Source organism: Geospiza fortis, unplaced genomic scaffold (genome assembly GCF_000277835.1).
Source record: "Geospiza fortis unplaced genomic scaffold, GeoFor_1.0 scaffold35, whole genome shotgun sequence".
Classification (NCBI taxonomy): Eukaryota; Metazoa; Chordata; class Aves; order Passeriformes; family Thraupidae; genus Geospiza; species Geospiza fortis.
This window is the reverse complement of record NW_005054453.1, coordinates 896,938-969,026: the sequence shown is the minus strand read 5'-3', so window position 1 is coordinate 969,026 and position 72,089 is coordinate 896,938. Positions and strand designations below refer to the sequence as shown.

Below are 72,089 nucleotides of genomic sequence, written 5' to 3'. Positions count from 1 at the left end.
TGACACATATTAGATTTAACCTCTCAAAACTACTTCCCCAATCTCTGAGTTGGGAATTGAAGGAATTTGGTTTTATTATATAACCATGGTAATGAATCCATGGCAAAGACCACCACCCTGCCTGTGTATGACTTTCTGTTTAGCCACAAGCCAAACTAATTGGTAGTTGTTTGACAGGCACTTTTTTGGTGTTACAGAGCTTTCCACTTCTTTTTAAAGCACTTACAGGATAAGTGCTTTAAAAAGAAGTGGAAAACTCTGTAATACCACAGTGAAGAGACTGACTAGATGTAAGAATTCCCAGAAAGATCATAACTAACCCAAATAACTAATACTGCTGAATTTTCCCTCCCCATTCCCTTAAAATTTTTTGGAAAGTTAAAAAAAGATTAAAAAACTACAGAGAATTGGTGTGACATAAGTACCAAATTCAGGAGCCCTTTCATCAAAGTGAGGTGGTGACTTTTGCATGCAGGAAAGGATGATTTCAGGATAATTTGAGAGTGTCTCCATCAAAGAGCACCAAACTGTGTAAAGCAGGATTGGGCTGTGAGCAGTTTAGCATCATTTGTGAGCTATCAGCTGTAACTTGTACCAACTGAAATATACAAAGTGTGGTAATTGTCTTTATAATTTAACTCTGTTTTTAATAGTTTCCCAGAAACTATTAGAAAAGAAGCTCAGAATTGAATTGTTCTTAGTAATATGCTTCTGACATAAACCAAACTTGTATCATGTACTCCCAACCATATATGGATTTACTATTATTGTGTCATTTCTTTATTGCAGTATTCTCTGGGGATTTCAGATGGAGACTTAATGAAAATAATTAAATAGTGCTGTCCATAGCAAACAATAATAATAAAGAATCAGGTAAATCCACAAATATACTCAGCATACTGAAAAGGAAAACTATCCAAGGAGTAATCGTGGTCCTAATACCAAATTAATCCTCTTGAAATAATAAGCTTTTCAGTCTGAGCTGAAAATTCGGTGCCTGAGTGCAGCTTGAGACCTTTAATGAGATCTAAGGAGTACATGCAGGAATTAGAGACTTTGAGAGTGTCGGAGTGCAGATGTCCTAGGGCTGGCCATGGCCTCATGTCTAGCTGACAGTAAGTGGTGTCAGAGCTGGCCTTCACTTGAGTAACACTGCCTTTCCATGCAAGTTGTAAAATAATAATTGCTTTTCCACCCCACAGATGATGCCAGCAGAAAAGACATGGTGCATATTAAAATATCCTGTTTAAATTCCAGCTCTGGATATTTCTGTGTTTGAAATAACTTCAAAGGTGAACGTGCCTTTAAGAATCTGTAAAACAGATGCTTGCATAGAACTTTTAAATTAACTCCTCTCAATTTCCCTGTGGAGTCAATTGCATTTTAAAAGACAGGAGGATTAAGAGACCATTCCAAAGAATCACTTGCAATCCACAGTGTACAAGGGACAGAGAGCTGAAGGAATCCATGGTGTGACTGAAACTGTTTCCTTGGCTTCCAGTATTTGGAAATGCTGAGCAACTTGAGTCTCTTCAGCTTGCAGGTCTCTACCAAACATTTTCTGGGAAGCAAATGTACTTCTGATGCTGGAAAATGCAAACCTCTGTGTTTGCAGAATGATAATTGCAGGACTTGATCTGTTCCAAACTTATATTGAGCTACCAGGATTTTTTCCGTATTTTAGAATTACAAGGTAGCCTGAGTGGGTAGGAGCCCACAGTGATCATCGAGTCCAACCCCTGGCCCTGCACAGGACGCCCTAGGAGTCACCCCATGAGTGAAAGAGCGTTGTCCCAATGATCCTTGAACTCTGCCAGGTGTTGGTGCTGTGACACTTCCCTGGGGAGCCTGTTGCAGTGCCGAACCACCCTCTGGGTGAAGAACCTTTCCCTGATATCCAACCCAAACTCCCCTGACACAGCTTCTTGGGCAAAGTAGGACTGGCAGTAGATTAATTGCTGCAGTGGCCTTTTTTACACAATCAATGAGTAGTAAAAACAACTGTTTTATCTTCTTTGTAGCACCAGAGAAAGCAATGGTCTATCTTCTTTCCAGCAGTGGGAATTAGCTTTTACTTCGTTAAATGCACAGAAGGTTTCCAAGAACTTTTTCTGCACCTCAGAAACTGGTCAGTACCATAATGCTCTGGCACACAAGTGTTCTGCCTCAACAAGAGCCAGCTGAGAAGTTGCCTCTTCTTGAGGATCTGCATAAACAACTTGGAAGTTCATCCCTGACGCTCCTCATGTAGTTTCCTCCATCTCTACCCAGCCTATCTAAACCAAAAAGGAAACAGAGCTTCAAGGGGAAAGAATAAAAAAGGTGGATTTTTCCTTATGGGAAATGTGGCTCTTTAGACTTCCTGGCTGACTGCTCTGCATAAATTAATAACCTGAAGTTAATATAATGAGCAAGTAATTTCTCTCAATTAAATATATGGGGAGATGCAGTGTTGATCAGGCTGTATTTAAGTCTAGACAGTTTGTGTTAATTATGGTTTCCTGAGACTGTTGTTACTTCAAGCAAACTGCTTTTGTTGGCAGTGTCCACTCAGTGGATTATCCTTTTTGCACATTGTAGTTGTTTCACAGGAAACCTCTTTTTACTCATTGGACCTTTATGATGAGAAACAACACAGCAGCAGGTAAAATTATTTCTACTTTCCTTCATTTGTTTTGATGAAAAATCAGTGGCATGTAGGACTCTTTCAGGCTTCTGTCACTATTAATTTTCATATAGAATTCACAAAGGATTAATCAATGCATTTGTTTGAAAGTATCTCTGGGGATGTTGCTGGAGAAGATCATGTTTATGCTTGTTGTAGACTTTCTGCACATGACTTGAACCAACACTTACACTAATTTCTGAATCTACTACAACTGGTCTGGCTTAAATATAAAATAAAATTCTGGTTGACCTCATGTTCAGGTTTATTTTTTTGGAGGGGTGGTGGTAACAGGTGTTCCATTAATAACCTCATACTTTTAAGACTAATTATTCTCTTTTATTTTCTTTTTCAGCATTTTAGTTTTAAATTAAATGAAGCAATTGCCTAGTACATCTTTTTCAATTTTAAAAATGACAGGCTAATTATTTGTCCGTTTTACATTGCTGGGAGATAAAACTTTGTGAAATGGAATTACAATTTCTGGTATAAACTATATTTGATGCTATCAGTTAGAAGTGATTATCCTGAGAGCCTGTATTCTTCAAGGGTCAAAATGACTTTAATAACCTTGCTTTTCAGGATAACTTTTGAGGTGTTTTATCAGAAAAGTGAAGTACTCAGAGTGCCCTAAGTCCCACCCCTCTTTCTCTTTTAGGGCTTAATGTGTCAAGAGATTTATTCCTGGGGACTTGCTGAAGTGAGCACTGATGCTGATAGGAAGTGCTCTGCCGGGAGTTTGGCAGCTGAGGGTGACTGACCCGTGGTTGCTTCAATTGTGCACAATTTAACAATGCCATTCATTCTCCCCAGAGTGTTTTAAGGCCATTTAAAGAATCCATTTACAGCAGTCTAGTACAGCTGGAAAGCCCCGTGGCTTGTCAGAACAGGCAGCTGGAGGTTCCAAATTCTCTTCAGCTTCTGCTCTCCACTCCGTGTGGGATGTGGCTCATCACCCTCCAGCCTAAGTTCAGCACCTGCACTGCCTCCCCGACAGAGAGGGATGTCTGTTAAGGCTCCAGCAGGACACAGGCATTAGGAGTGTTATCTTGTTAAAGCCTCACTCATTGCCCTCAACACACGCATTGTTATAAAAATGCGCGGTCCAACACAAAATATAGCGCAGGAAGTAATTGAGGAAGAAAGCTTACAAATAATGGATAAAGAGCATTCCTGAGGCAGTGAAAGTTTCTCAGACATTGTACAAAACTGCAAAGAAACCAAAGAGTCTGCTCCTTCAAAGCTGACACACAGCAAGAGCACAACAGGTGAATTTTTAAAAGCTGCTTAGGTAAATATGGGCAAAGCACTGCCTTATATGTACCTGCTCGTGGGTTTGGTTTTACTCGTTCTCCTCAAAGGTTTTACTCCTTCATCACTGCTTCCTGTGATGAAACCAGAAGCCCACATTATGAGTGTCTGATGGAGGCTGATGAATTGCACGAATGGAACCTTGCTATTAGACTATAGGAAACATAACACCTTTGAAAAAAGGGATTAAGGATTCAGGAAATAAAAAAGGTAAAAATTAGGAAGTAGTAGTGGATAGCATAAAATGAAGGTAAAATTTGTACTAACTCCAAAAATTGTTTCTGTGATACAAATTACATGGGTATCTGTCTTTAAGTTCGTATTAATATTGCAAAAATATAGGAATGTTATTATTAATGAGTTATTCTTTTTACTGAGAGGGAAGGTGCAGAGACAGTGCAGAACCATGATCTGAATAGGACTAAAAGCGAGAATGAAGATAAAGGTATTTGCTGTCTTCAGAGTTTTCCTAGATGCTCTTGAAATCAAGAGGGAAATGTTATGGAACTAACAATGCAGTGCTGTGTTTTCTGCATAAGATCACTTCTACTTTACAGAAGATACAACTGCAGGGCCACCACAAAGGGGAAAATCAATTAAGACCTGAAAAGTTTGATGTGATATGATCTTATGAGACAGCATATGGGATTTTCACTGATATTAGAACCTGGATTTTCCAAGTGGGTAAAGAGAAATGTGGGTGAGTTAGATTAGCAGCACTGGATGAACTAATGAATCTCTATTACATTATTACAACATATTCAACTCAGATTGCATAGACATTCTTTTCACTGGTAACAGCAGAGCTGTTCTATTTATTGGGCATGTGTACATCCTCATTTTCTGAAGCAAAATGTATAACTCTGTATTTTACCACATTCTTGGGCCTCACTGCAGGAAATCCCTCCACCTTGCAGTCTCCTCTCTTTCTAGCCTTCTATTCCACCTACCAAAGCTGGACAACCCCTGAGACTAAGTGGAAGACGCATTTAATTGGTTGTGATAATTCTTAGAAAACTAGATTCAACTAGGACAGTAAATCCATGTAGTTGGATTGCTATACTTACTATAAGTGTCAAGAAGATCAAGTGACTGCAACTAGGAAAATACATAGAAATTTGAAATGACTCAGCCAAGAAATAACAGCATTTAAAAGACCCATGCTGGCACTCAGGGGACTTGATAAGGTCTGATGGTTCAGCCAACACTGAGATTTAAAAAAAGATACCTCTTAACTGTTAAGTGCTGCAAAGAAGTTGACAAAATTACAGTATAATAAAACATTGTATTTGATGTCAAAGTGAAGCTTTATGCAGACAGTGCACTAATGATATTACTCTCTGGAGTGAAAGGTGATGCATAAAATAAAACAGGCATGAGAAGGGTCTAGGCAGTGCAGGTGAGAATTCTTCAGAAGATGGCAAGAACCAAGTAGAACTTTTTAAAATCGAATGTGGGCGTTTATCATTTTAAAATCAAAAGTGGGCCAAAAAGATTAAGGTTTGAAATCATGGGACAGAGAAAGCTACAGAGAGTTTAAGAACAGAGCTAGAAATAAAAAGGGCAGGCTAGTCCCAGAGTGATGACAGAGATGAGGGCAGGATGTTCTCGGAAGCGGGCCCAGCCTGCTCTGAGGAGTGCAGCCATCTCCAGCCAAGTGATCCTGCCCCGGTGCCCTGGAACCCTGAGCAGGCTCCCCAGGCACAGCCTCACAGCACAGCCAGCTGCGAGCACGGAGCCATCCCTGTGCCCTGCAGCCCGTCACTGGCCTCCTCACAAGGCACTGCAGGGATTGGACTTACCTGCCCCAGAACTCTGTTTGCTGGGGGCAAGTGGAAAGAAGACAACTTTCACATTCTCTTAAATATAAGACATCTGAAATTGTAAGTTTATACAAAAGTTTTAAAATTCTTTTTACGCCACAGCACATTATTTAATAGTATGCTGTCAAACTGAGATGTGACAAAATATATGCAACAAATACTTTGGTGTACACCTGAATTTGCCTCAATTACATCTGGCAAAGGACAGAATGAGCAAAGTATTTTTGGCAGACAAGCATGGAAAGTGGTTTAAACAAAAGGACTGCTTTACAGCTCAGACAATTACACTATTCAGTGTTGCTCTGAGCTGAGAAGAAAGAGCATTTCTCAATGTGTAGCCTCCAATGTACAGCATTATCCTTCATTCACAGATGCTCAGCTCACATACGTGGCGTGCTGCTGTGCACAGTGTGCCTTGATTTTCCTGCCTCTGTCCTGCCACTGTGGGCCCAGCTCACGCATCGGGTTGAAATGTTTTACACCAGGCAACCTTTTCTGTGCCAGCAGTCCCACTGGCATGACTCTCCTGTTGCTCTCAGAGGGATTTTAAGATGAAAGCTCTTGGAGTGGGGCAGACTCCCAGATGCTGACATAGTGAATGTGTACAAGTAGCTGGGATAGATTGCAAACAGAGGAATGAACGTTAAAAAAATATTACAAAATTTTCTCATATAGAAATACTTTGTTGAATGCAAAAGTATTCAACATCTATTTAATTCCTTTAATTTCATTTCTGTACATTTTCTTCTTGAAAGTGTGTGTCCTGGAAACAGATTGATTGCAGTACAACACATTGCAGGATAAAGTTCAGGCTCTCCAGTGGGATTCGGAATCTGGTAGGTGCTGTAAAGATTATAGAATTCCATAACTGAAAATCAGGTGTGCTGGCTTGGAGGGGAACTTCATGGTTATAAATGGATTGATGTTAGCAGACATCCTTTGTGCAGGTTTGAATCTTGCTTCAGTTTGTTATTTGCTCACTTTCACTTATGTTGTTCTGAAATCATGATCCTGAGAAGGGCTTGTCCGAACAAGAGTGTCCTACGTGAATTACTTAAACCAGCTTATAAAACTGCAGGGCTAAACTATGCAAAAGGGTGTGTGGAAATATTTAGTCTGGTTTTGGCTGTGCTTTTTTGTGATTTTTTTAAAAATAAATTGTAGGTAATCACATCAACATTTGCTCTGGGGGAAAGATTGGTTGCCATCCTGGAATGAACACATATGGAACTTTTAGAGACAAACACTGCTCAGTTCTGGTTTCTGTGTGAAATGGAAATTAATAGAAAGTAGGGAGTTTAAACAATGGGCTACACAGTTTAGGCAGAAAACAAGCCATGTGGATTTATAGAATTCCATTTCTATTGTTTTTCAATAGATAAGTCAATAAGGCTGTAGAGAGTTTTAATATAGGTAGATGTCTTTAATTATGAAGATATGAGATATTTTATAACAGGACAAGGGAGAAAGGTGGGGGTTTGATCTCAGCAAGAGCCTATCAGTATCTTGGGGCTGCAGAGTGATGTCTCCACATTGAAATAATGACTACAATTAATTGTCATGTGTCAGGACTTCAGTCAGATGCCTGAGACAATCCTTCCTCTCACACTAGCTTGGTTTCTGGCATTTTTATTTATAATTTTCTTTCTCTGAAACACTCAAGATTACTTAGAGTTGTAGATCGCATAGTGAATCCCAAGCAAGGTGGGAGGTGGGACAGAGGTGCCTCTCCACTGCTTTTCATGCCTTACTAATATGCTCACAGTGATGTTGGATGCCTGGGCTATAATTTTTTCTGCAGGTCAGAGTGTCAGGCACCTTTAAAAATGTTTCAATCCACTTTCCTAAGAAAGCAAGGTTCATATAATCATGTCTGGTTTTTTTCCTCCAATAATTTCAGAAACTGTTGGCTAATTTTAGTGAAATGGCAGGAGTTAAAGGCATTAATCTTCCATGGGTTTGAGGCAGCAGGGTTAGTGCCATGGCAGAAGTTGTGTTCAGCAGTGAGAATTTGCTCTGTGAAAGACACTGGAGCAGACACTGAGGAACACGTACAACAGATAAATATCTAAAAATCTTTGGAATATCCAGGGAGCTACTGATTTCCTCTTGGTTTTTATGCAGTTGCTTTTCCGAGATTATCTTGGCATGTCTCAAATAAACTCCTAGTATTTCATGGCTTTCAGGTTTCATCTTTCCTGGTCTATCAACAGCACTGGCAGGCCTTCTTTTAAAGAACTGATGTTCTTGCTTTAGCTGCAAGACTTAGATCACTGATCATTTCTGCAATGGGTAATTCACTGGCATGTGAAGGGGTCAGCCCTGATGGCCTGACATTGTCCTTCAGCTTCATTTAATTTGAAGAAAAAGCTCTCCTATGCAGTTTTCCCTGGCAGAGCACCATTGGTTACACAATGGAACTTTCTCATGAAGTTAACAAAGCCAGTTCTTGGTGTAATATCCATCTTGTGCTCCTGAAGTACAGTAAACTAAAAATCCATCTTCCAAAAGAAGAATGAGGTCTGGTTCTTGTGGTTTTTTTTTCTTTTTGTTTTGTTTTTTTTTAATGGAAGATGTTCTGTCATGTCTCAAAGGTTGTCACGCTTGAAAAGAAAATGTGCTACACTAAAAAGGCTTGGATCTATCAAGGCAAATTCCCTTATGAAAGCTAAAAACATCACTTAGTACCATGTCTACAACTGAGAGGACAAAATCACTGTGAAAGTCATACAAGGTCTGCTTTTGATCACCAAATGAAAACTAATCAGCTGAAGAACTGTGGGGTTTATGTGCAAAACCAAAGTAAAAAGAAAGAGGTTAATATAAAATCTTTGTCTTGTTCACTGACTGTGTTTCACTAGTCTTTTCAATCCACTTCTCAAATTTACCTTGTGGCTCTATTATATTTTATACATACTTATTTTACTCATTCATTCCTTTTTCTGCAGCCAACTCTATAATGGCAATTTTGGCTATTCGAATCCTTATTTAAAATTTTTTCATTGTGTTAACTGCTCTTTGAATGCTAACAGTTGTCTTTGTGGATTAAATTAATTTATTATTATTGCTTACCAGACTGATAACTTTTGAATCCTTCTAGTTTCACAAAACACACTAAACTGATACAGAAAATCTAATTTTCGCTGTCTCGAAAATGCTATTTTCTTTTTATCAAAGAGCATGGGTGAGAAAATGTTGGGTAATATGTTGAAAATTATCACTCAGCACATTAAATCAGATTATCTCTGAATCCTAGTATGACCATCAAGCTGTTCAACCTTGGTTCCCCAACAAAACAAATAATTGACAATTTATTTACGCATTATCTTCAAAATCTGTGCAGTGAAATGTCATACCAAATATACCATAAATATTCTCAGGAGAGGATCAATACAGCACTTGGGCTGCAAAAGCTACAGATGTAACAGAGAAAAAAAGCATCCCTCCAGCAATCTTGGTAACAATTTTTAATGAAACATATATGAAAAGTGCTGCATTTCTCCATACTAATTAATAGGGACTCAAAGCAGAGCAACATTCAGAAAAAAAAGTGTCTTCCTTTCTCAAGTGGAGCCTTGGGACTCTTGGTATTAAATCCATGTAAAAAAAATCTTTGTGTTTCTCAAACACGCACTGATTTTAGAAAGAATTCCATGGCATAAAAATCCACCTTTCTTTACCTAAAGGAGTAGATAAAGTATTTTTATTTTATGGGTAGCCTCTTTTCCCAGCATGATTTCACCACAGATTTTCAGAAGTCATGACTGACTAGTGCTCAAAAATTTCTTCTGGTGGCCTTCAGAGTAAGACAAGAATTGTCTAAATTAGGTTAATGTGGAGTTTGGCAATCAATAAAAGGATAACAAAAAAACCCATTTTCCTTTCATTTTGTGATATGTGTTTCAGGTTTTAGTATGTGTTTTCAGGATTTGAGTGTTTTCAGTTTCATCAGACATTTTCATGTAGAAACTAGATTACAGAGGAAAGCAGTATTCCACTGCAGATGTTGAAGGCACTGACAGTTTTGGATTTTCACCAAGTCTAGCGAATATTCCAAAAATAAATACCTGTCCTTGAAAAGCATTGAATCAAAGAGGGCAGCCCAAATCCTACACCAATGTATAGCCCATGCATGTATGGGTAGTGCCTCTGACACATGAGAAGCTGACAACTGGAAGAGACTTGTCACACAAATAACTTCATTGGAAAAGAATAGCCTGCACTGCATTCCTGTGTGCCTGTCAGAAAAAGGTCCACTAAAGATTCTATTCCATTTTCTGTAGCTGTCGACAGAGGTCTGGTCTTCCCAACAACCTCAAGCACTCCTGATTCTGAAAAGGGATGGCTGAATTAGGTCTTGCCCTACATTCTTTTTCTGTGTAGGCACCAGCAGGCCATCAAGCAAGGATTTTCAGTGAAGGCAAGCAAAGGTGAATAATAATAATTCACCTCAAAAATTGGTCCCAGTTCTGCAAAGTGTGTGCACCTTTTCTCCTGCAAAACATTAACTCCATGTGAAGTGGTAACTCCAGGAATTTCTTTACAAGAACTGACATCTCAGGGCATTCTGCTGTGCCCTTATGCTGGCTCTGCTGGTTTTCTATTTAGGTCACCATGGAATGCCTCACTGGCTCCATGGACCCTTTCACATCAGAAAGTGGCAGTGAGTGTTTCAGCTAGAATTTTAATGGGGGTGGTAGGAGGTCAGGAGTTGAGACCATCCAAAAGAGAGGAGACTTGGCACAAATTGTAGGAAAATGGTAGTAGGCTTTTAGCCATATATTGGAGGTGAAGTTTTTCCTAGAATTGGCTGACAGCATGTGACTGTCAGGATGCTGTCAGATTGCTGTTGCAGCTCCATTGATGTCTGCTTAAGTTGTAAATAAAGACAGTGAAAGATAGCCCAAGCAAAGCTTTGGTCTTTTCTGGAAGCCTAACATAACCAGCTTGAATATCAATTAATAAGCAGATTATTCTTATTGCGGTTTGGAGATTTTTCATAGTACAAAAAGTCACAGTGTCAATATCCATTTTGTGTCTGATATATGACATATTGTTAACTTTTCTATTCTTAGATCTCTCTGCCATCTAGATAGGAAAGCAATCTTGCAGTCCTTCCAGTAAGGTCTTCAGGAGACTTGAACTACAGCTCACATCACAGGAATTAAGACTCAGATTTCAGAATTTGCCTTTCACTTTATTCTACCTTTAGCTGGCAAATTAAGCAGTTGCTACATCTCCTTTCTATGTTTGAGAGAATTTTCTTCAAGTACAATGAAGGGATCTGAGGTGCAGCTTCAGACTTATACGTCTTCCCACTGCTGGCAATGCAACTCTTGAAATGGAGAAATTTTGAAAAAACCCCACCAACTGGGGACCCAAGAGGAACAGATACCAGCTATCTTTCAGAAAAGCTGCTCCTTGCCTTCTGAAATTGCAAGGAATTAATGAAGATATTTTCTTGCAAGGAGAACTGGAGAGGTGTTGCCAAGTCATCCTCCTGGATGGGATATTGTAGTTATCTTAATCTGACTGGTGTGGATTAAATATGAGCTCCTTTAAAGAATGACTTAAGCAGGACTTAGGCCATTTTTCTTGAGGGTTTCTGGGAGTGAAAATCCCAGAGTTTTCATGTCCTCAGTGCATCAAGGTTTTTACTTTTATGGAAAGTAAAGGAAAATGTAATTTGGAAAATTAGATAAGGTTTCTGATGGGCAGTTTTGGTACAGTATGTCTTGCTGAGATCCATTACTTGTCATCTTGATTTTATTAATTATGTTCTGAAAATAAGCTTATATATTAGAAGTAGATGCTGGGACAGAATTTTGTGGGGAAAATGCATAGGGCAGAAGATAAAACACAGCAGGACTCTGAAGCTCACATGAAGGAGTAATTTTGAGAAGAGGGAATGGGGAGGAAAGTGTAAGATTCTCAAGATCTGCACTAAAACGGTAAGAATTAAGATTATTGATTATTCTGGTGCATAACATAGTGTCCTTCTAACCTTCGCTTTTAAAGACCCCCTTCAATTTCATGAAAATAGTATTTTGGGTTTGGGGTTTTTTTTTCCACAAGGCAGCTTAAACTTTCATCATAAAATTACTTTTCTACCATATACTAGAGAAATACAGTTCAAAGCCAATAGTGTCAGAGGGCATTACATTTAAGGGTAAAACAGAAATGAGAAGAAACTGGTGTTATTCAAGACATGTTCCCTATTTTCCTCTGCAATCATATTTGATATGTACTAATTTTTAGAAGACAACTCCAGGAGAAATATTTTCTTAAAAATAAAATTGTTGCATTAGCTTGTGACCCTTGTCTTTATTACTGCCTATAGGCTCCTGAGGCTCTCACCAAATGGAAGAGATATTTTTCTATTGGCAGGGACTCAGTAGAAAAAAGAAGAAAAAAAAAATCCATGCCCCAAAAGAATAGCTTCATGGGAAAATATATTAAACAGTGAAAGAACCAGGAAAATTAGAGCCAATTTAGATTGACAGTGTTTTCAAACATGTCAGAACTAAGTGAACTTTTTAGGCAAAAATGTTGTGCTAGATCCCTAAAGGACATAAATAATCATATCCATTATCTTCCCCATGAGATAAAATCAATATTTTATTTTTAAAGGCCATCAAAAGAGATGGAGCTCCAGATTCTCAGAGGCACAAAAGACCAGTATAAGCAGGATAGAGTGTCTGAGGCTGTGTGAGCCTCAATCCTACTTTCTTTATCTTGGAAAGTTGCAAAGGCTAAAAATGGCCTACAAACAATTCAGATGATCTTGATCTAAGGCATCTGGTTTCCATGAGGGTTTTTATCATTCATTCAGAACAGTGAAATTATTTCTGGAATGCTGTCACTCTTCTACGTGAAGGGCAGTACAGAATCAGCACAGCCTTTGCTAGAAGTGGGATTTGCAGAGTCAATGCATGATCTATGACAGTCTGCTCTTCAACATCAGATTTCTCTGCAATGTGATATTCTTCCCAACATCTGGGCAAGGAAGAGTCAAAGGACTCGGGGAGTTTGAGAACTTTAACCCAGAACACATGGTGGTCCTAAAGACAGAGCATAAGGAACTGCAGCTCCTGGGAGACAAATGGAGAGTCCTCTGAACCCTGTGTCCTGCTTTCTCAATACCCACGGAGCACAGACCCTTCCATTGGAGGAGAAAGACATTTGGGTAAAAGATATTAGCCAGCTGTCTGAAAACAGATTTCCTGCTCTGGGGGTAAGAAAGTGAAAGACTGGTGTGCTGGACTCATTCTTGGTCCTCTCTGGTACTGGGTTTCTAAAGCTGGCATCAGGCTGCAAAGAAACACCTTTCCTTTGAGTGATCTCATCTAGTCCATGCTAACTTCTTCCTCTGAATATAATTTACCTGCCCCTCAGGTGGGAGTTACTGCTTCTCCTCTGACATCTGATACCTGACTAAAAGAGATGGGCTTGCCATTCACTCCCTCTCTGAGGTGGGGGCAAATCTTGTATTTTAGCAGGGATCTGGTGAAAGAATTTGATCAGGAGCTCAGTCAAAGAGGGCTTTGGATGCAAGTCTGTGAACACTTCAGAGATCAAATAGCCAATGTCTACAGCCACATTTGGCAATAACTCAGAGGAGCAATTATTGTCTCATAAAAGAACCTTTTCTACTAATGCATGTTTCTTGCCATTTTCTTAGGGATGGGAGGCTGTGACTCACTATGTGTTTCAATTAAAAAAAAAAGAGAGGAAATGCACAATTAGTGTCATTTACTACTCACTTTTTTGGACTACTGATGTCTAGATATGCAGCTGCAGGCAGGTAAATACCATTATCACAAGAGAGACTACCAGTTCTGGGAGAATGAGAGCTAATTCAGGGCCCTCCTGCTTGCATGTTGATATGGGGATTTTTGTGTTGGGAGGGTTTTTTTTTAAACATCATAAGTGAAAATAATTTGTTAGAGACACAGAGGAATTTGATGAATCCTAGGAAAAGAAATGTTCTTATTTTTGTGATTTAAAAACTTTTAAGCAGTGTCCATAGAATATAAATGCAGTGCAAAAAAGTTCTGTTCTTATCTTATAAATACCAGTGACAATGAGTCCATTGATTTGTAATTGTGCCAAGGGTTGTACTTATGAAGCGTAGAATGTATGAAGTACAAAACAACAATTTCTATTCAGCCACAGAACAACTAAAATTAGGCTATGCTTTGAATTGTCTATGGCAGAAAATGAAACCTTCAAGTGAAGAAAATGAAACCCTTTCAGGGTTTTTTATGCTTGAGCAATTAAGACATCTCATAATTCCACAGTATATGAGATCCAGTGGAAGGCTCATTGAAATAGAGCAGAACAGATTCACTACATCACATTCACGATTTGAGCAACCAAAACATGCTTTGAATTAAATAAAATGACAAAATACTAATCTTGATTTCATTTTGATAAATTCCAGTGATGGATGGTTCTCATATATGTGCGCTTTCAGTTTCCCTGTAAAGCACTCGAAGTTCAGTTGTATAGTGTGGTTTCATTCATTGAAATATTGTAAATCAGTTTTAAAAAACAACCCAGAAGACCATTTTCCCCCCAAAAATATTTTTGGCAAAAAAATAGCAGCATTAAATGTATGTTTGACAAAGTAAATTTTGTTTGGAAATTTGGACTAGATCTAAAGTTTCAAATGTCAGCTTGAAAAATTCTCTAACTGAGACTACTAGTCTATGAAGCTTCAGTTTGTTCTTGCTCAGTTTATAGGAAAAAAATGTTGGAAGAAATTAAGCAATATCAACATGCATTCATTCACATGCACTTCTTTGTCTGCACTCCTGTTTTAGGTGTGATAAAAGATGAATGGTGTCCATGACCTATCTGCTTTTTTTTGTTACAAAGAATGGCAGTAGCTTCTGCTGAGTCATATTCCAGGCAGTGAAAAAAAAGGAAGCAACAGCTGTGCTGGGAATGGAGACTGTGTTGTCCCATCCGCTTGAGATCCCAAGGGCTCGGAGGACAGGCCAAACCAGTTTCTGAACATGTGTCTCCTGCTGTAGCTGGGTTCTTTAGCTTCTGCACTTAGAAAAATTTAAGTTGATTTACAGTATTTCCTCTTCACTTGATTAAGCAATGACCTAATTTTTTATCATAGTCTCTTTTTGATGTGATAAACTATAATTGCATAATTCCCAAGAAGGTACTTTAGCGATCCTTCAACTTTATTCAAAGCACTGCTTTTCTCTTAAAATACTTTGCCTCTTTCCACAGCAGGAAGGGCAAGGGATAAAAGGGATTTGACATGCACAACTGAGTAAAATACATCCATTTACCTCCAATATGGGCTTTCTTACTTTCATAATTAGGAACATCTCACGTGAAAATTTTTTGCCTGTTTTGCACCACCCCTCTAGGAGTACTACTCCAAGAAAAAAAAAAAAAATGTAAGTTTATATCCACAAGTACCTTCTGGCTAAACTCTGAGCTGACCTGACATAGGCTGCCTGGTTAGGCATGGGCTTTTCATATGGTTAGGGATGCTGTTGTAACTGGGTTAGTGCTGACACCAGTAGCTACTGGTAAACACTGGCTGGAGACAGGAGAGGCTGGAATGATAAGAGGCTCTGCCTAAACCTGGTGGTGTTAATGATACAATTTCCCAAGTCTGGCTGGATAGGGCTATGTTTAAACTTAGGCTCTGCAAGAGTCAGAGAGCTACATTTATGGTAATTAGGAAACATTTTTGTTAGATTAAGTGGGTTAAGGTTAATCAGAATAGCTCTTTCACACTGTCCAGTGACTTAAGCATCCTCAAAATACTCGTGGACTGCTCACTATACTTTGAGCAGATATTTCATTTTTATAATTCCCCTTTTTGACATATTCTAAGTGTGTCATGAGGGCTTTCTGTGTCCAAAGGACTTCACATTTGGGAACATTCGAAGAAATAGGAGTCATAATGCAATAAGTGTTTTAGTTTTTATGTAGCTATGCATGTCTCGGCATATTATAGAATTTTATCTGTGACTTTTTTCCTGTAAGGAACAGAGTTAATTCCCAATACTTCAAAACACAGCAGTGGTTTACATGTTTTTCTATCCACACTACTCCATGTGCATTACAGATACAGACACACTACTGTATATTATAATGTGGGTGGGTTTATGTACATTATAACATGTATGTAGTTACACACAGACACACACAATTAATATGCTTTATACTAAAGCTATATTCTGTACAAACTACTAACAAAACCCCAGACCATGGCATGACAAAAGAATTAATTTCTTTTAGAACCTTTTTGGGTTTTTTTCTGGATTGCAGAAAAGTATTTATTAAGAAAGCATAATCTTTCAAACATACAAGATAGTACACTTTCATCAATTGATTTTATTTAGTGACAGAGAAAAAGTAACACTTGTAGTAAAAGAACCAACAAACCCTATAAATTGCTATCTGGTTCAACACCATTTCATAGAAGTTTTTTGAGAAAGAAAACAATTCTTTTTTTTACAAAGCTGTCCTTTTAGAATTTGTTCTACAACCTTAATTAAAACATTTGGCAATGGGGTAGAGAGATGTTGTGGGTTTTCCATTATATAGCAGTTTAAAATATTTTTTTATTTTCTTTTAAAATGTGAAAATCATGGTAGCCGTTTGCTTCAGGTGACAACATTCCATAAAGAAGGAGTATGAGATATTTTGGTAGTTTGATTTTTGCTTTGACTATAAAACTTTCTGATGCAGCTTGTCTTGCTGAGAAATCTTAATCTTACAACTTAAACAGTCTTCTAATTTTCTCACACATTGCATTTTCAAAAGGGATAAAACAAAGGTTTTATGTTGAATTTGACTCAGCTGTGTTTGAAGGCATAAATGAGGGCAGAGGCTAAGCCTGACTGTGAAAGTGGAACCTTCTGAAGAATTCGGCTGTGGGCACATGAAAAGCAGAGCAGTGCAGCTTATTGACAGCCTGATCGCGCTTTTGAATGTGATGCTTTGATATGATGATTTGGTATCAGTAAAATGGTCAAACATGTTTTAAACTAAAGAGAGCAATTGAGTTGAGAGATAAAATAGTGCAAATTGGAAAGTTTTCATGTTTCACAAACTGCTCAGTGCTGCAGAATGAGACTGGAATATTTTTAATTACTCTTAAATGTGACTAAGCTGTGTGTAGGTTTCAGAAGCAGGCAAGTCAAAGGAAGAAACCTCACTCCTCAGCAAGGATTTGGACCATCTGAGATAAATCAACATTTGCATAAAATTAAATCTGATTTAATAATGATGAAATTAATAGAAAATTTTATTTTTAAAAGTCTGAAGCTTACTGCTTCGTTCAGTTTAAGAAGTGAGAAGAGAAATAACAGAGTGGAAGGATATCATCACAGAGAGAAACCCCCTCAGAGAGCAAGCTTTTAATTAAATCATAACAGATGCTGACCTAGGCATTGAGGGAAATCAATGTTTCTGATTTGTACAGCATTTAAGAAGATACAAGAGGCGATGATTGAAAAGCACAGGAATTCATGTATGCATTGGTTTTATTCCTCCTGGGATCACGAAGGTCATTGGCAAAGTTCCTGCTGACCATAAAGTCGCATGCTCAGGCCCAGCTGCTCACGTTGTTGTTTGGTTGTTGTTCATAAAGAAAACAGAGATTTATGAAACTGGACAAACAAAAATTTCCTTGGGGTAATTGTGAGCTTCAAGAAGTTTAACAGCATTGGAATCTGGCTGCAGCTGCAGTATTAGCCATTTTCCTCTACACAGGAGATTGATGAAATTCTGTGCACAAAAAATATCTGACCTTTCTCTATTTGCACTTCAATAAAACCATGGCCTTTATTGGACTAGCAGTGCTGTTTATAATACTAGGGGTAACAGGAAAGGGATAGAAAGTTTCTTTTCACAGATATATGTGCATTGCTAAGACTAGCAGTGTTCCTTTTGGCCTGATTTTTGTCTCTTTAGGACAGGGATGCCTGGAATGGCCTATTTTTTATGTTGGGCCCCCTCTAGGCATGCAAGGTGGTGATGGTGTTAAACAAGTTGTTTTAAGCACAGCTCCCAGGTATTCATCACTGAATGTCAGCCAGAAGATACAGTAAGTGTTCTCTAGGAGAAACAGCATTTTTACTACTAGTTATCTGAGGCTTGAAGTTTAGGGTTTGTTGGATTATCAAAATTCATTCCTTTGTGTTAGTAATTTGAAATATCTCTTTGTCAAATAAAATAATTTAGGTCAGATATGCAGTCATTTATCAGTAAACCCAGAAAGAGAATCACAGTACTGAATGTCATTTACTGCCTACACTTTGTAAATCTTGCTGAGACTGTAATCTCCTCAGGACAGTCTGTCTACCTATGTTGTCTTTGTGCAACGCCCAGCAGAAGATGCCTCTACTTTTTCTTGCCTTCTGAGTGCTGTCTCAATACAAAATAAGTAACATCATTATTTCTTGCTTTCTGAGTGCTGTCTCAATACAAAGTAAGCAACATCATTATGATTCCATTGTATTTCCTTTTAGTACTCGGGCCTGTCACAATTCAAAAAATAACACTGCCAAGACTCTTAGCTATAATATCAGAACTGACAGCAGCAAGAAGCACTATTCTTTATTCTGAAAGGGAGTCCCCTGATACAAGTAGAATTTAAGACCATTGAGAGATCAACTACAATTTATAATTTATGTGGCTCTATTGCAAGTAGTGCAGTCTTCAAATAGCAGAGAGTAATGTCTAACATCTGTATCACTTATGTGGGTTGAGTGAGTTGTGGGCATTTGTAGGTAAGGAACAGTAAGTTCTACTAATACTGAAGTTTAGAAGGTTATTGTGGAAACATGGACACAGCTATGTTTGAATTTAGCCTATTAGCTCAAAATAGATTATCACCACAAACTGTGAATTTTATATTCGTGAATATGCCTCCATAATTATAGAAGTAAGAGCAGCAATAACTACAGCACATAATATGTAATCTCCTATTAAATAGGAGAATATTTCTTTGTTCAAGTAGTCCTGCTGGTACTGGGCTGAATCAATTCATAGGAGACAGTAGAAATCAAGGCTCAGACACCTGTAGGCATTTTTAATTTGACTCCCAAGTTTCAAGATTAGTCTGCCCACCACATTCCTATTACTTGTTCTTGTGATTTTTGTAATCAACCTCATAAATGCATGAGGTATATAGCATTTTAAATATTCAAAGTACTGTAGAATCATTACTGCTAATTTTGTCCCTTTTATCCCCCCACAAAAGGAATAGTTTCTTATTTCTCATAGGCTTTTTTCCCCTTCAGAAAAGTGTTATGTTCAATGATGAGTATTGAGAATTTCCAGGGCCTCTCAAGCTAATGCTTAACTAACTCCTGCTTCAGATTTGATGAGATTTTTCTCTGCCTGTCCTGAAACTGTGCTTGGACAGACTGGGGGATGGCAGATTAGGAAGCAGAGCTCTAAGTGCCAGAGACAGGAGGGCAAGACTCAAAATCTGAACAGGTGGGAAACAAGGTCTGAGAGAATTAGGAGCCAACATGTTTTACCTACACATCCCCCTGTGTTTGGGGTGAATCAGCTGATTCCCTAGTTGGGCAGACTGACAGGGAAGAAACTGAGGGACAGGTTGGATTCACCTGGACCTCTCTGCAAGCCCGATGAGTATGACATCTGTCCATATGTGTCCCGGGTGAGCTCTCTAAGATAGCATGTTCTAAAAATAACAGCACTTGTATGCACACTTGCCTTCAAGGCCTGAAATGTGATACAGCCGCTCTCAAATCTCCATGCAGTACTGCTTCAGTAGTCAGCCCCTGCCAAGTTAAAATGGGGCCTGTTAACAGGATTGCAGGATGCCAACAGCATCTTGTACATACACACGGCTTGCCCAAGCCAGGGCACGTCATACTTTTCTTCAGTGTGAGTCTGTAGGTGCTGCAAACTGCGTGTTAACTTGTGCCTGAAGTGACGAAACTGACTGCCATGGTCTGAACAAGTCATTCTTACCCCGTCTGCTGCTGCTTATGTGAGGGCAAGGAAGGGAACGGCGGCCCATAGAAATAGCCCAAATCCAAAACAGATGTTGTCCCACCAACACATCTGCCACAGCTCTCCCAGGAAAAGGTCAGAAAGCTTCATCCTCTGAGATCCACAGATCTTTGGGTTCTGCTTCTGGTGCTGTCTCGTCTTCAACCCACATTTTCAGGAGTTTCTCTTTGCCCTTCCTTTACTAGGGAAGCTGCTGAGAAGAAAAGCAGGTTAATCAGAGGCAGGGAATAGGAGATGGATGTTAATATGCCTTTGGCAGTGGAGAGGAGGGAGGAGTACTCTGTCTAGGATGGGTTGTGAGGTATGGGATGAGGTGGAGAGAAAACATGTCAGAAGAGGGACAGGATGGAGGAGGGGGGAAGATGAAAAATCCCTGTTCCTCACTGTACCTTCCACAGTGTCTTTCAGACACAAGACTTAAGCTTCCATTTTTTTCATGGACAGCTTGCTCCCAGGCCTTCTCACTTAAACCTGCTTTAATACTCCTTCAACTTCTACCAGCCTTTTCCCTCCCCCGGCTCCCTATGCCATGTCTTCCAACCCTGAAAAATATGAATCATTTTTGCTTTGACACAGCAACATTCAATTTTGTTTTCATAGCTATGTAGCTTCTAGTCTTCTGCTACTCTACAGTCTTATACTACTATATAGTCTTACACTGCTATAAGGTAGTCCATCTAAGTCTATCTAGTCTTATACTACTATAAGGTAGTCCAATAGTGTGGGATCATCTTGTTTTTAGTGTGCATGATAGAAAATTATTATAATCTTATTGAAAGTAACTAATTGACATACCTTTAATACTGAACAAGTTCAATATTAATAGATGTCTTGAAAAAATAATGCTTCACAGTGATGTCCATTCCATCAAAATCCTTTAAATCAGACTTCAGGTACATAGAATAATATAGTATATCTAACTAATTGTTTTTATGTCCTTCATGAGGAGATTGATTTCCTGGTGATCACCGCAGAACAGAACCATGACACTATCCATAAGCAGCTCTAATTCTTATTATCAGTTATTCCACAGTTAAAAACCTGATATTCAAAAGCCAACTGGACATGGTTGTAGCCAGCCTCATCTAAATGACTCTGCTTGGCCAGAGTTGGTTGTACCAGATGATCTTTAAAGTCCCTTCAATCTCAATCATCTGGTAATTTCTAAACCAGAGTTTATGAAGCCTTTACCTAAATGGAATCCCAAGACAAGTGTTTGATACGCTTGGACACTAACAGACAAATGTTTCATGGCATTTTCAAATTCTTTAGTGATGGTGTAAATCCCATGACTGTTAACCAATTCCTTTGCATACTTTAATAGACAGACAGTATCTTTATATACTTCTCAAAAAAAAAAGAAAAGGAAAAAAAGAGATTCAGAACTGTGCCTTACTTACACTGCAGAACTATAAGACTTGCATGTTGCTAAAGAACTCTTGCAACTATGTTACCTGCCCATTGCAACTGAAAAAACCCATCTCATATATATTTTTATTAAATTTAATTGAAATTTGCTTGAGAAATATAGGTATAAAGTTTTTTATTATCTTAAATGAGTTTTCATAAGAACTTTGATCCTGCAAAAATCCAGTCTAGTAATGGAATTTCTTAAGTTACTCCTCCTACTAAATACAGCACCACAAACACTTTTGGGTGTTCATGACCCACCATGAGGTATATGAATTATATGCTAAAAATTAAATAGTAGGAAAGGACAAAGTGTATGAGCACTGAAAACACAAGAGTTATTTTCAGTTTTTCATTTACAGCTGTCAGTTCAGGTATCATTTTGATCCCTTTGTGGAAATTGTCCATTTATGCCCAGCAATGTAAGTCCCTCCAAATCAACCATGCACTCATGAGCTGTCTACTTTGAGAGCTTACTAGAAAAAATGATCTTGAAAGAGAGACTTTTATTACTCATTCCTTCATCCTGCTGGTAGGTCAGCAGCCCAATCATGCCTTCCTTTTTGTTTCTGGTTTTGTTAGTGCTACTTTTTTTCCTTTTTTTTTCTCTCATACAGATTCTTTAGTAAGTGTATTATGGAAAATAATAAACCTTATGTCTAAGGTTTAAAGAGAGGCACTGTTATGATTTAGGCTAATGGTTTAGGTAATAGTTTATCATCTGCTGTCTGTTCCATCAAAGAAGTTGCACAATTGCATATGCTTCAAGAAGGTTTTTTAATAAACTGGGTGTCACTTGAACAAGATGATGTTATAAAGTTCACTGATCTAGACTTATCTAGATTCTATTTACTGCAATTATTACCGTGACCTATCCCCTTTAATTTCTTAGAAGTTATTTGGGAAATTCTCCAACATGTGGAGAGCCAGAACGCAGCAAAGATTTTCCATCTGGTGTTTTTTTAAAGTGTTCTAGTGAAATACTAAACACTAACGTGCAGCTTAAGCCCCCAGTACTCTTGAGATCTCAGGCTAATCTTTCAGAGTAGGTTTCCTCCTGATGGTCAGAGGACATTCACAGTCAAAACACATTTGTGCTTTCTGCTATGGCAGTGTAATGGCTCTGCAGGGAGGAAAGGACTGCACACATTTGTTCATCGACCCTGGCTTTGATAAGAGACCCTCTCTGGAACCACGGAGACATAGAAATGGGAGCACAGGAGAATCTATAGCCAGTTTGTTAACCTGATTGCAAAGCTTACAAATTGGCCATGTGGTTTGGAAAGCTGTTACTTGAACGTGTGCTTTGTCTGCATGGAGCTGCAGCATCGCTTAATTGGTATTTTCCCTTTGGATACTTGGTTGAAAAGTTCAGTTTGTCACAGTTAATCTTTTATTCATATTAACTCCAAAATGTGCTTAGTGCATTGAATATGCTGAGTAGTACATGCTGAGGATGGAATAATAAACTGAGAGGTTATTTTTATGCAGTGAAGTGTGATTAGGAATCTCTGCAATTTACAGGCCTCGGAGCTCAGACACCAGAGGACAACAGCTCTGTACTCACAGCGCACAGAATGGCAACTGTGGGCTGACCTCTGGGCCCAACTCATCCCCATCTTTTCACTCACTCCCCTCCTCAACTGGGGGACTTCCAAAAGTGTTTGCCTGCAAGACAGCTCGGTGGCTGGAGAGCTGGGCAGATATTTTCTGTACAGAGGATAAGAGAGGCTCAGGGGTTCTTTGTTGTTTGATTACAGCTCACAGCTGGCAAGAACATGTAGTATGTGCATTATCTGCTTTCTGCCATTTAATATTGGATATGTTACACCTGAGCAATTCTGTGTTTAAATAATACATGAAATGGTAGGGTAAGTAGAGAAATTACATATTTATGTCAGCAGGCGTAGAAAGAAAATGACTAATTTTGACCCTTACAAATATCTTTGAGGTTAAATAACAAGGAAAAATGAACTAATTTAATTAGAGAAAGTATTAGTTGTCCCTTCTTTTGAAGCTAGGATCAAGAGGCTGGCCATGAGGGGGTTTACCACTTTGCTGTATTGGGAACATCCTTTTAGCTTAAAGTTGTATCTCAGTCTGAAATGTAACCCTTACAGCATAAATGTTGCTACCATTGACTCATCTCAGTTATCTTCCTCATTTTCTTTTCTTTTTGCTTTCATAAAATTCTTCCAAATTCCTGAAAAGAAGGCATCTAAACAGTATAGCATTGATAGCTGTCCACAGCAGTACGTTGGTGATGCACAGACTTCTCTAAATTCTGCTTCTCATCCCAAGGAATTGTCACCTCATTGCTCCACAACTTCCTTGTTCCAAGAGATCCTGCCACTCTCACAAGCCAGATGAAAGGCTGTGTCCTGGAGGCATGATCTAACCCTGAAAGTGTAACCAGATGCTTTAAGGGATTTCTTTAAAAGCCTAATGCCTAACGCAAAGAAATGCTGGAAGGGAGACTATGAGGAAAGCGAGAAGAGAAAAAAAACTAGTAATATACAAAAAAATAAATTATAGTCATCTGAATCATGTTCAAATACTCTATTTTCCTTATCAGTTTTTAAAAAATTCTTGTTATTCTTCATTTAAGTCTCTGCCCTCAGCAAGGGTGTTTTAGGGCTTCTTCCCAGAAATTTATTGCATTTCTAACAATTCTAAAAATTCAGACTTATGTTCTACAGTAATATTCCCCTGTTAGAATATATTCTGAGAAAGTTTTGAGTATTTTTATATGGAGTAAAAAATGAGTTAAATCTCCTTTGATTCTAAATGCATTTGTATTATTTTGGACAACTCAAATTTCTGATTTTAATAAAAAGCACTTTCAGTTCTTTCATCAAGGAAAAAGACAAGAAATTTCAAGCACAAGGTGGGTTTTCTCATTATATTTGCCAAACAAAAATGAGTTTGTACAATTGATCATAGAAGTATTGCCAAAGGTACAGATCAGATAGTGTTTGAGTCATCTTGGAAAAACAATACAAGAAACACTCGTATTGAAAGGAGATTGAGTTTTACATTTACACAAGAAGTGGAAAATTCTTAATTATAAATTCTTTAGATACAGCAAAGTTTTTTACTGTTGAGTCAATTTCTCTGGACTTGCTCTAAGTTGTCTTTTTTGTTTGTTTGAGATGGTGGAAGTTGAAAATTCCAATAATCCTTTTTGGAATACAGAATAAAAACCACTGTAAATTTCTCTCAAACCTGAGAAAGTTTGAGAATGTAATCAATATACTCTTTACATGTGCTAGTATGCCATAGGGTATTTTCCTAGGAATTGTGAAAAATGCAAACTGCTTCCCTATGTGAATTTTGACAAATAGTTTTTATTCTCTTCTCACAATAACATCAGTAGACAAAAAATGAAGCAGCAGCTTAAGAAGTTGCTTCCGACACTGTTTCTGAAGAAGCACTAAGTTTCTGGTAAAAAATATTTTCAAGTAAAAAAAAAATAATTTGCATTTAAAAAATGGTTCTGTTTACAAACCAGAAAACAGCCAATAATGATCTTAAGTATGATGAGATTTCTGAGCTCTCTTGAAATATTTTTGTTGTAGCAACAACTGTGAGTGAATATGGTTTGAAATAAACACCTTTACTTTGCAGAAATGGTGCCCAGCTGCAGTGTTCAAGTTACAAGTCACAACATTTGCCCCATGTCCTAACTATTGTGCAGGGCAACTCCCTTAAAGAGAAAAAGTCTGTAGAAGGAAGCACATACAATGCTTTTTACCATGAAACAAGAAAGTAGGAAGGGTAAAGGCAGATCTTGTTTTCTGTCATTAGTAAACAAAATTATTCCCAGCATGGGTTGGCATTCTAAACAGTGAATATGTCACCTAATTCTTACTCCCTTCTACTCAGAACCTCGAGATTTTTCATCTCAGCGTGCATGGGCGTGATATGCAGCTGAGAAAACAGCTGTGTGTTATTCTTCCTCAGTTTCCCAGTGTTTGGATGATTGCTGTGGTTAGAGTACTTCAGGTGTTAGAGATTACCACTGCTGAGGTGGTTTGCACTTGAAATGCTATTTACAGCTGCTCAGGGGAAAATGATGCTCTGGTTTCAACACACAGTACTCCTTGAGTTGGTCGTGGTGTGCAGGCTTGAAAGATGCAGGTAATAGCTTAGTGAGAGGAGTCACACATAGCTGAGTGTCACATTCCAAATACTGTCAGCTTTAGTGGTTGGAATAACCTTAGGGATCAGAGGGAAAAAGAATGTTTTCTATGCCTTCATCCTTTCCTTGTGACTCCTTATAGCGTGTATTTGTCAGCAAGGCTGTTATTTTTGTCCTGTCCCTTTATGTCAATGCAGCTTAAAATTACTCCTTGTTTTCTGGGACTAAATGCAGGCTCATAAATTCATGTGGCCAAGCCCAAATAGGCTGTGCTGTGCCTGTCTCCCTACCCTTTCTTTTTATTTTTACTATGTATGCCTATATGTATAGGCATAGAGGTCTTTGATAAAGTCCAGAGAACACAACTTTGAAATTTTTGTTTTAAGGCAGCTTTCCTGGAAAAAAATGATCTGTATATTTACCATGTTCCACGATAGTCTCACAGCTATCACCACACTGTGTGGCTGGCAATGGGACTTGCAGGAGCTCCAGGGCACAGAGACAGAAATTATGACTTCTCAAGGATGTCTCCAAAGAGCCCCTGGCTGCTGGTGGTGGTGCCTTTTCCTTTGCACTGAGGAGCACAAGGAATCATTTCCAGGGCTTGGCTCACTGTCAGTCACCAGATAACTGAGACCCTACACAAGCACATATCTGGGGAAGCTTATGGCCCAGCTCTGACACAACTGATGCCTGCTTTGTGGAAGTTTTTCTGCTTCAGATTCCTTCACCAGTGCTGAAATAAGTCACAGACTATACAGAATTATCTGTGCTTCCAGAAGGTCATTTTGGGGAAAAAAAAGGAGACATAAAACTGACCAAAAAAACCCTTTTAGGTCTTTAAGCCAATGCTTAGCATCTGCCTCTTCTCTGTTATAGCTGGAGAACTTAAAACTTACAAACAACTTCAGAAATTCAATGAATTTTGTCTAAGTTGTCCCAAGTAGATCTTCATAATTTATTAGTGGTCTAAAATACTGGAGGATGAAGTCCTAAAAAGGATTTATGTGATGCAATAAAACTACAGTACAGCCAGGGGATTTTGGCTAAGTTAACTTATCTAAATGACTGATACCTACTGCTAGGAACATTGTCTGGGGTAAAATAAAGCCCAGTCACTGGCCTGCAGTAGGAAGTATAGAGGGAGAAATGTTGTCTGAAGGCTTCAGTCAAAACTTTAAAATGTCAAATGGTTCATGAAAGCAGGAAGCTTGTTGCAGAAATAGTTGCAGGAACTATTCATAATGATCTAATCTTCTTTGATCATTCTGAAACCAAAGGAAACAATCTCTCATTTGATATCTTCAACTAAAAAAAGAAAAAGAAGATTCTTGGAAAACGGCGCGTAAAAAGCTACAACTAAGGTTAGTGAGGAGAAGAAATTCCCAGTTGTTGTAATGGATTATGATTAATGCCTGCTATTCAGTATCACTGCCTCAGAGGATTGGGGAGTTCCATGTGCTAAGGAATAAACTCATCTGAATGCCTTGAGATTGACCAAAGCCAAGGTTTGGCTTCTCAGTACTCCATTGAAAAATCATAGATTCTATCAATCATAAGGAATATTAATTTTTTTTCTTTTCTTGATAGAGAAAATTTTCACTCACTGGGAAACTGATGGCTCAAAAGACCACCAAAATGGGATTACTAATATGTCCTGCATTACTGCAAGACTACAGATTTCCAGATAGATTTTTATTTTTAATAGATTTTTAACTGCAGGAAACATGTGACTCTTAGAAGAGCAGGGAAAGACAACTTTTAAAAATAATGATTTCTTAGTTTTATCTGTGGTCCAGGTACACTGTTTCAATTAATGTTATTGTTGTTTGTGTTGTATTCTAATGACATATTTTAAATTTCTCTTAAATTCTCTTTTGTCAGTTTATCAGGGTCTCTCACGTGTGGTAGAGCAGCCATTAAGGTTCTGTAAGGATTACTACTTTCAATATTTCATCTTGAAAAGCTGAATACAGTGGCTTCCTCCTGAAAGGCATCAAATAAACAAAGCCACAACTGATGGCTTCCCTTCACCTCACAACAAAATAATGTATTGGGGTCTCATGCAGGTTCTTTCAGCAGCACTGCCAATGTATTTTATAATTTGATTTCAAGAAAGCATCTTGACGTAGGAGAAGTCAGTTGCATTTCTTTGTTTTCCTTTAGTAAAACTTGTAAAAACAGTTCATCAGAAACAGTTCTGTATATAGTGAAGTGAAAAGCCCCAAGGAGTATTGAGTCACACTAGGAAAAGGAAAAAAGGGTAGAAGTTTGTATGGTTGAGGACTCAGAAGGAAGAAAGTTAGTATAAGATACTAATTTATATGTCAAAGTTAAAATAAGCTTTTTTAGCCTTTGGCATTTCTCAAGAAAATTCCCAGAAAACCTCCCTGATTTCTTTTTATGTTCCAACTTCATTCCTTTTTCTCCTATATGTTTTTTAACTTTTAGAGGTAGTGAGCTGCTTATATCATGGCACAGGTAAGTCAGTTATCTCAACAGATTTCTCATTCTTTATTGTACTGCCCCATTTTCCCCCCATTTTTACAAAGCCATTTGATTCCTGGTTGGCTTGACTTGGTCAAGAAAATACCACATTAAATAAGCATGTAGAAGAGGGTGAGGTTATGAAAAATATTTATTTCCTTTTAAGTTGTTAATTATTGGCTTAATTAAGCCTTTTGATAAGAATAGGTGAATTCTCCAACATTGAGGGAAAATAGTTGAAAGGAGACAGTTTCAAGGTGCTGAATTGAGTTTTTTCTTGAAATAATGCTAACTTGTTCATCTATGGCTTTCTTTTCCTCCCTAAGTGCATGAGACTAAAATTCCATGGAATTCATATGAGCAAAGTTTGTTTCTTCTCTGCCTTTAGAGAAGATACAACCCTTTAGAGTTTACAGAATGTGCCTTTTAAGTGTTGCGTTGATCAGTCTCCTGATGCTGTACAGAAATTCCTGCTTTTTCCATGGAGAATACCTCCATGGATAAAATGTTGAAATCTCTCTCTATATATGTACAGATATATCAAATATGCTGTTTTCCCTCCACTCCTCTCTATGTTGGGCTGGCTGACTCAAATATTCATCGTCTGAGCTTTTTCCTCATGGAGCTGGAATGGAGATTAAATTACATTTCTTTACTATTTTTTTGCTCACGTAGTCATATGAACAAGATGAATAATCTGAAATTGCTGTTGATCCCCCAGCTATCTCACTGCAGGCAAAGAATTCCCTCTTTTATATTTTCCTCAAAACACTGAAGGTCCTAACAAGAAAGGTATCTGCAGTTCAGAATTTAAAATGTCTGTGAAATCATCTGAACAGTACCTGATCAACAGGTGCTCAAACATTTGGGAGCCACTAGAGGCAATATTCTATGGATAAACAACTCATATTCATCTGCAGGGTCCAGTAAAACAACAAGAAGGAAGAGGATGTCAGACATCATCTGCACTAGTGCTACTTGCATTATCCTGTTAGTATATAGACAAGAAATGTGGATACCAAGTACAAGGAATGGAAAGGAAAAGCAGATTTTAAATTATTGCAAATCAGGAAAACAGAACCATGTAGTGCAAAACTTTGATGGAAGAGCATTTTTCTTCTCTTCTGGTGTCAAAAGGTAGTTATTGTTCCTTCTGTACATAGAAACACTCTGCTGTGAGTCGCCTTAATCCCCTAACTGACAAGGATTCACTGGAGAAAATACAGCATTAATCTTTCCCTTAATATCTGCCAACAGCAGTTAGAAAATATTAGCTAGTAAATGCCACACAAATAACTCAACCCTGTGTAGAAGTAATAGCTTCTTCACCTTGGGGATGTTTACTTCAAAAGTAGCCATTGTTCTGCCTGCAGGACTAACAAATCAGATCAGATTTGTCCATGTTTTATTGGAACTTTTCCTCTGGAACACCTATGAATTTCCTAACTTTAAAAAAAACAGAGCCAAAAAACCACACACAAGCACAAACCACAAACAAGCCAACCAAATAACAAGCTGGCCTTAATTTAGTCGATCCTTGTACCAGCCAGATAATTTATTATAACAATTGGATTCAGGATGTAGTAAAGCTTTCAGATGGCTGCTTGGATCTCAGGAAAAAGTATACCCTACCAGAAATGCTGGAGATCCAGATTAGCAAATGGCCTCTTTTAATCCCAGAATATGCACCTGGGCCAGGCAGAAGGAAAATGAAATAAAAGGGATATGGCCCGTGTCCAACAGGGAGTGGCTAACAGAGTGACAAGCTGAATGGTCACAGATTTACAATATTCTTTGGAAAGACAAATTCACAGTATTCATCATACTTGCCACCAGTAAATGAGTTAATGAAAAACAATATTAAATCAGGAAATTGATTTTCAAAATAGTCAAAATAAAGAAAATTCTGAGCAGAGCAGTTCTTTGGTTCCCCCATCATCGGTACACTGCTTCCCTCTCAAAGCCAGAAATAAGGGAAGTCCCTTTATCCCTTTGACTAAAGACCAAAGTTATAACTTGGTGTTACCTTTCCTGTACACATGACACCAGGAAAGGAAAAACCATATTCAGTGCACACCACTGAATTAAGAAAAAATTTTAAATTTAGGACCATTTTATTTCATGCAAACTATGTAATAAACACTTCTGGTTTTGCTGTTTTATGGTGGCAAATAATTTATTTCTTTTTTGTGATATTTCCACCAGTGATTAATGCTGATATCAATGTGCTTATGAATTTACCAACCTGTTTGTCTACAAGTCCCTTGGAAGATGACATCCCACATGCTCCCATTGATGTCCTTCCTCTTGCAGTCTACTGTTGATTCATCTCCTCGCAGTGCTAAAGACTGACTGTGGGGAGCATCCCAACAATAAAAGAGAAGCAGGCAGTGTGTTTGTTGCCATAATGAGATTGAAACTTCCTTCCCAGTAAGTGGACAGCTGAATGACTCAGCCATTTATCAGCTGAAGATAGAGAAATGGAGGTGCCTGGAGAAAAGAATTACTTATTATGGATGGCAGCTGGTATGACATGAATATGAATCATGAGGAAAGCAGTCAGTTTAGAAAGAGCCCAAAGGAGACTGGACAACATTACAGAAATGCCAGAGGACTCTAAAAATGCATTGAGTCTTAGAAATATAGTTATGATTTCCAGTAATTGGTGAAAAAGGATTCGTGTCTTCAAAGTTCTCTCCCAAAAGGAGACTAAAATTATAAACCCTACTTCACAGGCAAGATTCCTACCTAATTCAGAGAATTTATTTTTTTTTTTAGAGTGCAAGAGACTTGGTCTCTGACTTTATTCAGCGAATTAAATTAACACTGCTTTGATTGACATCTCAATTGAAATCTTTGGTAATCAATAAAGGAGTTTTAGTCGTTGCATTAATGAATAAAGTAATGTTAGAGGTAACAAATGAAGGAACAGAACATGTTGTTGTTGGCTATGAGAACCAAGCACCAGCTTTACCTTCTGTGAGAAAACTGGAGATAATTTTTAATGCCCTTATGCTAGCATTATACAAAAGGGGAAAAGGCAAAGAAGAGTCTTCACATAAATATTCTAATTTTTGACTTTGAGTTCTTGGACAGAAGAAGTAATTGAGCTTACCTGAAAATCACAATAGAAGCAGATATATTAAGAGACAGCCAAAAGGATTATATTTTTTTTCTGGTTTATTTTTGGTGGTAATCTAATTTCTCTGAGGGTGTTCATGTAAGAATCTTGTTTCCCAGCTTATGTCTTTTTGATCAGTGTTTGCAATACCTTTGTATAACCTTTTCAAAATTTTGTACAAATTCTGTAAAATTTTTTTCTTCATATTCTTCACATTCTTTGCATTTTTCTGATTTTGTGGAAGCCAACTGAAAAAAAAAAGCATTAGTAAAGCAGGATACCAATCCATTCATTCTGATAGAGAATTAGTTTTTTTGCCCTGTTTAGGGGAATAATTCCACTGAAGGTAATGGACATGGAAAATATAAGTGGAGTCTTCCATGGTCTGTGCAGTTCTTGGTTTTTTGAATAGGATTGTCTTTGAGAGGTACATCACTTCAGTGAAAGATGCAAATGATTGTCCCTCTGAAAATTAGGATACTTTTCTGCATATGTCTAACACATCTGACTGCAGGTGCTGAAGCTGCAAACTGTCCTTTATACACACACATTCAACACCCTATCATATGTAAGCATGCACAAAAGTATTTGCTTTGATAGGAATCCTGAAAGTCTTTTTCTAAAAACAACTGGTTTTTCATTATTACGAGTACAGGTTACTGGAACCTCATTAGTTTTCATCCCACGGTTTATGTAACAAAAGAGGTATTTCTGCTATCCAATAAACATTTTGATTTGCCTTTTTTCCACACACCATTGGGTGTTGCTTACCTTATTTTTTTCGAAGCTGTCATTTCCATTTTTCCATATGTTCCACACATCCTGTGTTTTACTACAATTTTTGATACGACATTCTTGAAATATCACTTCTGTCTCTAAGAAAAAGCACCTCATTACAAGTTCTTGGCATTCTTCCTGAAAAAAAAATGTAGTTGCAATAGTTTATGATTAAAAAGGAATAAGCAAATGTGGGTCATAATTTATTATATAATTTAAACCGCAAGTATGATATAAGTGAGGTGTAATCTAAGATAAAATCAGCCATGAAGAGACTGATTTTTACTTTCTGGGCCTCTTTTCTTACTATTCAAATACATTTGAATATCTGCAGAGATGGGCTGTGAGAGCTAAGAACAAAAAGACCAAGCAGTTTGCTGAGATGGGGTGAAACATATTGTCTTAGTGAAGAACATAGGAAAATAATTAATTAGGATAGGAACCTGGCATATAACTAAACACAGTGGAATTAATTTAATATTATGCTTAGTAGTTTTAACACTTTAACTCAGAGACCTGCATTCAGAAAGGGTAAGAGAGTAGAGGAAGTAGGTAATGCTCCCCTAAATAAAAAATGAATCCCAGAATTATTTTAGCATTGTTGCCTTGATAAAATGACTTTGAATCACACGATCACAGAATAGTTGGGGTTGGAAGGGACCTGAAAGATCCTGTACTTCCAACCTCTCTGCTATGCACAGGGACTCCTTGCTGTAGGTCAGGATGCTCAAAGCCCCACCCAACAGGGCCTCGATCATCCCTTTCAATTGATTAATTTTAGTAGCAGATGACTAAGTAAGGATAATTAATACCTGCTTGCATAATTTATCATAAGCACATTGAGTAGAAGAACTATTTATTCCAAGGCAAATTATTTGATTTTAGACACTTTTATCAAATTAGAACAAGTCTACTTTAGGGGATAATTTCTAATAAGGCTATGAAGCCACCAAAATAAACATTAGTTGTGGTCATATGTGAAGTTTACTTACATCCTCGTCTGCATTTGCAGTGTATAAACTGACATCAATATCCTACAAGAAAATAAGAGTTGTAATTATAAACATTAGCTAACAAACACCATCCCTCTCCCTCTCACTAACACTTCCTAGCTGAGTGCAGTGCTAAATATTCTATTAAGTCTTCTTCTATGATTATATGAAATGCTGACTGTTTCATGAACTTACTTTGGATGTCTTGATCGTTTGCAAATCTTTCAGAACTACTTCCCACTTGCATTGACCTGCTTCTGTCTTTGGTACATAAGCACTACGACAGAAGAAACACAGTGACCATCAAGGGATCTACAACGTTTATGATGAAAAAAAAGACTCAGCATTGTGAGATATTCGAGATACAGCGTTTACATGTAAATACATATGGCAAATGTTCGGGGCAAGCAAGCATATTTGAAAAATCATAAAATCACACAGATACATAAAAACAGTTTCTCATGTCACACACAGTATAAACAATGTGGGTTTTTTAGAAGGCCAGATTTATAGAACATAATGCAAGAGAAAGGTTCGATTACCTGATGTAAAATACCTAAAATTCTTTTTAAATGTAAAAATAAAATTCGAAATCCACTCTCTGAAGTGACTGGAGACAAGTAACAGCTGTGATAGTAAAAATAAATGATTTGTAGTTACTGTCTGATTGACATTAGCTTTGTATTTACCATAGGAAGAAGATGATTAGTCCCATTCCATTCTTTAAAAGGCAAAAGCAATGGCTGTTCAGAAGCAGATACTGCAGACAAATGCTTTTCAGGTGTGTTTTCTGGAAGACACAACCAAAGTGATACCTTGTCACCATTTGTTTCCACAGAATTTTGCTTTAGTACTGACTTAATTAACAAATTCTCCAAGACTTCCAATAAAGACAAAACCCTGTTGTGTGTAGCTGGAAAGACCAACTGATTTGTAGCTTGGAGAAATACATAATCACTTTACCAGACAGTTGGTAGAAAATCAGATGCTGAAGGCACACTGTGAAAACCTGAACTCATCCTGGGCTCCCTATTTATTTATCAATTCATACTGCAGGCTGCAATTTAATGCAGAGTCAATATTAAAGAACTTTTGTTCTCCACCTCTCCCCTGGCTACCATTTGTTACCCAAATTCAATTAATTGCCTACAACTTTAACTCCAATACTGTGGCTGCATATACGTGAGACTCTACATTGAATGCATCAAATACTATAGTTAAGTGTACAAATGTTAAATAAAATATTTAGATATAGTACATACTTACATTTCTTTACACAGTTTATGTGTGTCTAATAGTGGGCAGTGATGCATTTAAGAATTTCCTTAGTGGAGTTTAGCAACTGGAAATGAGGAGAAGCTGTGAAAAGCTGTGCATTGTCCATCAAGAAACATTTCTCTGTGCACAGCCCAGTAGCCTTTGTTCCAAAGTCACAAACCCTTTGATTTAGCTGATCAAGTTCCCTCACAGGCTTAGGTTAATTATCTGCTGCAGTGCAGTAGTTTTGACCCAAGGTTTATTCCTTATCCAACATGCAATACTCTACAACTGACTCAAATGATGTTTCTTTACCTGCAAACTTGTAAGTAAATATTTTTAAATGGACCAGAAAACATAACAAAAGAAGAGCTGTGCAGCAGTAAAAATATCCAAATGGGAGGTCAGTCCGTGCACTATCAGGATTGCAGCTCACTTGCTGAAAGCCACCTCAATAAAGCAGAGCCAGGAGAGTAATGATCCTGCGCGTGACACGACTTCCCAAAAGAATTTGTAACAAATATTTGCTACTCTCTTAAATAGAAAATTGCAATTATTTTGTTTCCAATCCCAAAGCTAGAGCTGCAATAACATAGTTACCTAATCCTACATAAATTTCCACGTTCAATAATGGGATGCAGTGTCAGTCCCTTTAATCCCCTTTGCTTGTCCAAAACCTGTTCAGTAAGAGCCACGTGGATGAATGATGCTGTGACAATCTCAATTGCAGCAAGGACAGAGCAGGTAACATCTCCTACATCTTCTGAGCAACTTCCACGTGGAGGATGCTGTGTCATGGGCAGCCAAAGTAGGTCTACAAGCAAGGCTAAACCCGTCCCTACTTACACAACAAATGGAAATTGAAAATATGAGTACTAAACCAAAATATTAAGTACTTATACATCTATATTTTTCAAATGTACAGGATAAAAAAGGAAAATAATTATTAACTGCATGGATATGGTCAAAAGAGCTAAATCACTTTGCTAGAGCATGACAGAAAAGCTTTATCCTTTTGACAGTTAGCATTGATTTGAAATTGCTATGTTATTTCTTCTGGGTTTGGATTTTGTTCATTTGGTTTTGTTAAATCTGCATACTACCTTCTTTCATTTGATATGCTAATCCTTAGAAAATACCCTATTTTGGTTGGGTTTGGGGTATTTTTTAGTATTATTATTATTTAAGTGAAGTCAGAAGTAGCCTTATGGGGAAACTCCAAGTGTATTCAAAGAAATTTTAAACCTGATTGGTGGATACAGCTGAAGAAAACGTGTTTTAACCCCAAGTTTTAAGAAAATAATTTAAAGTATACTAGAAATATTTTACAATAGCTAAACATTTTCATCATTCTACAAGCTAGTTTTCATCAAATGAGATGAGGTAGCAACAAATTGTGAAAGACTTATGATGGGTCCATAAGCACAAACCAGCTTTGTAATTTATAATTAGTGTTATGGGGCCTTAAAAATTGATTTGAGAGGGAGGCCCAGTCCACATGAATTGTCAAATTTATGCTGCAGCACAAAGTTTTCATGGTGAAGAAATAATCTATTACGATATCTAGTGAATAATGGACCACGGTTATCATTAGTTTGTCATTTGTTTCCTATTTTAAATAATTGTTTACTGTAATTACACTTCTTAATGATTGAATGTCTGCATCTTTGGTTTTCCTAAATATTGTAGGTAACCTTTATTGTAATATATTATAATTGCTAGTGCAAAATAAATGCTTAGATTTTAGAAGTAATAGAAATCTTGTACTGATGATAAATACGTGAAAAATATACTACATGCATATTCTAAAGGGTACTCCATTTGTTCATAAAGAGGTTTCAATGTCAGCTACATCCCCCAACACTCTCTTTTGCAGACCCAATGCAGGGCCATTTTCTACTTGAATTTCTTAATTCTTTCATCCAAACTATTATTCAACAACAGAAGCATTGCTAGCTGGCTTAGAAGCTTTTACAAATCATTCTCCTACCTTGAACACATAATATTATAATGTAAAAATTTTCTTTGGATAATGCCTGGTTTTGATTTCTTACTCTGTGTAATCATTAACTAATTACTCTCTGTTATATCTCCGGTAGCTTGTAGCTTGTGTCCTGATTACTTGCTACTCTAAAGATTAAAGCCCTTGGAAGTGAATATATGCTCTTCCAAAAACCAATTATGATATACACAATGTTTGGGAAAGGAATGCTGGTTTTTAATAATGAATTTAAATTAAGCATTTTAAGAGCAGTTACCTCTGAGTGATGTCTAAGGTACACTAATATTGTTTTCTCTTTAAAGAAGCAAATCTGTAAGCAAATGAAAAAACCTTTCTTTAACAAAGCAGATACAGACAATGACTTGCTGATTTGGCTGTCACAGAAACAACAATCTAGGCTGCTCAAGAGAAAATATTTGTGTTTTTTTACAGTATTTAAGTTACATGTGATGAAAAACACAGACAGTTAAAATTACATGTTTCTGCCTAAATACCATATATCTAAACTTTTTTATTAATATTTGCTTATAAATATCTCCTTGAATCCTTGAGATAAGATATTCATAAATAAGAAAATTTCTTTCCAGGCTATGCCATTTGGTTCTATTGGCAAAGGTCTTCTGTTTTTTCTCCTTATTTTGAACTGTATTCCTATTCTTTATTTATCTTTATTCCTCATCTGCTTCCTTGTTCTTGAAAACAAATGACCGGAAGCATACAATGTACTCAGACCTTATGAGGGATTTAGAAACCAGCGAGACTATTTTCAGTTTCTGTGGGAAAAAGGGAACTACTGCCAGTGTTTTCTTCACAACTGGTGGCTCGGACCTCAATATGTTTCCCTCACAGAACTTCATGTCCACTTCTTTCAAAATCCTGAAATTTCCTGAGAGTCTTTCACCATTTGCAAAAACTCTCACCCTATAAAAAACCCTAGAGCCTGGAAGTCTAACCTTCTTAATTTTTGATTATTCTCGAATTTTCTTAACTTCTTTAACTTCTTTTAACTTCTTGACTTCTAGCATACAGTTTTTTCCTTGATCAGCCCCCTTTCCTTGTTCCCATGAGCAAATCAGCCTTCTCAAACACCTCTCTCTCATAACAATCTATTTTCCCACTTCTCATTTCATTCTGTAGTACAACAGACTTCTTGCACATTATTCATTATTATTATTTTAGTCAGTCTCTTCTTCTCCTCTCTTCTAAAAATATGTGTCCTCAGCATTTTCTCTCTGGCTTCCTGTGCAGCAAAGTACTTTAAATCTTCTTTTCCCTGTTACTGCTGCAAATTTCCCTCTAAAATCTTACCATCACCTCCAGTCCTTTGGCGTTTTATTAAGAAATGTCTCATGCATAAAGTAGGGGTCTTTTTAGATCTGTATTCAAGTACTGTTTGCATCATGTAGAGCTGAGTTTTACACCACTCATTTGCATTGTTGCAGCAATTCCTCTTCTGCATTTCTTTTGCCACAATAATTAGAGCCTCCTTTAGTGAGCTCTGCCTGCTCCCCCAACAAAATCTCACCCTGTGGCTCTTGCTCTGCTATCCTCTGCTTGTTGGCTCCACTAATTAATTGTTCTGTCCTCTTGCTCCGGTGCAATTACCTTCGAGGGGACAAAGTACCAAGGAACTGCACAACTAGAGCGCGGCATCTGTTTAAGGTTTTGTATTGTGCATAACACTGGAGCTCCTTCTCTCTGCTCAGAAGCACACAGAATGTCAGAGTCCAAACGACTGAGAAGAAAATCAACTTTTTCCCCTAGCCTTGTACCAAATGAACATTCTTTTCTGATTTTTTTTTTCCAGGGGTGGAGCCATGGAGAAAGATTTCATAAACTAATGGAAGTGACTTTAAGAGGAATGGAGCCCATAAATAAAGCAGTACTTCTGAACTAGATAGATGTTTCCATATTGAGCCCTTAAATAAGTAATTTTGGAATCAAATATTCATGGATTATGAGTAAGTTTTAGAGAAAAGACATATTCTAACTGCCTTGTCATGGAGTAAATGCTGAAAGTCAAAGAAGCAGATTCTCTGAAGAATCTCTCTGCTCTTTCATCCCTAAGTTACTTTAGGCTTCTCATAGGAAACAATCAAAGGGAAACAAAGGAAAAAAGCCCTGAATTTGAATTAGTGTCAGAATGTAATTATTCAAATTTATAAAAGCAGAGCACCACATTAATGTTCTCTGAGACAATAAGAAACTCTGTTGCAGATGCTACCTATATGTACAGCCCTCAAAACCACTGCCAAAAAAACTTATTTTACATCTCTGATAACTTCTGAATACCATTTGATGCTGCAAGTATTAAAGAGTTGCTTCCACACTATCATGGTGCCTGAATCTATTGTAGTTCCTCTTCTCCCTTCCTGTCAATCTCTGCACCAAAAAGGAAATCTGCCCTCAAGCTCCACCAGGTGTTAGCAGCAGCTCTCCTCCTCCAAGTTTTAATGTAGAGTGAGCTTTTCATGCTTCTGTCTGGCTTTTACTTACTGAACCAGAAAGGAAGCCAATGGAATTACCAGGTAGTAAACTGAATCACATGGCTGAATGCTTGTCTGGCTGGGAGCCAAACCATGCCTTGCTTTGTTAAATGTTCAAGCTTTTATGACATGAAGTGCTTTCTTAAAAGTTTTGTATTGAGCTAGAGTTAGGCTGGCTAAAGCACTTTTTCTCAGCAATAAAACTGGGTATTCTTTAAATATGATTCCTATTTGGTTCCTTTCCTTTCACCTCTCTCCCACCAAGAACTACAGCTTTTCTTGGTTTTGTTGTATAGTGGCAACATTCTTGTGGAGTACTATCCTACATGGCTTATTCTGCTTTTATCAGGGAAGTGTTAACCTTCAAAAGAGTTTTCTCAGTAATCAACATGGCAGGAGACTCTCTCAGTTTGTATCACATTCTGTATTTATATGTTCTTTGTTTGCTCAAGTAGTTGTTGATTTGCTTTGGCAGTCCTTTCTCCTGTACGTTCCTGATAATTGGCATTTATGCTAGAGAGTAAAGTTTGTAATGCCTGTTTGAAAATTTTGCTGAAAGGTCACAGAGTCATTGCTATTCCACTCAATACATTAAACATCAGAACATGAAATGTAAGAAGTTAAATATTTTCTTTTGACCTTTGCTTTCTTTTGCAAAGTGTGCTTGAGGCCCAGAGCTCAGACTATTGCCTTGTGAAGATGTGCCCTGTACTTGGCCATAGACCTTATATTTGCCAGGTGGCAAAATCCAGCCAGGAAAGAAAGCTAATTTATGCTTCCTTCTCTTCTCAGCCTTCCATGCAATGTCAATCTTTTCAAGGTATCAATCACTCCTCAAGTTGTGAAAGAACAACTTAATGTTTTCTTGAAGCAAGGATATGTAATATTAATGCCAAACACAATTGACACAGAGACTCCCTATATTTTGCTAATGGCAAAAATAATTTAGCTCAAATCCACAGCAAAGAAAAAGTACAGAGAAAAAAACTCATTTGTAAGGCACAGATGGTTGGATTTGGCCATTTATCCCCAAATGACACCCTTCAGGATGCAATATGTAATAACTACTTAAAAGGCCTTTCAGAATAAGTTCTCACAGATAAATAAACAGTGAGAATAAAAAGATATTCAAAATGTAAAGGGCATTAATAAAACACATAAAATAGAGCCAAAACTAAAGTTTGTTTAGCAAAATGTGTCCTGATCTATACATTTGCTGTTAGGCACTCCTTGTAAATATTATTTGTGATATTTTTATCATAGCAACAAATACCCAACAGGGAATGAGAACACAATTATGGATTAAATTTCTGTGCCTTTGGGGTAGGATATTAACATCTAGAACAGTATTAAACATGGAAACTTGAACAGCAAAAAAATTATAAATGATGCCATATTGATGCATAAAATTGAAACCTCTGAGGCCATAAAAATAGTTGTTACAGGAACAGCTGCTGGACAAATAACATATCAGCCTTAGCAAAATACTCAGCTTAAAGACTGTAAGACCATACACTGAGAGAGATCTGTAACACACTTGTACTAGATAAAAGACTAAAAATAGCAAATGCAGTTCTCAAAATCGTGAAGTTAGGCAAGTTTCAGAGCTTTTGAAAAACAATTATAATCTATGGCCCTCTCTTACAGTGATACTTTTACTGGAATTTGCTGGATGAAGTTTTAATTTCCAGACCTGTTGAGAATTTGACAAAAATATTAACCAGGGAAAAATAGGTTCATTGAACAATTGAGGAAGCAGCACACAGACCACTGTAAACTGATGAATAGGCAGAAAAAACTAGAATCAGGATTCTAAGAAAAGTGAGCAAAGTATCTCTACTAAAAATTTATTTCATATAGGATAGGCATGGAAAAGGAAAAAAAATTTGGAAAATAAAGTGGTTTTGTTTTACGTCCTTTACAAATTGCTTATAAATAATAATGCAATAGGACTTACAGGAACAGGACAATCATTCTTGGTCTCTTATCTTTGGATACAGAAGTGATTATTGGAAAAGCACTAGTGTGTGTGCTACAGAAGCCTCCCCCCTTCATGTAAATTTGGAATGTATTTTTGTGGAATGTAGCCATTATGAGCTTGCACACTGATCCACTTTGTGTAACAGGGGCTGAGTGCAATACAGTAGTAGTGTATGTGCAACATCCACATTGTGGTAAAGCATACTGGGGCGGTTAGTTAAAGATCAGATTTCTCCATAATATTTTCTTTCAAGCATGTTTTTTCATCATTTTTGCATGGTAAAGCTAGAAATCAATCTTATTTCGTTCTAAACAAGGGCTGATACAGTGTTTTATCTGCCTCACACTTATGATGCCTATTTAAAAACAGAAAAGTGACCAGTGATATTAATAACTGTGTGTGAGGCTGTGTGCCTGAGCACAACTCAGTTTCCTGAAGGCAGTACAATCCTGCTGTGGTATATAGGCTTTTCCTTGCTTTCCAAGCAGCTTACTGCTGCCCTGCCACCACAGCAGGGCACCTGTTTCTCCCGAGTGGAAGCCCAACATTGCAAACAATTTACTTTGCTGTCTTGCAAAGAACAGTGAACAAATTTGGGTTTTGGCAGATACCTACCCAAACACCATATAAGGTCCTCCTGGTTGATAATCAAATTTAAAAGTTAGCACAAATATATGGCCACTCACATACAACCTGGCACCTTTTGGTCTAAAAAGCATCATAGGCATTATGCACATAGAGACACAAGCCAGAATGCAACTGAAGGCAGCAGGGAAAATTCGTGGGGATTATCACAGATGAGTCCCAAGCTGCCACCTGGCTACTGAAACATCACTGACTATATGCTGGAATATGTTCAGACTTAGCTTTATACCCAAGTTTCATGACTGCATTCTCTATGACATGCTGCTCATAATAAATCTCTGGGCATTTCAGTTTGGGACCTCAAAGAACCAAGGAGCCAGCTGACTGTGTACATGTAAGCATTAATCTTTGGGGTTTTTAAAAAACTTCTGTGATAGCATTGGTTATATAGCCTATTTCCAGAAGAGGAACAAAATCAGAACAAAATGTGGTGGTGTTAAATCTGTCTCAGGTCAGAGTGAACATATCAGCACATTTTAGCTATTCTGATAGATTACACCAACTCACAAACAAAAACCAGAGCTGTTGCCAATACAAACAATGCAAAAAAATTATTTGAAGGCTCAAGAGAGCACAAGGCTTTCTCCAATGTTCCTTGTGCCCTCTCCATAGGACACTCAAACTGGCTGATGAGCATAGCAGAGTATGGCTGAAATGTGCCTGCTGAAGAATTTTACACTTTTCTTCCCTAAAACCAGGAACTTCCACATTTCTAAGCTTCTCAGCTCACTCATTTTTGCTCCTACTCTCCAGCAGCTGAATTTCTGAACTGTTGTACTAGACTATTCCTCCTGAAAACACACACCCTGAAGTTTCCCAAGCTTTTGCAAGAACAGGTTCAGCAGCATTTCAGACCCAGGAAACAAAATGTTCTTCCTAATTAATTTTTTGATTTTTCCATTATGCATTCATGTCACTACTGTATGCTGTCTCAGAAAGTGTTTCTTGCAATTGATTAGCCTACATTTAATGTGATCATTTGTTTTATACTTGGACACTGAGCCTCCAAGTTGTGGTGTCTGCTTTTGTCCCACTGGGTTTTCTACCTTGTTTTCAGAGCCTGAAGGACATTATTGATCTTTATCTTATACTCTGTGACAGCTAGCAACAGTTTTGCATCAGAGTGGCCACAGAAGTCATCTCACTGATGACCTGTTTCATATTAGAACTTCTTCACACAGCTTCTGCACACTCAAAGGCCTGCAGGAAACCCTGCTGGAAGAATTATGTTCCATGTCATGACACTTCATTAGCCCATGCCTGTCTCCTGTAGTACGCACCTTAAAACAGGCACAGGCTCCTGAGGTGAGTCAGAGAAGCACACAGAACTTAGCAATAGCGGAGCTGACTGCAAGCAAAGCCTGATGTCTCCATCTACTTCCAGCTGAGAATACCAAGGGAAGAGCATATTGACACCTCCCTCATGGATTGTTGTTTTCCAGTGAAAGAGACTGCTCATGAAGCTTGTCATATTTGGGGCTTGCATTTGCAAGTCTATAACTTCTCTAGCCCTTTTCCCACCGCTGCTTACAGCATAGATAAATATTTGCTTTTTAATTCGTTTATTAGAATTTTATGTAAAAATGTCTTCTGTGTGAATATTTTTTCAGCTTACATTTCAATTTTTATAGCCACTGTTGATTTCTAAACATAAAATATGATGGCAAGTAATTTAAAATATTATGTTAATGAGGCCTCTTCATAATGTAGTTTTCTGAAGAGCACTGGTTTTACATGCCTATATAACCTAAGAGAACACAGCCTTCTTTTTTTAGATCAGATCAAGTTTTCTAAAAGTCACGATGTCACAATGAATAAATACTTGAATAAACATACATATTAATTTCAGACATTGCAGTGGAGGAAATGCTGGTGTCTACCCTTTCCCTGAAAATAAGTATTTCATTTTTTTTGTGGGTTTGACCTCTTTATTTTTCTTTCAGTTCACCAGGCACCATGAGAACATTTTCATCATTTCAAAACTAAGCAATCTATCTGAGAGAAAGCAAATTTCTTCTCTCTTAGTTTTTGACCATGAATTACAAAAACATGGGCTTTTGTTTACTAATTCTAGATACCTGGGAAAATGTAGTGTACGTTCAAGATTACTTTTCACACAAAGGCAGGAAGGAGTAAAATTTTTCAGACCATGTAGCAAAGCTGCACCCCACCAATCCAAGTTTGTGGTTAGCTGAAGGGAGGATAAATACCAGTTTGTTCTATTTGTTTCAGTAAGAATGGAGCATTTATACTACTCAAATCCTTTGCATATTTTTTGTAAAGGCGCTTCCCTGTCCTTCAGAAAATTGGAGGGATAGTGAGCAGACAGAATAACTGTTCCTTTGAGAATGCTGCATTTTTTTCTTCCAAGTGAGACATAGTTTTGCTCGTCACATTTAACTCACACAAGACAAGACTCAAATGTTTGATTGTGTTATTTCCAGTCCCATTTCTTTGGCATCCAGGGTGACAAAAATAGTAAGTAAATTACAAAACAAACCAAAAAGTTGTTGTTTACAATTTGATAGGATAAAACCTTTGTAACACTAAGAATCTGAATGTATAACTGAAAAAATTGCTTAAAATATGGCATTTTGTTTCTTTCTGCTTAGAAATGCCAAGCAGGATGTTTAAATAAAGATTTTTCCATTTGCAAAAGTTTTAATTGGTTACGTGAATTAGAGAAAATGGTCCTTTAGAAAATACTTAAAGTATAAACAGAAATAAAAATTAGTTTTCATTACTTAAATGAGGGCTATTTTGTTTTCTGATATTTAAGTCTGGACAAAACAGGTGTCATGAGGTGCTTTGAGATAAATCATTCTGTCCCAGGTTTTGGATGCTCCAAGCTCTTGATATGGTTTGAGCACTGAACTCTTAGGAAAGATACTGGCAAAACCCCTCGGGTCCTAAAGAGGGCAGAGAATGACCTGCAGCCCTTATTGAACCACACTGCTGTTTAAAAGTCACTTTTACTAAGCGTAATACAGAGCTTGAGTTCGCTCTCAACACTGTATCTTGCTCATAGTTTCAGTCAAATTATTTTCTTTTTAAAAATTGTCACAAGTGCAATACTTTTGCAAGTGGAAAAAGTACATAAATTTGCACTATTTCAAGTTTTTCGTCTTTAGCTGGAGAAAAACTACTAAAAAACTACTTTGTCCTCACTGTGACCTGTGTACCCTGAAATTGCACACAGTTTAAAATGAGACTTGAAATATTCATGTTTCATTTAAATTATGCAAAATAATCTACAGCAACCACAAAATCTTAGGAATCTGAGAGATATTTTCAGTTACATGAGGGCAGGAGATGAGTGGGGGTTTAGTCAAAAGAAAAAAGAAGGAAAAAGACAGGAAAAAGAAGGAATTGTTTCAAAAGTAGAAAAGGATACAAAGAAGAAGAAGAAGGACCTTCCAGGACATCTAAATATTGCCTTGTGCCATTATGTTCATAAGAGCTTCTGGAGGGGGAAGTGCTGGGCAGAACAGCAAAGTAAATTATACCACTGGATTTGGATTATGTCTGACCTTGGTTGAATCAGTTGTTTTCTGCAGACTAAACAAAAATTTAGTCCTAATTTATTTGGCACTTTGAGATATTTTTTCTTAAAGATGGTGGCAAAAATGGTCAGTCTTAGGATAAAATGTCCTCATATATCAGCATCAACTCTACTTAGCAACAACTAAAACCGGAGTGTTATTAACATTATTCTCGTCTCAGCTCCAAAACACAGCATTGTACCAGGTACATGGAAGAAAATTAACTCTATTCCAGTCACAAGTGCATGAAAACAGAAAGTCTAAAATGCCACAGCATACCTCTCAAGCTAAATGGGCAATTTTGCCTGCAAATCAGCAGCAGATAGAGTGAGAAATCTTGCAGCTGATTCACATGATTCCAGACCTTAATGTCAATATATTATTTTATCATCTCCCCTTTGCATTAGTATCATGATGCAAAATGAAATTCACATCATTTACTACAAAAAACTCTAAAACCAGGCCTCTTCAGTAGCCCAGAGAGTTGTATCTTTGAAGGACTGAATCCACCAAAATATGCTTGAAAAGTCTAAGATAATGTAAATTATGGCACAACCGTTCATTCTGAACAGCAGCAAGGGAACAGGAAAATGGGGTCAGTCTCTAACTGTGTGGAACAAGATAATGAGGTGAGAAACATCCTTTTGTATGACACAAAAGGAGCATAACTGCAGGCAAAAAGCTGCAGCCCATTAAATAATTCTGTGTTTGTCTGGAATTGTAATAAAACGAAATTAAAAAGGAAAAGCATGCAGTTATCTGCTTTGTTTCTGTGGGAAATGGGAAGTCACAGGAGCAGTCTCTCTACTTGCATGCAGATACAGATTTCTGGGAAACACAAACAACTCGTTCAATGAGTAAAAATTGCAGAGCAATTAAGGAGAGAGAAGAGCACAAATCATGCAAATCAAGGCTCTCTGCTGAAAAGTTTGCCTGAATGTGAGAGAAGGAGATGTGAAAAAAAGCATACTTAGGATTCAAGAGAGAGAGAGAAAATACCCACACAAGAATTCAGCCAAGACATAAAGGTTAACAACTCTATTTTGCAAAGAGTATTGGGAGACACAAATAATCTGGTGCATTGTGTCATGTTGCAGGAGAAATAGCTACATTTATAGCAGCCTTTTCTTTGGAACTTTAGTTGGAAGCTGTCTGAGAGCATAGAAAAGAGAATTGCATGACAAATATATATTTATTTATTTATTTTTATATATATACATAAACTCTACTTTTTTATAATTAACAATTCATTTTCATGACTGTTATTTCTGTACCTCTTTTTCTTAAATCAGTACATATAAATGCCCCTGTGAGGTCTTTTCCTCCCTCTACCGCTGTCTAACCTCCTCAGGATATCTGTTAGAAAATACTGGGGGATTGTGATTGTAGTCAGTCCAACGAAATCCCACATTCCCTATAAAAGGACTTAATTAATCATCTGTCTTAGGATGAAGTAAAACTTCTAGATTGTATTTAGAGGGGGAGATTTTCTTAATTAAAAAAAAAAGTGCTAGTACACTGCCACTCGAAGATGCTTTCCTTTGAAAGTAAGTTGCCATGGTGACATTTTTCTCTCTTTCCTCCAGGAAAAAAAAAAAAGAAAGAAAAAAAAAAAAAGCACTTTGAATAAACTTTCCTCAGTACAACTTCATTCAGGAAAGTATTATTTCTTGGCTTGGATAACCACCACTGAATGCTGTGAAAGAACAGTGATTCAAAATCTGTGCTGGACACCCATATGATATCACTCCACTACGGTGCCTGTGATTCAGTCAGCAGACAAAATATGTAGGCAGGAGGATCTCAAGAGACTGCAGAATGACCCATGGAAGAGACTTTGTTTGTTATTCTCACTGGGGAGCTAGGGAACAGAAAATATTACATCCATTTCTCCTTGGCAACAATAATGAAAATTGTGTTTTTCCTAAGTTATGGAATGGTTGTTTCATGGTCTTCCTCTTGTTCCTGCTACCACCTGGAAAACTTGGAGACAGAACACATCTTCATTCAGCTTTGCAAAAAAGGCCTGATTCCAGCTCTGGCTGGGGATGTCAGAGGACTGAAGTCAATGGAACACGGACAGGAGAAAAATCCTGCTTGCTCTAGTGGCTCTTAGTGAAGAAGTACACCAGATGAAACACACATCACCTCACTCTTTTTAAAATTTGTTCTCATTGCTATGTTAGTTTAGTGGTTTATACTAAAGAAACCTGTCAGGGGAAACTTTCATTCAGCAATCTCCTTAACCTTCTAGACCCACTGAAGAGCACCACAGCTCGCCAACTTGCACTGAACAGGATAAGGGGTTATTTGTGAGCCTATAGATTAACACCTCCTTTGCTTCCCTGTCAAGTTCCCAAGGATCAGCTACTTCCTAACTTTTTGTTTATGGCCTCTTTTCTTCAGGTGCATGAAGATAACTCAGAGTGGCCAACAGACAGATTCTGTTACTCAGCCATATTGGTAATGGAAGGCTGATCTGATTTCTGGGAAACTGACTGTGAACCTTGGTTCCTAAATTTCTGCTCATATTGTAACTACCTGTCTGTTCTGCAGTGGGTGATACGTCTTTGAGCTGATCTCTGGAAACTGCTCTGAAACTTCTGATACCAGAATGTAATTGAGTTAGCTTTTGTGCAGTAGTTTTAAAGGCTATTTTATATAAATAATCTCCATTGAAAACAAGAGAAAAGATAGTTCATCTAGAAATCATCATATAGTTCAAGTCCTTAATGATTATTAAAGATTTAAAGGAAAAATAATCTGTACAAAACAATCACAGAGTACACAACGACATATTCATTCTTAGTGGTTAAATTCCTCAGCTTTTTTCCTAACAGTAGATTATTCTACTATGATTTATATTTTCAATTAATCTGCACTTTTAATTCTTTTAAGGGACACAACATAGATGTTACACCTATATACTACATCTGGCTGTGTGTTACACCTGTTGTTAGAAACTAAGCCTTATTGAGAAGGATGTTGTCTTTTTGTTTGTACCTTCACAGCTACATCATTCACTGTGTATAAATATAAGAAACAGCATAGAATTGTTAATTTAAGAGATGATAAGTTAATAGCAAAAATACCAAACTTACATATACCTTTAAAAGGGGTAGTGGTATAGTTGTATTTTAAAATGTTCACTGGCTTTGGAAGCAAACAGAATTGCTTCCAGAACACATGAGACTTGTTTTAATTTATCATGAAGGATGAAAGCATTTAAATAGGTAAGTCATAACAGAGGCAACATCAGTGTGACCACAGGGCAAAACAAACTTGCTTTCTGACAGTCACACAATCCTGCATCTGCATCTTGCTACAAGAGTAATGGCTTTTTATATTCTTTTAAGAGCTGTTGAGAAAATCCTGTAGTCAAAACACCACTGGCTGAATGTGCATTTGAAATTCTCAGTGAAAATAAAGACTTATTTGCTTGTCATGCATTTGATTTTTTCACAGCCTTAGAAGAGTAAATAACCTTAGGTTATTTACATGTACTACTGGCAATCACTGTGGAAGAACTGGCATGCCCAAGTGACTCAGGACCTGCTTCCAACTTTCCATAGCTTTCATTGGTGACGCTCGAGTTCCAAACTTTTCTCCAAAATCAGGAGGTCTATATTTTCTTGCTTTTAATAAAAGCTTAGACTGATGCAATCATTCTGGCACTTTGCATGAAATCATACGAGGCTATTGGATAATCAGTAATGAACTCAAATTTGAGATGATTAATTGGTTCTTTGACTTCTGTAGAAAAACAACTGGAAAGCCAGCAGAAAAGATAGGAAAGACTGAGCATAGGACTAATTAACATAAGAAACATCAACCAAAAGAAGAATTAATATGAAGAAGAGAACTATGTGACTTGTAGCCAATGAACATTAATGCCTCTCCTTGCTAAAATTTTACAAATAGTGAAGAGTTTCAATAGTCATTGTGCTGACTTTGTGGAGGTGCCATCCAGCCTCCATTTCTGGACAGAAGTGTAAATAAGTCTAATACCTCAGCTCTGTGTGTGGATCTGCCTCTTGCACAACCAGTTTTGAGACAACAGCGGATGGAAATGACTTTGGGATTATAAAAAGGTGACCTGGCCACACTGCCCACTGGAAATGCAACTGCTACCAAATCAACTAGGAGATCTGTGGGGAGCTCTGAAGAGTGCTACAGAGCCTGGACACTTTCAAGGATTCCTCCCCACAGTAAAGAGTGTAGTAAACACTCTCAAGGATCAGGGGTTTTGGCCTCACATGTTGTGAAATATCAGCCGGACACAGGCATTAGGACCGAGCAGAAAAGTTGGCCAGAACTTGCTGTGTCACAAATCAACTGAAAAATATGAAAATGAAAAAAACCCAGACCTATTTATGGTGTGATAGTTAATTCTGGTACAACTGAACAACAAGGAGTGGAAAAAACAATGTAAAAATTATAGAGCGTACGGATTTAATCTAAAATACTGGAGATGTTTACAAGCCTTAAATTTTCTTTATTATCTACTTTTCATGTTGGGTTGCAAAATAACGTTAAAAGCTTTGCTGAAATTTTAGAAAAATGTCATGTTGTTTAAGTGATCCTTACCTGACTCTGCAGCCGGCTCAGTGCTCCAGCAGAGCTTTGTGCTGGCCGTGCCATCCCCAGCATCCTGCCTGCTGGACCATTACTCAGAAGAGAAGCACAGCATCTGGATCAGAAAACTACATTTTGGGGCCTACATGGAGGGGAAAAAAATGTAAGTATAAAGCCACAATAGATTTCAGAGTGGCTTTCAGCCTGTCCATTAAGATAATTCAAAGCAGGAAGCCTCTTAAATTTTGTGAGTAACTTCTGCAAGTCCCCTGTATATATTCTAAATTAATGGAAAACACAAGACAGACTTTTTGAAAAGGTTATTTTTCTTTAGATAGTAGAATCCCATCTTTGAATTCTGTAGGATAAAGGGGGATCCCCTGGAAAATGTGTATTATCAGGAACGGATAATTTTTGTGGTTTCTCATGACAATCATGGTGACCATCCAACAAGCTCATTGCCTTTTTTATTACCTTTCTACAGATGACACAATAAAATGCAATTGGAAGGTTTTGCTTTTCTTTTATAAAATTTTTTCCTTAGATTTGTATTCAAATCTTGCAAGTTTTACAGTTGGAGGAACAAGCTGATTTTTGTTCAAGTGATAGATTTTGCACTCATAGCAAAGCCTTGAAGAGATACAGCAGAAAATGAAAGCATGTTGACAGAACAGCTTATTTGGACATTAATATTAGTATTTTTATAACAGTAGTCCCAATGTAATCTGCAAGAAAATAAATGTGTGAAGAAGGCTCCCTACAGAAGTTGAGGAAGCTCCATCCTCAGAGGTAATGAAAAATCAACCAAAGCTGGAGCAACCTGGTGTGATATCAAAGTTAGCCCAGCTTTAGGTGGGAGGCTTGAAGAAGGGTTCTGTATGTGCCTCTTCCAAACATGAACTATACAATGAAATTAGGCCTTGAATTAAAAGAAATGTGGTGGAGGATGGAAATATGAAAACACACAGAGATGTGTGGTTGCATAAGCATTGTCTTCTCAGAAAACTAAGCACAGAGAATTTCAGAGATACGGGCTGAGAACACAGTCTTGTTTCTGTAATGTGTAAGGGCACCATTGCCAATTTTGTAGCCGTTCAGCAGCTGGGTCTCAAACAATAAGACTCAGTTTCAGTATTTTGATCAAAATGAACTTCTTGGAGCTGGAATTTTCTACAATGAATTATTTACTCGGGGTAGTGATTTTCTTTAAAGTCCCTTTAAGAATAATTCACTCATTTCCAAAAACAAATTAGCAGAAAACACGTGCTTCTTTCATATAAATAAAATGTTTATAAGTATTTAATTAAAGCTGTGCTTTGTGGTAGCTTTTCCAAGTTTGGCAGCCTAGAAAACCTGCATAAACTTGGCCAAGTCCTGGGTGGCTTATTTTATTTGCATAATTGCAGAAGATATTTTTTGGCATTGTGTAGGCGGTGTCCAGCAGTCTCTTTGCTGACATCTTCCATCTCAGAGCTTCCAAGGCAAGCAGAACATTTTGTGTGTATGTACACAGGCTTTCCACAGGAACAGCATTGTGAAGGCTTAGGGGCAGAAAACAGTGATGATGCTGGTGCACAGAAGTGGAATTTGAGTTGTATGACTGGATGAAGAACACAGCAAGGAATCAAGACATGGTGGAAGTGAAAGGAAGGAGAAAGTCTGAGGGTAGCAGTAGAAGGATTTATGATCACTACAGCATATTCTGCTCAACTTCAAACTCAATCCCATGCTCACTGCCTTCCCATGAATTCATAATTATAAAAAGGTATTAAATCTTTAATCAGAGTATGATGTAATGATTTCCTTTTTCTCATGCAGCATTTGTGAACCAAATGGATGGTTTTGACAAAGTGGGCCAAGCTCCTGGAAAAAACCAAACCAAACCCCTGTATAAATGGCTCTGTTTGACCAAAAAGGTGTGGAGAAAAGGAGACACAAGATCACAGAAAGGAAACCTGGGTTCAATGACAAAGGCAGCTGGATGCAGCCCTGAGTCTTCTCCTTGCCTTCATCTAACCATCTTTCTGTGATTTGGGCAGACTCCTTAACACAGATTTTTCACAAGCAGCAATGATTTTCTGAGCTCTGTCTCACAAGAAATCCTCCCTTTTAGTTACTTTGCATATCTGCCCCTAGGATGGGATGCTTCATGCTCCCCAAGCAAATATTTCTGGTTGCTATAGCCAGCTGGCTCAGATACTAGCTTGGGTTGCTCCAGGGTGGATGTTACAGTGTGAAGAAAAATGTCTCCTTGCAGAGCTTAGTTCAAAATGGCTGCAATTCCTCACAGCTGCACCAGAACACATTGGGGGCTAAAGTGAACACAGACAATCCTAGAGACTGCTAAGCAATCACTTAAAAGAAAAATAAAAAAAAAAATTATCTCCAGATATCACATCTGGGCCCAAAATATTTAGGTTCTTCCAATATTTTTGCATTTGTAGAGTGAAATTCCTCTTTTCTTATTCTTTTATATCCTTTTGAGAAAAATTAACGAATCCATGATCAAGATGAAAATGGGTAATATGCTGCTAAGTTATATATATATATATGTGTGTGTATGTATGTATGTGTATATATATATATACACTCTAGCCAGTGTAAAATCACATTTCTTGTGCCCATGTAAGTAATTACCATAAGATAATGTAGCTAAGGCTGTAGACCTTTTTTATTCAATAAAAATTATTGAAAATTAAATAAAATGAGTGAAAGAAAGCTGTAAGCAGTGAGGCAGCATATGTGAACCCCAGTCTGATGGCTCTGGCCATCACCAGCATCTGGTGTTGCCCACTGCAGGACAGGTTTACCCTTGGAATGCCCAGGCTGGGAACAGGCACCAGTGCAGCTCTCCCTGCCACCCCCCTGCTGCCCAGCCTCCCCACTGCACTGGCAGCCCTGAGCACAACTAATCCGAGTATCAGCATTAACCAAACCTCAGGAATGTGAAGCGACCATCGACCTATTTATCCTTACAAGAAGCAGCATAAAGAAAACCTCTAGGAGCTACACCATTGCCTAAGTACACTATCAGGGAAAGAAACTGTACTCATTTCTTTTCTGGCAAAGGTTACAGTACTTGAGCCTTTGAGAGCCGCTGTGACTCACGTTCCTGTGCTCTTACAAGCACACTACACACCATTGTTCCAACTGGTACGCCTCTTCTGCCTTTTATTATTTTCATGGCATTCAGCCCGAGGTTAATTTGATGTTCAGCCTGAGGCAAGTTGGCTGTATGGCTTATACTAACAGATATAATTCATTATTTTTGAGCAGTAAGTGCTCAAAAGCCATCAACATGAGTGTGCTCATGTCGAGAGCTTTTCCTCTTACAAGCTTCCAGTTGCAGCTTTCAGAAGTCAGGCACATAGATTCCCATAGAGAATTCCTTAGTTCTGGAAGGGCAGGTAAGGGCTTCTTCCCTTACAGGAAAACAGCAGTTTTGTCACTCACCAGAATATATGCAGGCCCCACTGGTACAAGTGCCATAATTCTTAATTAGCCAATGCAGCATCAAAAGAGGCTGCAGAGCTCATGCCCAACTTCCTATCATGTTGCTTATCAACCAAAAATGAACCAATGTTAATAGTATGCTAACAACATATTAACAGTTAAAATTAGTTTTAAGATATGTGAAGTAAACCTCACCACTGTCGTTATTGTTTTACCAAAAATGGGTTTTCTACTGTATATGTTTTTCACAAGATTTTTAGCTCAACAACTGCACTGTCCAATTTGTATCTTCACAAACACAGTCCATGGCAGACGGTGACACAACACAGTCAATGAGATCGGGTTCTTTCTCCAGCAGAGACAATAAACTTTCCCACACTGTCCTTATTTACAGCTTAAACTCCAGGGAAGAAAGTTACCAACACTTGACATTCAGTGCCTTCTGGAAGACACTGCAGCCAGGGAAAGGTGCAGTGGGAATCACTTCTGACTAGCAGTTTGGAATATGATGGTCCATCTACTCAAAAATAAATTGCAGCCAGTAAATATTCTTCTCTTTTATTTTTACTTACAAAAAGACATCCTAATCCATTTGATAAATTTCAGCATGAGTGGGGTGGGTTAGCAACTTCAGTATAAGACTTTTTTAACTACCACAGAGTGCAACCCTTTTAGTCTACATATATTTTTATACAACAGTCTTTTAAAAGCAGTTCCTTGGTGGGCAAAAAAAGTCCATCCACCATTTTTTTGTGAAGAATATTTAAGCATTGACATTAGAGTTAATTGGTAAACTATTCAATTGTTCAGTTGTAATGTATAGCAGCTGTATCAACAATGTCTGAATGATCACCCCATGCTGCCACCCAGGACTTACCTCATCTGTTATAGCATGAAATACTGTATGATAATTTGTAATGATGCAAGTATCTGGTAACTTGCTTATAATAACTTATCAGCAGGGACAACAGCTTAATTATATAGTACATCTCCTGATGGCTTCCAAATATTTCTGCCATTCTTCACTAATTTCTAAGGGAAATAATAAGTAAATAAATAGGAATCAGTTTCCTTATTTTACAGTAGTACATTGGTTTACAAATGGAAGACAGAAAGCTTTTATTAGCTGCCAAGGTGACTATAGTCTTTGTGCTCTCATCATGATATAAAAATTTAGCCCTAGCCACCCATAAATCCTGATGGATGATGGAGAACAGGCTGCAGGTTAGTTAAAGGATGTGGAGGAACTCCTAGACCAGACTTCTCAGAGCTGTGCAGACTATTATCTCAAAGGTGACGCTCAGCCCTGGTCAAGTGGGATCGCTGTTTGCACTGATAAAGTACAGGCAGCGTGGATGAAATGCCCTTCCCTTCTGGTGCTACCTTCAGGTTCATTCTGAGCACAGGATCACAGGATCCATCCTGGGAACAGCCCTGGACCAGCAGGAGCAGAGGAGCCTCCAGTGCGCAGGAACCTTCTCTGTTTGGCACAGAGGCAGTGAGAAGGTAAGTCGGTATGGGATCAATGATATGAAACCAGAAGGCCTTTCCTCTGTGAACAAATAATCTGTCTGTGTCGGTATCAGGGGCCTCCAACCTGGCTCTGTCCCATTAAACATTGGCTCAAAAAGGAGTTCTAGGCATTCCCATAAGGAACCATTAATAGTGCTTTCCACTAGACTTTGCTCTTTGCAGAAACAAACTCTATCACCTTGTTTGTTCATATGTCAGTATTCATTCTTGGAATTAATTTCTCTCCTATCAAAACCTGTAAAATGGGAATCAGACAGCTCAGCTGAGTGAGAAAATGTCTTTAAATTTGGGAACTGCTGTAGAAAATGAGATTTTGCTTCATAAACATTTCTCTGAGAAATCGGTAGCTGATAATAAGTACTGAGAGTAGGGATTTCCTCCCTCCATTTTGAAGAGATTACTTTTAAAATAATTTTGAAAATTAGAAAAAATTTAGCATGCATGGAGAGCAAATGGACATGTTTGGGATGTTATTGTTTTGCCTAGCACTATAATTTGGTGTAGAGAATTGGGAATGTATTATTATAATAATGAGAATTGTATTAAAATAACCTTTAAAATGTCTCTTTCATTATGAGTGTTTAAGTGTCCAGAAAAGCCTCCAAAAAAAAAAAAAAAAAAAGAGGAATGCATGAATATTCGCTGTCCTGGGTTTTAGCTCCTAGATGGTGCAGTGTTGAAATAGAGAGTACAGAAACAAGACTGAGTCATGGAAAAAAGCCAAAAAAGCAGGAGGAATAAAATCTGTGCTTTTGTGCAGACTAACAAGTTTGTTCCAAACCCCGTGGATGGGCTGCTGCGCTCCCCGGCTCCCTGCAAGCAGCAGCACTGTGCTGGCCTGCACAGCAGTGCTGCACTGCGTGTCACAAACCACGCTGTTTGGGTGGAACAGAATGTCTCACAGCCCGATCCAGACTGCCTTTCTCCCTGCTGTGCTGGCACAAGCCACACCCTGAGCACAGAAGGGGAAACGTTGTTCTGGCAGAACCCCGAACCTGACACTAGGAGGTTTGTGTCAAATATATCGCTGTCCATGGCGTGGAAAATGCTGGAAGCTGAGGATTAACTTTTCACTCATGAGAAAAAATCTAGCATTATGTTATCCATACTTGCCAACTATTCTACATCAGCCTGTACCTCTGTCCCCTGTGACCCTTCTCTATTTTCAGTGAAATCCTAGGCAGCCTTAGCATGGATCTTGTAGGATCATGTTTACAGGAAAATGGACATGTACTAAATGGACCAGCCTAACCTTCTGGAACTAAAGAACAAGGTCATCTTTGTGGATAAAAAAGCTGATGTTGCAAGAAGAAAGAAGAAACAGAAAAGTTGACAGACAAAGGGGTGTCAACCCGAGTAAAATGACTCTTACAGCATCTACCAGCTAGATTAAGAAAGAGATGCTTGCTTGCTTTGTGGACAAAGTAGAGCTACCAATCAAGAGATGCATGGACAAAGCGGAGCTACCAAAGAAACAACGTGTGACTGTGGAGACCAAGATAAGAAGTAAATATGAACAATGTTTAGAAGCACAATAAACAGCTTTTGCTTGATTCACATTGAATCATGCAGGGTCCTTTGATCTCCTCAGGATCTGACCATAATCTTATTTTTCCCAGAGAATTCAAACATTCATAATGACAGCAAGACATAATGCATTCAAAATTACATCATAGAACTGTTTAGGTTGGGAAAGACCTTTAAGATCATTGAGTCCAGACATTAACCTGAGCACAACACCTATGTGTCCTTTAAAGATCTGTGTTGGCAAATCTACCACTTCCCTGGACAGCCTGTTCCAATGCTTGAGCACTCTAGGTGAAGAAACTTTTTCTATTATTCAGTCTGAACCTTCCCTAACACAACCCTGGGGCTATTTCATCTTGTCTTATCACTTGTTACTTGGGGAAAAAAGATCCATCTCCGCCTGGCTACAACTTCATTTCAGGGACTTGTAGAGAGTGATAGGGTCATGCCCAACCCTCCCTTTCTCCAGACTAAATACCCCCAGCTCCCTCAGCTGCCTCTTATAGGCCTTGCACTCCAGACCATTCCCCAGCTCCACAGCCCTTCTCTGGACACACTCCAGCACCTCAGCGTCTTTTTTTGCAGTGAGGGGCCCAGAGCTGGACACAGCACTTGAGGTGTGTGCTGAGTACAGGGGGACAATCCCTGCCCTGCTCCTGCTGGCCACACTATTGCTGTTACAACCCAGGATGCCACTGACCTTCTTGGCCACCTGGGCACACCTGGCTCATGCTCAGCTGCTCTCAACCAGCACCCCTAGGTCCTTTTGCACCAGGCAGCTTTCCACCCACTCTGCCCCAAGTCTGCAGCATTGCATGGGGTTGAACTTTGGCACCTGGCCTTGCTGAAACTCAAACAGTTGTCCCCGGTCCCTCGATCCAGCCTGTCCAGATCACTGCAGAGCCTTCCTACCCTCCTGGAGATCAGCACTCCCACCCAAGTTGTCATCTGCAAGCTGACTGAGGGTGTACGTGACGCCTTTATCCAGATCATTGACAAAGGCACTGAGCAGGGCTGGCCCCAGCACTGAGCCCTGGGGAACACCACTGGTGACTGGCTGCCAGCTGTATTTCATGCAGGGCCTGTCTGGGGATGCAAGTGCAGCAGCCTGTGTCTCTCACAGCCCCGGACAGCCCCATTCCCAGAGCCTGGCCCTGCACCAGGGGCTGCCCTCTGGCGCTGGTGCAGAGCAGGGCACAGATATAAAGGCATGCTCTAAGCTTTGAACAGCCCAGCAGACTCCCAAATTTAACACCTCTATTGAGCTATAAATATTGTTTGTTTCGACTATCTTAATCTATAATTATCTTTTCAAAGGCAAAATAACTAAATGGTATGTTTCCATTTAACTGGTACATGCCAAATTCATTTTTAACTGTAAATAGAACTAAACAGCCTGAGAGACAAAGGAAGCACTTCACTATGTACTGTGTACTATGTTCTATGTACTACTTGAAAAGTGTAGCTAAACATGCTGTGATAATTATCACCAGGAGTTTTTTCCACAGTATAAGACTCTCTTAAAAGTAAGCTGCCTAAAAGTATCTTCTTTACACAGAAGGAATTGCAAGACAGTGATTGTGCACGGGAAGGAGAATTTCCTATTAGACTTATACAGATATAATTTTGCAGGTTGTGACAATACGATCTGTGACAAGTTTCTGTTCCCCACATCTTTCCCTCTTTTCCAACCTATATGAGTCTATGATTCTATGACTAGGTAGAAAGTGTTATTTTTAACAAGACTCACCAGTGCATATGTTTACTCTTGTTTACTACTGAGTAGAATCTCTCTATAACACTCCTATCATCTACAGAAACCCTGTCACTGTTTTCAGCAAGATTCCACTGTCTGCAAATTTTCTGTTCTCTGCCTGCATTTAATGCTCTTTCAACAATATACACTAAGAAGTAAATAACTTTTCTCCCAGATTTTTGCCTCTGTCCTTGCTATATTAACCAAGCTCAGAGCAGTAGCTTTGTTTTCTCCTCATTTTTGCTAAGTGAATTTGTTAGCAAACAATGACAAATGTTCACGAGCCAGCACCAGTTTTCTCTAATTGCTGATTTCTCTAACACAGCAGAAATGGAGAAACAGGTGCCAAGTGCAAGGTTAAATACAGCACTTAAACTATGTATTTCATAAGAAATCTTATTAGACAGTTTTTAAAAGCATTTAATAATTTGAAGCTAAGCTCTAAGTTCCCTCATCTTTCTAATGAAGAAAAAAGAAAACAAGAGGATGTCAAAAGTTGTGAAATACTCACAAGTCTCGGAGTGCTGGGCAGCAAGTCGACACGACACAGAAGTTAGGGAAAGGTTTGCACAAGTGACACCAGCAAATGCTCCACCCCCTCCTCCATTCTGTTTTACTTTCAGTTGTTACATAAATAAATTTGTACCTAATAAGGTGGAAGTTATTCTCACGACAACGAGCAGACTGTAGGGATTTCCTGCTGCTGTTTCCTAGCAATTTTCAAACTTGGAGGAAAAAAACCTAAAGAAAACAACACAAACAGAACTGTGGGGAAATGCATATGCCTACAATTTAGAAGGCAGGCGAGCGAGTGCCAAACACGAAAGGCAGCTGAGTGATTGCTGTCTGAGGCATGGACCTTCCTGGGCATTCTGGTTTAGCATTCCCTACAGGGCAGAACTCCTGCAGCTTGTGCCCGTGTCGCTGCACCTCGTAGCTTGAGCGCAACTTCCTGAGCAGGGCTGGCCAGAGCGGCCTGCCTGGGGAGCAGGCACTGGGGCTTGGTGCTGTGACTCCTCCTCTTTCCAGCCACAGCAGTGGTTTTGTTGCTGGGGCAGCTGCCTTAGGTGGGAAAATGCAGCGGCCTTTCAGGACGACACCAAGAAGCCGTGGAAGAAGATCATGAGGACAGAGAAGAGCTTCTTCAAAAGCCTTCTCCATCTGGCTTGCTGTGGAACAACAGGGTAGGGAGGTGGCATAGGCCAGGAGGAGAGTATCCTTGTAATGGAGCTGAAGAGATTAATTTACAAATTGCATTGAAATCCGAAGTTGTGGATTTTTAGCTGTAAAGAAAAGTAGAGGTTTGGTGTCTATAATAATCACTGGGAATGGCAGATGTACACCTACAGTCCTGCTTAGACACCTCATCATAAAAAAGCTTTTGTTCCTTGAGATAAACTTGAATGTCTTGAAGATGAGGCTTAGCAGCTCCCCAGGAGTACTGTCAGGTTTCCAGCAACCATCACTTACCTATGTAAGGTTCATGCACTTGAGAGGCAACAGTGAAAACAGTTCTTGATCTCTGTGCAATCTTTTTTATATCCTCAGCTGTGCTGTTCTGGGTGCTGGATGTTCTTCTGTGCATGTCACACTGAGACGTGGTAAAAATATTCTGCAGCTAAATTACAGAGTTTTAGAAATTACTCTGACTCCTTACTGAAGAAGAGATGAGTTTCTGGAGCTGGGCATTTCCTTCTTGTTTCTCAGTGAAATAATGTTTTTTTCAGGAACACTACTTGTAAAACAATACCAGTTAGTTCACCGTGCTGGCATATTCTATTACAGAAAGATTCCACAAATCTATTTATGAACATAAACAAGACTCCTGTATCTTCAACAGCTGTCGTACAAGCGAGAGAAACAGGACCTGGGACTGAATGTTCCCAGAGAGCAGTCACAGGTGGCTGCATAAAAAAATGCCTTGTGTGGGACAGCTTTCTGCCATTTCTTAGCACCCTGGAGTCCTGAGGTCCAGCATTTGGGTCCAGCATCCATTCTGCAGGGAAGGCATTGGAATGCAATGCCGCCACATTAATCACCTCCTGCATGGGTTCAGACTCGCCGTCACTGCTACTGCAAAGAACAAAACACAGAAAAAAGGAAGCAGAACTCACAATTCCGTGCTTGTCAGGGACTCTTGGCTCTCTCACACGGTACCTTATGTGTGCCTCCAGAAAGGCAGCTACTTGTATTTTGCCTCAATGCAGGCTGTGGATGTCAGTTTTTAAGCAGATGGACAGACATGAGAGATGGAATCTGCTTCACCTGGCAGCTGTTAGAAACCGGGAAGGATTTGAAAGTGAAAATGAAAATACAGACTTGCCACGGTTAATGACAGATTATGTAAAGTACCAGCATTGCAGGAAAAACATCAGCTTGGATAAATATTTAAACCAAAGGAACACATCCATTTATTAACTGTCTTGTGATAAGAGCACTTATTTTCAGACAAGTGTGGTCATAAATACCTACTTCTTCAGCTCACTCCAGCTCAAAGAGTGAGAGTGAATAATATCAAGTATATGTGTAATTACATGTATGTACTTGGACTTGGATCCCAAGGTGTCTCGTATTTTCCACTGTTTAAATCTGGAAGAAAATTGAGTGTTTTCCATTTTTTTTCTTTTTGATGTGATAATTTTGCTATGCTAAATTTGACAGAGTTTTCTGAACTAGGAGAAATTTATAAGCAAACGGACACAAACAAGCACACAAAGATTGAGGTATTAACTAATTATGTGAGAATAAGGAAAGAACAATTTCCCTTTCCCAACAATTTCCTTTGAACACAGCAAAATGGAATCATTGCATATAACATGGGTTTTTCTCACTATCTCTCGGGGTTTCTTTTTTTAAGCACTGTGTTTTGCTGGCCTTTCTGAAGTTTAGAATATATTTCTAGCTTAATATAAAAACTATTCCTAAAAATGACATTATTTGTATATAAAAGTAATGCAGATGTCACTATACATTATATTACAGTAGGGTGGCAAGACCGCCAGCACTCCCTCAAAATTTAACTCTCATTCTTTTTCTTAATTACACAAAAATGTGCTCCCTAATTACACAGGAGACATTTTATAATCATCTGCTTGCTACTAGCCATACCAAGGTGTTTATTTATAGCAGAAATTATTCTCAGACTATTAAAAGCAAAATAACTTATAATTATTTCTAATTTATGCATCTACAGAAACCTTGTAGATGCAGGTTTAATTTATAGTGGGACACAGGCTTTTTGGCAAGATACTGGCAATTATTCTCACTAAGGAGCAACTAAATTGTAACTTAGTGTTTTAAGTGCAGTGACAAAGACTGTGAGTGCAGTCAAGTGGAAACAGATGCGTGACTGTCATTTTGGAACTAAAGCAGGAAAACTGAAAACTCACACATGATCATCCTGGTTTGAAGAAGCATTTCCCAAATGTTTTGTGCAACTGCATGACTTTTCATCAACAAGTTTGTGGTTTCTCTCTTCCTAAAAGTCTGCCTCTATTCTCGTGGAATTCCTGTGCACTTGGTGCTGGTTCTGCTGCTGAACGCTGGGAGAGGAGGTATTGCTGCAGGAGCAGGAGTGCAGAAATGGGAGGGAAGAAGGCTCTGTGATCAGGCGGGTACACAAAAACCAGTCGTTCTAGCAACAACAGATCCCTGTAGGATAGCCCCAGCTGACTCAGCCCAAATCCAACTTCCTTTGCTAAATTTCTGAGTGCTTAAAGAAGGGAATGCATTACATTCTTCTCACTTACTGTCTTAGTATTAGTCATTTTAAGAAGAGGTCTTGAAATGAAGACCTTCACTGGTAAGTTATCAACTCTGATGAGATATAATGCTCTATAATGATTTTAATTTTCTTTAAATGAATTCCAAAACTTTTAGCAAACCTGAACCCAAATATACAGGCACATGCAGAAGATAATTGCAATTTAAAACTTATCTCTTCCAAAGTACTTTTTTTTTTTTTTTTGTTATAATATCCCTGCTGTCTTTGAATTTTCGCTCCAGGGCTGAACTACTGCACCATCAATTATCAACCCTTTGAATTTCCGCATCGGAAGCTGAAGGAATGGTTGTTTTCTTGCTCTAGGTGACAGGGTGGATATATAGAGCTGGTAAGGATGTACAATTTTGGCTCCCTCCACCATTGCCGGTGCGGCAGCCAGAGGAGGCGGTTGCAGGGGAAACAGCCTTCTGCCTCTGAAAAGCCACATCCCAGCCAGCCCAGCAGCTTTCACCATTACTCCGTGGTGGTTTAGCAGAGGTGAGCCTTGACCCTAGTGATAGAGGCCAGGAGCAGAGTGGCTTGCTGCTGAGAAGGACAGGACAGAGGGGAGCTTGTATGATGAGAGACTCACATCAATCTGTCTTCTAGATAAGGTAGAAAGGTGCATTTCTGGAAATTACCATGTTCACACACAACTGAATTTGGTGTCTGTTCTGCACCAGTGCTGTAAGCACACATACCAATATTCAGGACTGAATAGTTCTATGGAGCAGATACTCCTGTAATAGAACATGTAATGTACTAAACGTGGTACTAGGTGGGAATGGGTATCCTCTGAAAATCTAGGCAACTTCTGCTTCATGGCTCATCCAGGGCTGTCTCTCTTTTTTTCATACTAAATTGTAATGTTTCCTAAATTATAGACTCTTAGATTGCTTATTAAAAACTGGCATTGCAAAATCAGTATTTAATTTCTAGGCACATCTGGTGAGACATTGTTATTACGCCTTTCAGAAGCATGCACAATATTTCTGGCATGTTATAATTTATCAACTATTGCCACTAAGAATGAGCTATTGCTGTTTAAAGAGACAGTGTTTCCAAGCAAAACCAAGTCAGTTGCTAAGTCAGCAAAAGCAAAACGAAGGGAAAGGCATTTAATGCATAAAATGTGTAAAATATGCTTCTGAATCTGTGAAAAAAGTTAACACACAGAAAGGTGCAGTTCTTAGTTGGACTTGTGTTAGGAGCATATAATCTTACGTGCCACGTGAGCAAGTTCTACTCTATTTAAACAAAATATTTGCAGTATTTCAGCCTACATTCTTCCTAAGAACGTTGCTCTTCAAATTGCATTATAGGAAAATTCTACATATAAATTAATTATTAAAAAAAATGAATAAAGTTCACTATAAATAAAAACAAGCTGGCTAACATCCCAAAAGGAATCCCTTCACTCTAGAGGTTCTCTCAAATTATCCTTGTGTTATTTCTCTCTGTGTTAATCAGACTTGAGTGGAGCAGCCAGACCACAAAGCTCTCGCAGTTCACACTCTCTGATGCAGGGAGCTACATGCCAAATCCACGAAAACATTGATGACTCTCATCCTTACATTCCAAGATAGTTCCTACAGGAGCAGAACTCAAGCGCCTCTGTGAAATTAGGTGCTGTGCTACGTGACCTGAGATGGCTGGACACTTCTGCACTGGCTGGCTGGAGCCCACAGCAGTGCCTTGGGGAAGCAGGCACATCTCCCTGTCAGGTTGCTCATGCTGAACAGAGCAATGCCTAAATTAGCTGAGGAGCAGGGCTGGCAAGAGCCTTGGAGGGTTTAAATGCCCTTGGCTGCACTGGTACTGCCTCCAACCAGGACCTGTAGCTCATAATCCTCCCCTGAAAGCAGCACCTTTATGCAGTATAGAGCACAACATCCAAAACATGTATCAGTCATTTTTTTTTCTAGATAAGCATTTTCTAAGTGTTTCCAAAACAGTGAGTTGAAGGGTCAAAATTTTACATTATAATAATCTCTTGGGAGATGGGGGGTGGATTCCTTTCCGCTTAGCTAACAAATGTTCCCAAAATCTCTCCGTCTCAGTCCATGTAGGCACCCTTTCTGAGGTTAGCAGCCTGCTTTGTGGCTCACTTCACCATTTGTAGTTGAAGCTTTAAGGAACACAGGAAAATTTGATCCTAACTTGTATGAGGATGCAAATAAGTCCTCCGAGAAAGAATAACATGAGAGAGGTTAATAAACTGGAGAGATGAAAGAGGAATGCAACTGAGTAATGATGTGCATTCCATCAAGATAGTTTCCTTTATTTTCTTCTTTAATATTGAAGTAAAATAACTGTGACATTTGTATCAAGTTTCTTGTCTTATGCTTTATGCTGTAATACAAATGTCTTTTTAAGGATCAGAGCTTTTGTGACAGAAGTATAAAACCCTTCTTGAAAACTAATTTCTGTATAAACAGAGAAAGCAAGCTATTTAGCTACCACATACACAGAATCTATTCTAAATCTAAAAATTTAAGAGACACTGCACAACAGAGTGCATTTAGCCAAAAGAAAGGAAAGGGATTTCTCCAACTAGTTTAAATTAGGAGCCATACCAAATTCAAAGTAGTCTTTAGTTTTGTCACATTGCTTTCAGACGTCTAGGGCATATAAAGAGAATATATGAAAATATATTATGACACTTGTGGAATACTGAACTCCCACCACACCCCACAATATCACTCCTTTACATAAAAAAAAATCAATGTGCTTTCTGTAGGTAATCTTAATATATGGCACATTATGTACAGGAAGAATGAATGCTCTGGGAGCTGGCAAAGTTTTGACTAGTTGATGAAAAGGTGGTGGTTTGAAATTTACCAAATAATTGGTCATTTTTTATCTCAGACCTGGGCTTTGCAGTAGTTTATTGTCCTCAGACCAGTGATGCTTCCCATCTGTTACTTTTTACCTCTCCCCAGAGCACCTGCTATTCAGGAGCAGCAGCTTCCTCTGGATGCCGTGCCTTTGCTTTCACTGGGGCCACAAGGGACACAGAAATGTTCAGCGTGCATAGGAATGGAGATTCCCCATTCTTAACCCCCCTGCTCACTCTGATCTCTCCCATCCTCTGCCTCATGACTGTCTGGCCTAGGTGACTACAATTCATTGTAGGAAATCATGCAGCAGCAAGGAGCTGGAGAACTGTACAGCACATTTCCTGTCCTCTCTGTTTCCCCAATGATTTATCTGTGTGTACTCCATGTACTCCAAAAACAGCCAAGTGTTTATGGACAGGATTTCCATTGAACTCCACCTGTCCAGTGAGCAGCTTCCATGAACTGTCTGTATGAATGTCCAACATGGGGCTGGCTTGCAGGTGCAAACAGCGTTTCCTAATACTGAAAAGTCTAAGTATCTCTGATACATGACTTGATGTTCTTGTTACTCTTCAGTGGGCTTTGAAATCTGCTCCAGATTGTTCCAAATAGAGAAAAATCAAAGGCAAACTTCTGGGCTGTATCCTAGCCAGAGTGTAATGAAGCAGCAGCCCTTTAATTTGCTGCTGCCACATTGGCCAAGCTAGGCAAACACAGGAAGCCAAAACTTTTTGCCACTATGATCAAACTTTGTGTGAATTAAAATAATAGACAAAAGATGCTCAACACATTATTGTATTTTCTGCAGAGTTGAAAATGTGGGAGAAAAAAAGCGCAGGTTTTTGTAAAAAAACATTATTGAAGAGTTGAGACTCAAAGCATCCATGGTTGCTTTGCCTTTTTTTGTCTTGTGTACTTGCATAGTACTTAGTCAAATATAACCAAAGAGTAACATCCAGAAATATTTGAAATATAAATAAAATCTGTATATAGTGAACTTTAATCAATAGAGGCAAAGATGTATTTTCACTGGCAAAAGTTGAGACTTTAACAGTATGAAAGATCTAAAGAGACCGTGGAGGACAGATAAGAATTCCAGTACTGATAGGTGACCCTTAGGAAGGAAAGCAAATCAAGGAATTAAATCTTGTTTGAACTCAGGGAAATACATTGCCTCAGAAATATTTCAGTTTGTGGCAGTGCAACTACACACACAGTGATGCCAGTCTATAAATCCTGTGAAATGAAGACAGTCAATAGTGAACATGCAAGACATGGATGAGTGCTCCATGTAGGCATGCTCCAGAAGAACACTGGATGTGATGTCCCCTGAGAAATAAAAATCTCAGATATGAAAGACTGTCCAAAATCTCAGATATGAAAGACTACGCTATTTCTTGTCACTTCCCAGACACCTACATTACAGAGAGCATCTTGTCATTTGCTTTTTCTAACCACAGGATTCCTCCTGAAGTGACTCCTACTGTTCACCAGAGAGCATCTATTTTCATGCAGCTCCCATTGTAGCTAGTTTTCTATCTTTAAAAATCAATGTTATGTGGCTTAGGGGAAGGATAGAATTTAATTCCTGCTAGTTTAACACTTTCTTGCAAACCCTTCCATGTGTTTATACTGGTGGAGACTCTGTGATTTCCACGATTTACATTACATGGAGCTGGTCCATAAAATTGCATGTTTGCTAGTTTCATTTCTGGGTGCCTGTATGAAATCAATTCTAACCTACTCTCATACACCTATCAATAGAAGCTTAGACCTAAGAATCAGATAAACACAGTCTTCTGGCATTCCAGAGGAGCAAGAGATCCATTTTGTCTTTGGCAAGGGGGAAGAACTAAGTCTTTGCACTGAATGTAGGAAAAAGTGAACTGAAACTGATGATGGTGTGAGTTCTTATTATCCTAAACTACAAGGGCTTGGTGACCTTTTTCACTGCCAGTCATCTCAATTAACAAATCTTTATTTAGCAACTTTAAATCAAGTCCTCTGTGCTCTGGCTGAAGTAGGAAGTTTAGCTTAAAATTAGTTTGGGCTAATTTTTACATTTCTCAGGAGCAAGGTGAATATATGAAACTAGTGAACTTCTCAAGGCTTCTTCAGAAATATAAGTTGCCACTGTGTGATTCCTGAGGGACAGGTAGCATAACTTGAGGTTTTAAAAGTACTAGACATATTAATATATTTTATCTGATAATTTAAAAATAACTACTTCCCCACTTAAGAAAGAGAAAAGCTGGTTTTATGGCCATCATTGTGATTTTGCGTTGTTTATACTTTCTAGTGTTTATATGGAGTTTTCTCCAGTTGTACATATTATACAATTTGGGAGTTACCTTTGCTCAAATAGATCAAAAACTGAGTTGTAAAGGATTTTTGACAATGTCTAGTTCGTCCTTCTGCCCTAAGGTGTGAGCACATATGCCAAAACCATACCTGGTGGATATTTTATTAATGTTCTCCTCAAAATGTCCAGTGTACTGAAAAACCTTACAGGAATGTGGCATAGGATGTGCAAGGATGGTGCACAGCAAAGGGAGGATCCTGTGGCAAATGCAGGAAAAAGTTTTTCAGTGTTATTTTGTGGTCTGCTTTTTCCTTCCAGAACATTTCATTCCTTCTGTTTAATACTGCCTCAGGTTTAGTGAGCAGTTTTCATTTGATAGCTGTATCAAAAGTGAAACTGCTCGAACAATCCTGACTGCCCTACCCATTTTCCTTTCTTTCAATTACACAAGTTCCTCTCTGTGCAGCACTGCTGAGTCCACCTCACAGGTGCACAGATTGTGCCCCCTCATGCTGACTGATTTCTTGCTTGCTTATATTAATTTTACAGGACAGGATGTCAAAAATCTTACTGAAGTCAGGATGATGTGACAGCTACTGCTTCTCCTGTATAATTTAGACTTTTGTCACAAAAGGAATAATTTGTCAGAATTTCTCCATAATGAAATGTGTGGGCTTATTCCTCCTCCAATCTTCATTTTGTCCAAGTGCTTCTCCTAGGAGGTTTTCAGGCATGGGAGGTTACCTATCCAGACTGATGCACTCACACTTTTTGCCCCCATATCTCAAGGGCAGTCATTCTGAGCCTGTTTTTTATCAGCCTGGACCCCAACACATCAGTCAGATCTTCAGGAAGGGAAGGCAATAGGAAGCCCCCACCGAGTCCAACCAAAGGCCTGTTTTCCCAGGATGCAGCCTGCCTGCCACCCTCTGTCCAGAAGCAAAGGAGGAGTGTGAGAGCAAAGCCAGGGCACAGGGACCCTGCCCCAGCCATCCCCCTGTGTCCTCCGGAGGTGCCTCAGACAGCTTGTGTCTCTCAGGCAGCAAAAAGCTCTGCAAGCTGTCCTAGTCACTCACATCAGATTTTAAACAGCAGTCCCCCTTTGTTCACAGTGCTATTTGCTCACTATTTGTCTTCCATGCTTCTCCTGCTAAAGAGAATTTAATTCTTATTTTTGGTGACATGATCTGTTCCCCGTTATGAATAAAGTTAAACATTTTAATTGTATCACTGAAGGTCCAAGTGATTTTCGGCTGTCTTGATAACTGAGATTTATATTGTTTTTAAAACCGTTGTGAATCTAAACTTTTGGTTAATGCCTCTCTTTGCATCTCATGATGAATGCAGTATGTCCCTTGTACAATACTTCCAGAGGCATGGAAAGTACAACTCTTTCATTACGCAAATTTTGGTCCTAACTGAGTGCGCACGTGGTTCATGATTTCTACTCTAGGTGTATCTGTGCTGCATTTTCAGAACCAATTGAACCTTTCTATGTAAGTATTTGGATATTTGAGGCATTGGAATTTGAACATGGTGTAGGACATTGCATAACAGACTGGCTAATCTAATCCTAGAAACCACTACAAATAAGCACCAACATTTCATTTACCCTCATGTCTTCAGTCACTTGTTCCTATGCTCTATTGTGACTAGTGTGTGGATTATACAGCTAGAAGTATTTTAAACAGGGGCAAGTTAAAAACTGTTGTCTGACACTGAAATGTATACTTCACTTATGTATTCCCCAAAGAGAGGATTTGAAAAAACAGGAGGACAGCAGGTCCAGTGGAGCAATTTCACTGGTTAGCTCACTTACCAGCTGCATCAGGAAGTTCTCTTCCACACACCCCAGGGATCTCCTAAATTGTTTTCTCTCTGATGTGTTATATTTCTAGCAGATATCTGGCAAGCTGAAGTCCCCTATGAGTGGGACTGTTCCCAGCTGCTTGTAGAATATTCCATGTGCCTCTTCACCCTGGCTGAATGGTGTGTAACAGACTCCCACCATGACATCTGTCTGTCTGGCCTTTCTCCTGATCCTAACCCCTAAACACTCAACACCATCATCACCATCATTGAACTCTAGACAGCCAAATCCCCACAACTTTTTGCAGGGAGGATCCCTAATTCCTGTTCTCAGGAGTTTCCATGGTTTCCACCTCATCAATAATCCCTGTGGCTTTGCTGCCATGTGCATCTTCATCCTCTGTCCCTGCTGAGACTGCAGACCGAAGGACCTCACTAGCACATTGTCCCTCAAACACTGGTGGGCTGACCCCACGCTTATCTTATTTTTTTTGTTTACTTCTCTTACATTATTAACTACTGCAGCTTCAGTAGATTATTTTTTAGTTCAGCTTTCAAAAAATTCCATAGGCTTATTCTTGTAGCATCTGATCTCTTTTATGTGAGTTAGATATTTATAATTATCTCTTAATGTGCTTTTCAAACTGTGACCTGGGTGTTTACAGTAGAATGTATCTCGCAAAACATTTGAGAAGAGGTGAAAAAAATAATTTTATTTTGTCACAATCTTTCACTATTACCGTGTTTCCCAGAAAATTGCTGATCTTTAGGGATAAAGGCAGATTTGAACCACATGCCAAGCAGGGACAAATCAGCTGGTATAAATTGGTGTAGCCTGTTATTTGCTGCTCCATGATAATTACTTACCATTAGGGAGAATTTAGAAATTTTCACTTTTAGGAAAGCCACTTTTCTACCTGAAACAAAATATTATATTACTTATTTCTCTGTTTTTGTAATGTCATATTGTTACAACAAATAAACAGAAGGATTCTTCTTAGCACCCATGGATTAGATGTTTATAGGGAAGGGTAAGTTTTCTAAGGTAATTTTTCATTTGGAAAAAGTTCACTTCTGTATTGCTGTCATGTAGAAAGATGAAGGTACTTTTAAAGTGTGAATGTCAAGACTAAAGATCATAATTCAGTGGGTGAAAATATTAACACAGGCTTCTTGAGGAGGATTTATGGAAGATCTTCACATCTAGGAACCACAAGGACAGGAGAAAGTGCTGCCTTTAAAAGAACAGACAATTGCATAAGGTAGAATAACAAGGGCAGTTAGCAGACATGTGCATGGTGTCTTAAAGCTTTGAAAACATTTGTGTTCCAAGAGTCACAACCAACTTAATTGGTTTTATAGAGCCTTTGATGCTGTTCTGTGAGAAATATGAAGGATGAAATAATAGAACATTCTAGTAAAACATAGGAGCATTATTGCAAAAAGGAAGAGAGATCAAAAGGACATGTTGAAAAGAAGTAGGAAAATAATATTTCCAGGTTGAAAAAAGGGTAAATGTTGAGAAGAGCTTGGTGATTTAATGTTTTGGGATAATTCACTAAATTTTGTAAGTTTTTAGACAAGTTCCAGTTCAGTAAAAGTATCTTAACTATTCTTAGGCCAGTGAAGACATAAAATGGATTTTTAGATAAGATGCTGCTTAGGATTTTTAGCTATTTAGATAGCTGTTTATTTTTCTCATATTTTTATGTTTTCTCCCACTACCTTAGAAGATAAGTAGATGGAGAACTTGTTTCTTAACCTTTTGAATGAAAAATTATTTTGTAATGGCCATGGAAAATCTCCATCAAAAATGCTGCGGTTTGTGAGCAAATCTCGGCTTTGTCAAGATTACTTTCTTTTATGCACTTGAAGTTAGCCCTGCAAATTCAGGTGTTAGCTGTGTTTTACGTGTAAGTGAAAATTACTATATAAAAGCTAGGAATTACTGTTTATTTACTGTATGATATTCACAGTGAGCAATATGTGAAATTATGTGGTAATCTCTCCTCTTTACATAAGCTGACCTTTATAAGCTTCCCTTTCTCGACTAAATAAATCTTAAAATTCAGTTTTCCTTTGCACACCTGTAAATGAAACCACTGTCAGATGGAGAATATTAATGAATACTAAACCAAAAAAGTACATAGTTGAAGAATTCGCTGCTTGCTCACTTACATCCATACCCTGAGGATTTTTTTTTCTGCAGTAAATGGAGATTTAGTCTACAGAATTTAAGGCTTTTCCCCCATCCTTTAAAAGCCAAAGGTTTGTGTGGAGGACTTTCCATTATCTAACTTATGGGATATTGTTCAATGTGGAGACAGATAGGCGTGGCAGACCTCTCCCTTGGAGAGGTGTCCTTTGCACAGTGTATGATAAGATCTCCCCAAACCTCCTGGATTGAGAAACCCTCTGTGGCCATGGTGAGTTCCCGGAGTGCGCTGGGGTCCCATGTAGATTCTCTGAAACTGATTGGTTTTTCCCCCTTTGTGCCACCTCTGCTTTTCCCCATAAAAACCCCAGTTCCTGCCCTGTTCAGTGGGGTGCTGTTGTCCGTGGCCTCCTTGGCAGCGTGCTGGAATGAAGGAACTCTGTGGAACAACCACACGGTGCTGCTGTCTCTGTGTCCCTGTGCTGGCCCCAGCGCACCTCACAGGGCAGAGCTGAAATCACTGCCCAGAGCTGGGCTGCCTGCCCCTTCCTGGCGTTACCCAGCGCCTGAAGGACTGCCTGAGACCCCCAGGAAGTTGTCTCTTGTTGGATAATATTCCAATAGTCTCTTGCAGCGCCTCTCTCTGGGAAGGTTGGGCGTCCAGGACAAGCCATCCGACCCACAACTGGCTGCCCACAACAGTTCAGCAGCTAAAGTGTTTTGAACAATAAGGATAAGAATTGTGAACTCTACTTTTTTATTACTGATTTTTCAAGCCAGTCAGCAGTGTGAAGAAAGTATAAACATTCGCTGTTGTACTGGCAAGTCCAGCAGACAGAACTCACTGCTGTGTCTGTCCATGTGCCGGGGAAACGTTTCTGGCTGCGGAGCGCTGACATAGCCTGTTCTCCATCTCCCCTTGGCCCTTCCCACCATGCTTAAAAGCCAGGGGCTTTACACAGCCAAGAGGTGTGGAAACAGAAGTTGCATAGGGCAATTAGCACCCAGTGACCCTTTGGAAGAGCTCAATCTCTTGAGATAATGCTGTGTTCATTCCCAAGACAGACGCTGCCATCCGTAGTGGGGCATACAGTGATTTGAAAGCCAGCATCACCCTGTGCCTGTGGATATGTGATAATATGCTTATAACCCCATTCAGCCAGAAATCTGCTTTGCCTGCCAGAAAGCCAGCTGGACTTCAGCAAGTGTGGCAGCTAAAAGCAGTGTGTGAATGTATTTTCTGGACTATACAGAAGGCACCCTCTCACAGACAATGAAAACAACCAGCAGCTTCACAGAAACAGGATTGATTACTTCAAATAAAACCGTATCTTGTTTCTATCAATAGCATGATTATGCTGCTGCTTTACTCAGGGGTTAAGACAGGGAGTATTTTTTAATAGTCTGATGAAACAAGTAGCGTTTTTTTCCCTGCTGGTTTGAGAAGCCTCAAGACTCAATAACAAAACATAGCTCTTTCAGTTAGGAGCTCTGCTTTTGCTGCCAGTTTCATGAAGATTCTCGAAGGCCATGTTTCACACTAGCATGAATGTGGTTTTTAAAAATATTTCCATCAACAACCAAAAAGTGTGTTATGTCAGTGTGAACATATCATAACAACTTTCGTGTTAATCCATGTAAGAGCTTCTCCTCACAGAACAATTCAGAAGAAATTGGGCAGAGCAAAGAGAGTGATCTAGGAACA

At 38.6% G+C, this 72,089-nt stretch overlaps 1 protein-coding gene across 1 annotated transcript; it reads right to left on the bottom strand.

Annotated features, from left to right (window-relative positions):
* Positions 1–30,262: 30,262 nt before the first annotated feature.
* Positions 30,263–58,103, bottom strand: IL15 (interleukin 15). Its single transcript, XM_031062589.1, has 8 exons — positions 58,027–58,103; positions 49,259–49,388; positions 33,448–33,548; positions 32,954–33,035; positions 32,759–32,800; positions 31,761–31,904; positions 30,984–31,237; positions 30,263–30,358 (listed from the first exon to the last, which is right to left on the bottom strand). Exons 2-7 carry the CDS (start codon positions 49,319–49,321, stop codon positions 31,124–31,126), a joined length of 546 nt encoding a protein of 181 aa, XP_030918449.1. The 5' UTR covers positions 49,322–49,388; positions 58,027–58,103; the 3' UTR covers positions 30,263–30,358; positions 30,984–31,123.
* Positions 58,104–72,089: the final 13,986 nt, after the last annotated feature.

Coding starts and splice junctions, on each gene's coding strand:
- IL15 (XM_031062589.1), bottom strand. CDS start 49,321: ATGCTGGGGATGGCACGGCCAGCACAAAGCTCTGCTGGAGCACTGAGC. Junction 33,549..49,258: donor TGAGCCGGCTGCAGAGTCAG/GTAAGGATCACT, acceptor TGTGTCTTCCAG/AAAACACACCTGAAAAGCAT. Junction 33,036..33,447: donor CTAATCATCTTCTTCCTATG/GTAAATACAAAG, acceptor CTTCTGTCGTAG/TGCTTATGTACCAAAGACAG.